General features: G+C 51.8%; 2 protein-coding genes across 2 annotated transcripts; both read left to right on the top strand.

The window, feature by feature from the left end:
• Window positions 1-27,061: 27,061 nt before the first annotated feature.
• LOC308607351 (forkhead box protein J1-like) lies at window positions 27,062-30,013 on the top strand (the record flags this gene model as incomplete). The annotated part of the gene is given in 3 exon segments (XM_081219195.1): window positions 27,062-27,559; window positions 29,247-29,913; window positions 29,916-30,013. Coding segments are annotated over 3 exon segments (1,263 nt in total).
• Window positions 30,014-50,786: 20,773 nt separating this feature from the next.
• Window positions 50,787-53,739, top strand: LOC308607534 (forkhead box protein J1-like; the record flags this gene model as incomplete). Its single annotated transcript, XM_081219547.1, has 2 exons — window positions 50,787-51,284; window positions 52,972-53,739. The coding sequence occupies 2 exons, from the start codon at window positions 50,787-50,789 to the stop codon at window positions 53,737-53,739; spliced, it is 1,266 nt and encodes a 421-aa protein (XP_081075673.1).
• Between the last annotated feature and the right edge of the window lie 17,632 nt (window positions 53,740-71,371).

Here is a 71,371-nt window from a genome sequence, read left to right as displayed (position 1 = left end):
TCTGCCCCAGCCCCCTTATGGAGTATAAGCTCCAGAAGGGCACAGGCCTTGTCTAGCTTGTTCACTCAGGGCCTGACACATACATAGGCATTCAGCAAAGATTTGTTGAATGAATGACCAAACCTTTATGAGAGCGAGGGGTGGTGGTGAAAGAGTGCAGAAGCATGGAATGAGCAGCTGACGGCCCTGCCCATCATCAGACCACTGGGATTGTACACAGCTAGAGGCAGGCAGGTAGGAGTGGAGTTGGGGGGAAACAGACCCCTTGGTCACCATTAATGGTGCTCCATTCTGATTCTGATCTGATGAACCACAGCCCCAAATAATTCCCCACTCACGCCCGCTTCCTTCCCTCACTTTTTTTCTCCCCATCCCCAGCAATGGCCACATCTTATTCTGTCCAGACCTAAGGCTCAGTCCTTGGGTCTCTCTTTTTCAACTACACTGCCTGCCCTTCTCTTTCGGTCTCAAGGCTTTGAATAGCGTCTTTACCCTGAGAAAGGACTCTAAACCTGTAGCTCAAGCCCAGGGCTTTCTCCTGAGCTTCAGACCCTAGTCCAGCAGCTTCTTAGCGTCTCCACATGAAACTCTCATGGACGTCGCAAGCTCAACATGTCTAGAGGTGAGTTCTTGAGTTCCCCCCACAAACGTGCTCCACCATGGTCTTCCCTAGCTCCATCTCTTAATTGCTCAGGCCACAGTCACTCCTGTCTTTCTCTCAAACTCCATCTTCAATCCATCTACAAATCCTGTTTTGCCTTCAAATTGTATCTAGCAATCTACATCTCTCATCACCTCCATTGTTGCCACTCTGGTCCCATGCACTTTTATCTCCTTCCCTTTGCCCCCATTCAGTGTATTCCCAACGTAGCCACCACACTGGTCTCGATAAAGTGCAGATCAAATCCTAGCTCTCCTCTGCTCACACCCATCTGATTCTTCTCGTCTCATTCAGAGGATAAATCTAGAGTCCCACACGATTTGCCTCTGATTTGTTTGAGCTCATCTCCTGCCTCTCTCCGCTGGCTCTGTTTCAGCCATAATGGGCTCCTTTTTGAGTGTTTCCTTTTCCAGTCACACCGTCTCCCCTATATTCACATGGCTCACGCCTCTGCTTCCTTCAAGCTTTGCTCAGCCCAGTGAGTCCGTCTCTCACCAGTCTATTTAAATTTTCAATACTCCCCCCCCTCCCAGACACTCTATTTCTTTCCTGCATCTTTCCCATAGCATTTATCACCTCTGAAAGTAATAAATAATTTGTTATTCAGTTCCTTCTCTGTATCTTTCCATGTGAAGAATCAGTTTGCTGATCACCAAAGACTTGTGTTTGTTACTGGGAACTACATTTCCCAGCCATGCCCTTGCCTTTGGGGCCATGTGACTAGTTCTTGCCAATAGACGTGAAGCAGAAGTGTGACTCTGAATGAGCAGGGCAGATCTGCATGACCAAAAATACATGCAAGGACTCTCAGCTGAGCAGACAACAGACCTTTATTATGTTAACCTGCTGAGAAGTTGTGATCTGTTTGTTACAGCATTTAGCACCTCAATCACTGTACCTTGGGTACAGTGGCCCACTAGAACAGAAGTTCAGTGAGGGCAAGGGCTTGTGTAGGTTTTGTTCATTTGTTTCTCCTCAGTGCCCAGAACAGAGCTTGGCATATAGTGGGTACCTAATAAATATTTGTTGAGTGAATGAATTAGTTTCCTTTTTCCACGACCAGTCATGAAAATAAGTGAATGGTTGGCAAGGAAAGGACAATGTGAAAGGAATTTTTTGTTTGTTTGCTTGTTAAACAGGTAGTAACTCTAGATTTCTACAGAAGCACTGGCTACAGGTCTTGGTCAAACTAAATGGAGCTTCCTTTAATTCTGTTCTCCCCGCTTCATCTTTCTCTTTTCTTTTTCCCGCTTTTCTGCCTTCTCCATCTCTATCCCTCTAGGTCCTCCTTCTCTCTCCCTTTCTTCTTCCACTCCTTTTTCTCCCATGGATTTTCTTCTCTTTTTATTCCCACTTAATCTAAAAAAAAAAATTCACTGCCTGTTAATGTGAGCTACTGCGAGTACTCAGCCAGGATATCTACTCCAGGTTACTTAAAATATAGACGTGGGAAATAATAACGTGGGTTAAAAAATAAAGAAATATTAAATCCATGGACTCCTACTCTCCTTCTACCTTTAAGGCCCACTTCATTTCTTCTTGAAATACAGAAAAGAAGTGATGGTGGTCCAGATAATTCAGACTAACCCCCCCCCCCAACTAAGGACTACTAAAACAAAATAGACAATGTATTCCTCAAAACATCTGCTTGGAAACATCTGGTAGGTTAATAAGAGTGAAAACTATCAGGGGTAGACAGAACAGGGAGGTGATTCTAAGATTTGGGGTCCTTGTGCCCTAAGGTCCTTTGCTTTTGACAGCAACTTAAGTCCAGAGTAAGTATCACCTCGCACACATTTAGACAACTGTTATCAAAACCAAAACAAAAAACAGAAAATAACAAGCGTTGGCAAAGATGTAGTGAAATTAAAATACTTGTGCATTGCGGGTAGGAATGTAAAATGGTGCGACCACTATGGAAAACATTATGGCAGTTTCTCAAAAAATTAAACAATGACCATATGACCCAGCACTTCCACTTCTGGGTATATAACCAAAAGAATTGAAAGCAAGGACTCAAACAGATATTAAACACTCATGTTCATAGCAGCATTATTCACAATCACAAAAAGGTGGGAGGAACCCAAGCGTCCATCAACAGATGAATAGGTTTTTTTTATTGTGGTATATACACACCATGGAATATTACTCAGCCTTCAAAAGGGAGGAAATGCTACACATGCTACAACATGGATGAACCTTGACAACATTGTGCTATGTGGAATAAACCAGCAGCAAGAAACAAATAACTGTCTGATTGTATTTGTATGAGGGCATCTAGAGTAGACAAATTCTTCGAGAGTAGGAAGGGTGATTGCCAAGCAGGGGGTGGGAAGGAAGGATGGGGAATTGTTAACTGGATACACATATAGCGTCTTCAGTGTGGTAAGATGAAAAGACCTCTGGAGATTAATTGCAGAACAATGTAAATGTACTTTACTGTACACTTTAAAATGACTAAAATGGAAAACTTCATGTTAACAGAGTTTTTACCACAATTTTTAAAAATTTTAATGGTTAAGACAGTAAATTGTGCATTGTACCACAATTTTTGAAAGAAGAACAAAAATTTAACAAGACAAACCATGCAAAAACTACCAAAAGAAGGTAGGCATTATGGCAAAAAAGCATGACTGGAAGTAAAGAGGGATGCTTCATAACGATGGAATGCTTCATTCACCAAGAAGACATAACAGTTCTGAATTTGTGTGTGCCTAATACACATAGCCTCAAAATATAGAAAGCAAAACCATGGACAGAATTGCAAGAAGGTAGAGACAAATCTACAAATATAGTGGAAGATGCATATATCAGTAACTGTTAAAACGAGCAGATGGAGAGCTAGTAAGAAAGAGATCTGAACAACTGGATAAGCAGACCTTACCTAATAGATATATAGAGAATACTGCACCCACAACTGCAGATCACAAATTCTTCTCCAGTCTACATGGAATGTTTATGAAAATGCTGGGCCATATAACAAGTCTCAACAAATTCAAATGCTCTAAATCATACAGAGTACATTCTCAGACAGTGATGCAATTAAGATAGAAAACAAGAAAAAAACTAAGAAAATATCTACATATTTGAAAATTCTTTCTTTCTTTCTTTCACAGGCTCCGGACGCGCAGGCTCAGCGGCCATGACTCACGGGCCCAGCCGCTCCGCGGCATGTGGGATCTTCCAGGACCGGGGCACGAACCCGTGTCCCCTGCATCGGCAGGCGGACGTTCAACCACTGCGCCATCAGGGAAGCCCAAGAGGTGGTTATTATGTAGTCATTAAGAACAATGAGTTTGGGAATTCCCTGGCGGTCCAGTGGTTAGAACTGTGGCGCTTTCACTGCTGAGGCCCGGGTTCAGCCCCTGTTTGGGGAACTAAGATCCCGCAAGCTGCTCGCAGCGGGCCAAAAAAAAAACAACGAGGCAATGAGGTCAATCCGTAAGTACAGACATGGAAAGATGAGTACAGTACATTAGGAAAAAAAACAACATGCAGATCAATATGAGTAATATCCCAATTAGGTTAAATATCAGAATAAAGCAAAACAGAAAAACTGAATGTGTTTATATATGTATAGGAAAATCTGGAAGGCTGCAAACTGATTGTTAATAATGGAGTTACCTTTCATAGTGTTGGATTATCACTTTTTTTTTTTCTCATGGTACGCGGGCCTCTCACTGTTGTGGCCTCTCCCGTTGCGGAGCACAGGCTCCAGACGCGCAGGCTCAGCAGCCATGGCTCACGGGCGCAGCCGCTCCGTAGCATGTGGGATCTTCCCAGACCTGGGCACGAACCCGTGTCCCCTACATTGGCAGGCAGACTCTCAACCACTGCGCCACCAGGGAAGCCCAGATTATCACTTTTTAAAATACGTACTTCTTTGTATTTTTTTTTGTCAAAGAAATGTATTACTTATATAATTTTTAAATTTTGTTTATTTATTTAATTTATTTTTTGCTGTGTTGTGTCTTCACTGCTGGGCGCGGGCTTTCTCTAGTTGCAGCAAGCGGGAGCTACTCTTCGTTGCGGTGCGTGAACTTCTCATTGAGGGGGCTTCTCTTGTTGCGGAGCACGGACTCTAGGCACATAGGCTTCAGTCGTTGTGGCACGTGGGCTCAGTAGTTGTGGCGCACGGGCTTAGTTGCTCCGCGGCAAGCGGGATCTTCCCGGTCAAGAGCTCGAACACATGTCCCCTGCATTGGCAGGTGGATTCTTAACCATTGCGCCACCAGGGAAGTCCATATAATTTTTTTAAATAGGTAAAAAACATGAATAACAAAAGCAGCACTGTAGCATTAGAATTGACTTGAACAGTTAGAGGTGCTTAAATACAATTTTGTTACTTTCCTTTCATTTTTGTGACCTTAAGCTTAAAGTATGTTATTGAAATGCCATGTAGATGAAGATTTTTCAAATATATGAAAACGTAATAGGATTTCCATAACCAGTTTTTCCATATTTTAATTTTTCTTTTTATTTCCTTTTCTTTTTATTTCTTTTTAATTTTTTTCCCATATTTTAATTTTGTATGAAGTTATTTTTAAGTACAATTCCATTTTCTACAATAATCAAGGATATAACTCCATTGGTCCAAAAGTAAATAGGTGAAGATTAGTATTTTCCACTTATAGGCAGGATATCTAATTTATTTTACTGTGACCTCAAGTTTTAAAAAATACCAAAAGACGCGAAGATTGATTAGAGATCTGGCAATAACAACTCCCAATTAGGGCTTCCCTGGTGGCGCAGTGGTTGAGAGTCTGCCTGCCGATGCAGGGGACGCGGGTTCATGCCCCGGGCCAGGAAGATCCCACATGCCGCAGATCGGTAGGCCCGTGAGCCATGGCCGCTGAGCCTGCGCGTCCAGAGCCTGTGCTCCACAACGGGAGAGGCCACAACAGTGAGAGGCCCTCGTACCGGAAAAAAAACAAAAAACCATCTTGGGAATTTCCCGGTGCTCCAGTGGTTAGGACTCAATGCTCCCACTGCTGCAGGCCTGGGTTCAATCCCTGGTCAGGGAACTAAGATCCCACAAGCCACACGGTGCAGCCAAAAAATTAAATATTAAAAAAAAGTTAAAAAAATATCCATCTTGCTGGAATATTTTCAGAATTCAAATTATGACAACTATTGTGATTTGATTTCCATTTTAGAAAGTTAGCTCTTTAAATCAACTCACAGTGTAGAGTGAATCAGAAAGGGAGGAGATTAAGGAGACCAGTTAAGAGGTCGTAGTTTTAGTTAAGAATGAAAACTACCTGAACTAGGATAGCAGCATTAAAAAATAAGGATGGTGCAGATTCAAAAGTTGTGGGCAGTGTGAGTTGAGGGAAGGGGAGAAGTTAAGGCAGAGGACACGGAGGAGCAGCCCCTGGGGGCAGCTACCACTTAAATGGGATCCTCTGAATGGGTTTTGTCTGCAGGTTGGTTTGTGCCCAGGCCCCAGTGTAACCAGACCGGTTGGTCACAAGTACCCCAGTATCTACTGCCTTGGAGCCTGTATTCATCTGCCCAGGCTGCCGTAACAAAATACCACAGGCTGGGTGGCTTAAACAACACATACTCACTTCTCACAGTTCTGGAGGCTGAGAACTCCAAGATCAAGGTGCCGGCAGACTGGGTTGCTGGTGAAGGCCCTCTTCCTGGCTTGCAATGACTGCCTTCTTACTGTGTCCTCACATGACAGAAAGAGACTGGGAGTTCCCTGGTGGCCTAGTGGTTAAGATTCCCGGATTTCACTTCCGTGGCCCGGGTTCAGTCCCTGGTTGGGGAACTGAGATCCTGCAAGCCTCACGGTGTGGCCAAAAAGAAAAAAAAGAGAGAGAGACTGATATCTCTCTCTGTTCTTATAAAGCCACTAATTCCATATGGAGGGGCCCACCCTTATGACCTTATCTAACCCTAATTATCTCTCAAAAGCCCCATCTCCAAATATAGTCATATTGGAAGTTGGGCTTCAAGGTATGAATGGGGGAGGGGGACATGAGTCCATAGCACAATGTAAAGTCCATGGAAGGAATGGGCCTCTTTACTGAGTGTGTGTGTGTGTGTGTGTGTGTGTATTAGATTGGATTTTTTGCCTTTTGTCTGCTATCTTCTTTCCTTCTTCCTTCCTTTATAACTGTAGTACAACTGTTTTTGTTTTGGGCATTCAGTTTGGCAATATTTAGTAAATTTTCAGCTGTGGCCCAGCTATTTCACTTCTCTGAGTGTCCATGTAAAGGAAAAACATACTCTGTGTGTTTCCTCTTCTCTCAGTATTCTACTACAATGCTGATTCACATGTTTAAAATTAATTAATTAATTAATTAATTTTTATTGATTTTATTTTTGGCTGCGTTGGGTCTTCGTTAGCTATGCGCCGGCTTTCTCTAGTTGTGGTGAGCAGGGGTTACTCTTCATTGTGGTGCACAGACTTCTCCTTGCAGTGGCTTCTCTTGTTGTGGAGCATGGGCTCTAGGTGCGCAGGCCTCAGTAGTTGAGGCATGCGAGCACAGTAGTTGTGGCGCACTGGCTTAGTTGCTCCATGGTATGTGGGATCTTCCCAGACCCGGACTCAAACCTGTGTCCCCTACATTGGCAGGCAGTTTTTTATTTATTTTATTTTTATTTATTTATTTATTTATTTATTTATTTATTTATTTATTTATTTATTTTTTGCGGTACGCAGGCCTCTCACTGTTGTGGCCTCTCCCGTCGTGGAGCACAGGCTCTGGACGTGCAGGCTCAGCGGCCATGGCTCACGGGCCCAGCCACTCTGCGGTATGTGGGATCTTCCCGGACCGGGGCAGGAACCCATGTCCCCTGCATTGGCAGGTGGACTCCCAACCACTGCGCCACCAGGGAAGCCCTGGCAGGCGGTTTTTAACCACTGTGCCACCAGGGAAGTCCCTGATTCACTTTTTTTCCCCAATGCACTTCTAATTTATTTATTTATTTATTTATTTATTTATTTTTGGCTGCATTGGATCTTTGTTGCTGCATGTGGCTCTCTCTAGTTGTGGTGAGCAGGGGCTACTCTTCATTGCAGTGCGCAGGCTTCTCACTGCAGTCGCTTCTCTTCTTGCAGAGCACGGGCTCCAGGAATGCGGGCTTCAGTAGTTGTGGCACACGGGCTCTGTAGTTGCGGCTTACGGGCTCTAGAGCACAGGCTCAGTAGTTGTGGCACACTGGCTTAGTTGCTCCACGGCATGTGGGATCTTCCCAGACCAGGTTTCAAACTCATGTCCCCTGCATTGGCAGGCAGATTCTTAACCACTGGGCCACCAGGGAAGTCCCTCCTGATTCACTTTTGACACTAGATGTGTGTGGGTTTTCCACACATCAGGCAGGAATTGTTAAATAAATTATAGTGTATCTATACTATGAACCGGTATTCAGGCAAAACTAAAGTAGAGCTGTATCCACTGAGGTGCAAATATATCTAGGACCACATCGTTTACCAAAAAAAAAAGCAAGTTCCTATATATAATGTAGAGTCTGGATTCATTTCTTTATTTTATTTGTTTAATATTTCTTTATTTATTTGGTTGCACTGGGTCTTAGTTTCTGCCAGCAGGCTCCTTAGTTATGGCTCACTGGCTCCTTAGTTGTGGCATGTGAACTTTTCGTTGTGGCTGTAGAAAGAGAATCAGTAGGCTTTTGCATCTGCCCTGGGGTGCACCGAGGTTGCGAGCCCAGGTGACTGATGGGGGTGCCGGGCGTGGGCTGAGGGACAGGCGGTGTTTGTATAAGATCCATCAAGCTGGAACTAACCCTCCATCCAAGAGGAGAAGCCCAGCAGGTACCGGGGCCTCCGCTGGTTCTGTGTTCTCTCCCTTCAGAAGAAGAGCTATTTGTCCGCGTACCACACAAAAAAAGGAGAGCTATTAGTAATCTGGGGAAACCTGGGGTGTTCCCGTGTCACAGCTACTGGGTGACCAGTGTCACCTGAGCTGCGGTCTTTGTGTGGCTCCAGCAGCTGCTGGGCCTCGGGCAGGATGTGCTGGCACCTCCCCCCGGGAGACAGCCAGTCCGGGTCCGGGGTGCACAGGAGTGATGAGAGGAGAGACCAGCCCTCCCTCTGCATGTCGCCTCCTGCCGCCCTTCCCAGATCCCCTTTCCTCCTCCTCGCACGGGTGCCCTGCCCTGACTCCTCCCCTCTAACATGTTTGACTGGCGCTTACTTCTTTCCCACCCAGGAATGTGGCATCACCCCAGAAAGTGAGAACCTGACCTTGTCACCGAAAGGAGCTATTGACCAGTCGTCCTGCACGGGGACGCCTCTCTCCTCCACAATTTCCTCCCCAGGAGGTACATGATGGTGGGTGGGAACAACTGCAGGTCCTTCCCCGTCAGCCGAGTCCATAGTGCTTCTAATATTTCCTCCCGGATGGACTAGGGAGCAGCACTTTAATACCTAAGCGGCAGACAAAATAGGCCCCAGCTTGAGAGGAAGTGAGACTCGCTCCCTTGCAATGAGAGGGCGGTCTAGCGGCTGAGCTGGGGGAGAAGCAGGTATCTCACTCCCAGTCCTGCTGTCATAAGTGTTTCTTTAACATTATGACAGGGAAAAGCAAATCCCTCATCCCTGAGGTTGAGTTTGGAGTTCTAAAACATAAAGGAGCCAAACCTTGGAAAACTTTCCATCTAAACCCTATTTGGTGAGGGCAAGGCTAGGCTGCTGGTGTCCTCACTGCCCGGGCGCAGCGAGAGAGCTCTGCTCCCAGTGCACTCACAGCAGCCGGGCCTGACCTGCGTGTCCTTCCTCCAACTCCTGTCTCCAAAGACCCTGCCAGCAGCAGTCTGGCCCAGTCGGTCATGTCCATGGTGTCCTCCCAGATCAGCACCGACACCGCCTAATCCATGTCCGGCTCCTACATCGCCCCTGGCACAGAAGAGGACGGGGAGGCTCACAGCTGCCCCCGGGCCGCCAGCAGGACCCCCTCAGAAGAAGGAGACGTAAGAGAGGAGCATGGGATCGCCCTCGCCGCTCTGCTCTGCTCTGTACTCGAGTCCCAAGGACCTCAGTCCAGGGCCTGCCAGGGAGATCGGCAAAGCACCCCAGTGCTCGGGAGGGGAGCCCTGGAACACAGGGCACCGTGTCGTTGAATCACAGACTCCCTCAGATGTGATCTTCCATGTGGCACCACTTCTGTCCTGAGGACTTGGTTTGGTTTGCTGCCAGGCGAGCTGGGTAGGAGAGCCGGTGGCATCTGCACCTTGACTTTTGTTGCTCCTTTGCAGGTGACGCCAGCGGCGTCTCCAGAAGGCACCTTTGCGGGCCTCGCTGCCACCGCCGAAGAGCAGGATGCAGAGGTAAGAGCAAGGTGGACGCTGGTGCACCTCCCCGGTCAGAGGGACTGCCGACACTGGCAGAGGAGGCAAATAGGATGGGGGCTGTTCTGGAAGAAGCCTTCCACGGTTGTGCACTTGGATCTGTTAGAGGCAGGGTGCAGGCACAGGGACTGTCCAGATAGCAGAGGGCGCTGGTCTCAGCGTAATAGGCGTGGGGTGAGTTCCAGATGGAAGTCTTCCAGGCCAGACACTTGAGAGGGTGTTTGTCCTCCAATTCACTTAGTATTTACCTGGCACAGGCATCTCACATCTTCCTGGCACTGGGGGACACAAAGACCGAGTGACATGGCTTTTGCCTGCCCACGCCCCCAATCCACCCATCCCACCCATCCCGGAGCTCCGTCTGATGGAGGAATCAGAGTTATAACTCAGCGTGAGAAGTGCTCTGATGGAGGTGTGGCCGAAGTATATGGAATGCCCAGCTCCCAGTGGGGACTCTACAACTTTCTCTTGAGCCAGATGTTCTCTAAGGAGTATCTGGATGGGATTGGGGATCCTAAAGGGTTTCTGAAAGTTTTATGATCTCACGGTTTGCTTTTTCATTTGACAACTTTTATTTCCAACTGGGAGAAACAGTGTGAGCTAAACTATTACCAAGGCTATTCCTGACAGTCCCAGGGTCCCTCTGTAAGGCGCCTCAGACCTGGTCCCTCTGGAACGTGCCTCAGACCTGGTCCCTATGGGCCGATCCTGCCTCGCCAAGCAAAATCTGCCTCTGCTGGGCCTCCCAGCCATCTCACACGGACAGGAAATGTCTGGATACCATGAGGGTGATTAGTTCTGTCTTCTGACAATCAGTAGACTCATTTCACTGCTTTATGGACTCACAGTGCCTTCCTTCTGTCCTAGGGAAATGATGTTCTAGAAGAAGAGGCCGGATCACCCACACAAGAAGATGGTAAAAGACCTGGTCTTTTGCTCCCTTTTATTATATTTCTTTCCCGGGTATTCTCTGAAGGGTAGAGAAAGGGGCACTGGTGTGACTTGGTGGCACTGCTCAAGGGTGTGGCTTTGGGGAAAGGTCGTCTTCTTGATGGAATATCAAACCAAGCAGGGTATCTAAGGACCTCAGCAGCCTTCCTGGCTCTTTCTGGGCCTCTGAGCCAAGGCTGCAGAAGATACATGGAGTTCTCCATCTACGTTGAGTAGATCCTGAAGCTTCTTGGGCAACTGCCATCACCTTCCTTCCTGCTTCAGCTTCTCAGCTGAGTCTCACAGAACTGCTCTAGCAGCCCCAAAGTTCATCTGCAGCAGGAGAACAGCTTCCTCCCCTTGGGGGAACCGACTGTTAGGCAGTAGGTTTTCCTGCTTTAGTGAAGAAAACGGCTGGTGTTACAGTAGCAGAAGGATCACAGCCCTGGCGGCACAGCAAAGGTGAGGTGAAGAGACGTTAGCAGCTCAGCGTGCACTAGTGTTTGTAGGCTATTGGAACGAGTCTCTTTACCATCGTTCAGGCCTCAAGTAGATATTTTTTTTTAATTCCAAGAGTTGGTTTACAATGTTGTGTTAGTTTCTGCTGTACAGCCACGTGAATCAATTATACATATACATATATCCACTCTTTTTTTAGATTCTTTTCCCATATAGGCCATTACAGGGTACTGAGTAGAGTCCCCTGTGCTCTACAGCAGGTCCTTATTAGTTATCTATTTTATATATAGTAGTGTGTATATGTCAATCCCAATCTCCCAATTTATCCCTCCCCTCCCTTGCCCCCCGCCATAACCATAAGTTTGTTTTCTACACCTGTGACTCTATTTCTGTTTTGTAAATAAGCTCAATCATATCTTCAGTCGGAAGAATTTTGTTTCTAGTTAGCCGAGAAGCGAAGGAAGGACCTACATATAGAGCAAGGAAGTGGCGGGTTGGGGGGGGGTTAGGCGAGCTGGGAATCCCACCTGGAATTGTAGGACCAGGCGTCCCAGGAATCGGTGTCTCTTCCGTCTGCTCCTCTGAGGTGCCTCCACAGAAGGGCAACCTCTAGAGCAAACCTGGATCCCAGCCTGGATGCAGATGTCATGCTAGTCGCTTCTGCTTTGGCCATGGCAGTTGCTTGGTGGGTGGTGTGGTGTGCAGGGGGTGCACATGTGCACATGACCACTCTCTCCTGGCCAAGTAGTGCCGGAGGAGGGGTGGTCGCCCAGGCTGTGCCTCTGTCGCCCGCGCACGCCAACCAAGCCGGGGTTGGGCGCTACCTGCCCTCGGTTGATGTCTTCAGGGTGCAAGGCTCCGAGTTCTCCATTGTGATTGTCGTCCCCAGTAGAATATTTGCTTCTAAAAGGCAGAGGGCAGTACGTGCTTTCCGCCTGACATTCCATATGTGGTTTCCACCTGACATGCTGTACACAGTAGATGTATGTTTCTTCCTCTGCCTTTCACCAAGGAAAAAAAAAAAAAACGGGTGGGGGGCTTGAAAAAATAACACCTAAAACTGTCCCCATCCCATCTTACACGACTGTAGGTTTCTGGTCAGCCCCTTAAAACATCCTCAGAATAGCAAATTAAGTCTCAAAGAAAATAAATCATAATTTTGCAAGCGATGCGATTCTTTGATTTGAGGTGCAAAATTACGGGACCAAAGAGCTTTAATTGCCATTTTATGTATTAGTCATTTCGCAGAGCCTTGTGGTCATAAACACACCCCACGTGCACCGACAGACACAGGCCGGAGCCTGGGGTCACTTCCCCCGTGGCTCTCCTAGCTCTTCCAGCCTGGCTTAGCTCTGCTGTGGGCCCGGGTCTGTGTGTCCGAATCCCACAGACCTCCCCAGCGCCTGATTTCCCAGGAACAAAGGCTGGAAAGGGGCCAGTTAAGGAAACAGAGCAGAACAGAGCGAGAACACAAATGTACCCACACAGTTTCCTTTATTGTCCACTCTCCCCACTTAATTATTGTCTTTTTTTTAACATATGATTTGATGTTTTTTGTCTCCATCCTTAAGATTTTTATTTTAAGGACAGCAAAGCAGAGAAAAACACAGCCAGGTCCTCTCTAACTGCCTTAAGTCCATTACAGGCCAGAGGACATTTGCATTTCTAGGTATGGAGTGTGACAATAACAATGACTTTGACATTGCCAGCATGAAAGCACTGGACAATAAGCTGTGCTCTGCGGTCTGCTTACCCGGTGAGTGGCAGTCTGCTGAACATGAACTTGGTGGGAGATGCTCCCCTGCTCGCACCCTAGGACACCCATCTCCTGCCCTGCAGTTCCTGCAAGAAGGCATGGGCTTTGCTAAGGTGCTGGGAGCCAGTTGCTGAAAGGAAGTGAGGCGGCCTCGGGAGAGTCCTTGGGCAAAGAGCGACTCTGCTCTAAACGAATCTATTTGGGCATGGAGAAAGGCGCAAAAATACCCCCAAAGCCTTCCGATTTGGCCTGACTGTGCCCCCTCCATCATGATCTTGCAGATCCCATGGCAGGTGGCCTGGTCTTGTTTCCATCAACAGGCAGTTTAAGGCAGACACAGCCTCTGTGATAAGGTCTTGGAAAGAGAGCCTGAGCCCTTGAAAAGGGAACCTGTAGCCCCTCAGAGGAGAGTGGTTAGTTAGGATCAGAGAGGAATTTCAAAGCCTGCATTTTATAGACTAGCTCTGTGACCCCGTGAGCCCTGGGCGACCACCATTTGCCTTGTGCTCCCTAGATTTGGATCCCAAAGGAACGATCAGGGGTCGAGGGTGACTCTTCTCCCTGGAGGCCTAACTCTATAAATTCAATCAGGGCCATCAACGTGCCCCTTATTCCTTCTCATGACACTAAACTGAATCCGGGATGAGTTCTCAGGAGGAGCCCACCTGTCAGTCACACTCTGCGCACTGATGTCTCTCTGCTCCGTGCTCACCAAGGGCTTCACCAACCATGGCTCTAAAGCCACATCTTGCCCGGTGGACTAGGTCGAAATTGCCCCTCCTGGGTTCACAGCAGAGACTGCCTTCATGTTGCGTGGTTTGTAATCTCTTAAACATGCCCTGGACATACTTAAGCTTCAGGACAGCCACGTCCCGTCATGGGTCCAGTGCTTTACTCTCTTGGCGACGTGGTTACAGGTGCTGGAGGGACACAAACTCCTGTGGTTGCCACTCTCCATCAGATTGCAAAAGACCCAGGTCCTCACCCCTCTGGCCCCATGAAGGCTTGTGGTGGAGGAAGCCATAATCCCCAGAGACACCTCCCACGGCCTTCCCAGGGGCTCTCCGGTCCCTTCCCACTTAGCGTTGACCCAGCCAGGCCTGGGCCAGAGTGGCTGAGGTCCAGGGTACACTTCACTTCCTGCCTTCCTACTCTTTACCTGGCTTCTGCCTGTCCATTTGTTTCTCATGTCTTTTTGCCAAATGTACGTCTGTCTGTCCAGTTTGTTTATTTTGAAACTCATTTAGGTTATCCAGACTTCATGTGAGAGTTCATGTTCACCCACACCCAACCCCAAGCTTGCTGGGCGCACGCACATCCGAGGGGCCCTCGCTGAGGCTTCCGGTCCTAACTGGCAAGAGCCTGTATTTAATATGCTGAAATTTTCCAGGAAAAAACATATTTGTGAGACTAGATTAATCCCTGTTCCACAAAAGCGGGGATGCTTCTGTGGCAAAGGTTACAGGCAGGATTTGTTTTGGTCACTAGTTGGGGAAGATGCCATCTCTGCCCTCACTCTGCCCTGAGTCTGTGGCAGCTGTGCCGGCCAGCCGCTCACTGGGTTTCAAGAGAGGAATCTAGGCTCCTGCCTCCCTGCAGTGGCTCCCCACCAACCCCCGTGTTGGGCAGAGAGAGCTCCTGGGAATTGTTTCAGCCACCCATGCTGGTGGAAACTGACCCCAGGCCTTGTGCTTCCTCCTCTCCCTAACTCCTTCGGGCCAACCTGCTGGTGGATGTTTATTCCACTCTGGGATTGTGGCAGGGGAGCGAGACCTGGAAGGAAAACAATGCCTGGGCTTCTTTATGGTGATCTCGAGAGCCAGCCATTCTCAGATTAAACTGGCTTCACCGTTCAGGCCAGACATGAAACCGAATGACAGTGGCGGCTGCCGGGAGAGGGAGTTGAAGGTCGCATCGTAGCCTCACCCCGAGGTCTCAAGGGCTCTTACGGGAGAAGGAAAGTGCATCTGCTCTCTTGGTAAAATGTTTCTCGGGTTCTGCTGTTAGCGTCACACAGGTAGTAAAGAGCTGGGGAACTCTCTGGAAGCATCTGTCGGGTTAATGTCAGGTTAATGACAGGAGCATCCACTGTGGTAGGTCCCGTGGAATCAACAGACCTCACCACGCTCAGCTGTAAGTTCAAAGTTCCATCCTATGACTGAGGTGCCTCAGGCTGGCTTGGCCGTCAGGACAGCTTCTCAGGCACTTGGTCTCCCTCTCCACGCTGTTTCCCTCCCCACATGGATGCCACTCCCCTCACGGAGCGCCCACAAGGAGGGAGCCCGGGGAGCATCCCATGGTCCACCCTCCCCAGGCCCACAGGTGCTCTGCCAGGAGCCCTAGCTCGCGGCAAGGATGGCTCAGGTCCCCATCCTCGCTGCTCTCATCAGCCTTGTGGGAGTGATGTTGAGAAAGCACCTGTGTCATTCCAGCACCTCTTCCGCTAAGAAGCCTCTGGGTCTTCTTTGGCCCTGAGACCAAGGTGGGGGGGGCGATGGTATGTTCTGAGATTGTTCTGCAAGGTTCTCAAAGGGAGGAAATCTGAGTTGACGATTGTAGGTGGTGAGCCGATTAGAAGCGTGAGGCCATGCTAGGTAGACGGGGCCCCAAGGAACCTGACGGAGTATCACACAGGCGTCAGGATAGTGGCCAGGGGACCAGTGACAATTCTGTGAAAAGGCTCTGGGGAGTGTGATGGGAAAAAGCAAAGATAATTTGAGTTTATTAGTGGAAATACAAATGCTTTTGTTTTGTTTTGTTTTGTTTTGTGTGGTACGCGTGCCTCTCACTGTTGTGGCCTCTCCCATTGCGGAGCACAGGCTCCGGACGTGCAGGCTCAGCGGCCATGGCTCATGGGCCCAGACGCTCCGTGGCATCTGGGATTTTCCCGGACCGGGGCATGAACCCGTGTCCTCTGCATCGGCAGGCAGACTCTCAACCACTGCGCCACCAGGGAAGCCCGATACAGATGTTTTTAAATGATGGCATTGGACAGGAGTGGGCATACCGATGAAATCTAAAAGTACTTATGGAGGGAATTCCCTGGCCGTCCAGAGGTTAGGACTCAGCACTTTAATTTCAGTGGCCTGGTTCAATCCCTGGTCGGAGAACTAAGATCCTCCAAGCCACTGCACAGCCAAAAACAAAACAAAGAAAGGTACTTATGGAGACCTGAAATAACCCAAGACTAAGACGCCACTAGGAAGGGTTATGCTTCGCAGATACTAAGGAAAAATCGGAATTAACTTTCTCTTTTCTTGGAGAGAAACTCTACAAGATGGTGGAACTGTTACAGACCTTAAATTTAATTAGTGGCTGGGTAGAGGTAGGAAACAGGTGTGTGGAACCCCCTAGATGTGCTCCCCAAATCTGCCTCTAGAGGTCTCCTCACTCCCCCGTTTCTGAGCCTGAGGATGGAATTAAGTGGGAACCACCTTTCTCTACCTCCCGTGAAGGATTTTCAATCTCCAGGCTCCCTTTTCTGGCTGAGGGCTGGACAGAATGGCAGCACTCGCTCAGGAAGTCCTCCTGCGCCTTCCAGGCTTACCTTCTGCATCCAGGATGCACGGAGCAGCAGGGTTTCGCCGAGGGTCTGGCAGAAGCCTTTTTAGAGGAAAGAGCACCACCGACTGTACTAAGAAGCTGGGGAGATCAGAGACTTCAGGTCTGAGTCTTGAGGCTGTTTCAGAAGGAGCCAGTTTTCAGCCCTGGCTCAGAATCTGGACCGGTGGTGTTTGTAGCAAGGACTCAAGAATTCAGAGCCAGGCCTCCCTGGTGGCGCAGTGGTTGAGAGTCCGCCTGCCGATGCAGGGGATACGGGTTCGTGCCCCGGTCTGGGAGGATCCCACATGCCGCGGAGCGGCTGGGCCCGTGAGCCATGGCCGCTGGGCCTGCGCGTCTGGAGCCTGTGCTCCGCAACGGGAGAGGCCACAGCAGTGAGAGGCCCACATACCGCAAAAAGAAAAAAGAAAAAAAAAAAAAAAAAAAAAAAAAAAAAAAAAAAAAAAAAGAATTCAGAGCCAGGCAGCCTGGCAGCCAGTGGTGGTGGCGGTGAGGCTGCGGCAGTGTTTTGATTTGACTTTCTGTGTGTGTGTGTGTGTGCGTGTGTGTGTGTGTGTGTGTGTGTGTGTGTGTCTTCTCTCCTTTTTACCATTTGCTTTTGGTCTTTCATACCAAACAGCCACAGTTCCGGAGTCCTGCCCATTAAACACAGAGGAATAAGTATGAGATCTACCAAATTATATAAAATGAAGGAACAACTTATTTCATCTGGGGGTTCCTAACTTAAAAGGGCAATCTTGCCTGCTCTTCATCCTGTCACCCTTAGAGCGGTAAAGCACTGTGGACCCATGTGCCGGACTCCGGTACCACCAGGGAGTACAGATCCCCGCATTCCGTCTGGCTGTGAGAGATACCTAAACATTTCCTGTCCCACTCACTCCCCTTCCCCTGGGGTCCACCTCCACAAGACTATTATTAGAGCCTTAGGGCGGATTAGCACACCAGGACATTTATGGGTATACACAATTTATACCCGCTGAATCCCAGTGCTTCTGCCATTAAAGGGTTTTGTGTCTTGGGCTGGCCTAACCTGAAGCTGACCCCAGACATTGGTGAGTGGCCTCCCTCAAATGTGACACAGTGAGCCTCACGCCCACCCTCCAGGGTCAGCTGGCTCCGTCCACGACCTGAGCCCTCTGAAGGGCATGGCTCTCGGCTCTGCCCTGGAGGAGATCACCATGTGCTGGAGGACCCAGCAATTTCCACACAGCATGAGAAATTGGGTGGTCGTAGGGGCCAGTGGGGGAACACTTCGGAGCATGCTGGACCCCATCTGGCTTCAGGGGGGGCCTTCTGGGGGCAGGTGCTGGAAGAGGCAGCTCAGCAGTCCTCGGCCAGAGAATGGAAGGCTTTCCCCAAACTCAGGGGGTTAGGGCTTCATCCTCTCCCTTCAGAAGGGGCATCTCGCTGCACTGGGGGGACTGAATCAGATGGAGTCAGTCTGTGGGATGGGAGGACGACTTGGGGGAGATGAGTGTAGCCTGAACAAGGCCTGGGGGGCGGATGGTTTTCGCGCACATTCTGTGAGTCAGGCACCCTGCTCACCACTCTTCCATGTCACCTCGCTTAGTCTCACAGCATCCCTGGGGAGTAAGTACTTGTCTCCCATCTGATGGATGGGAAAACCTGGGCTCCAAGTACAGTGACCTGCCCAAGGTCACACAGTCAGTACGTTACAAGCTGGGGCTGTATGCCGGTTTTCTGACTACCGATTTAGACCTTACTAGAGCTTGAACAAGCAGGAGGTCATGGTGGATTGGATACAGAGCATGAAGGAGAGAGAAGCATCAAGAGTGGGTTTCCAGCATGGGCAGCGGATGCTTCTCGTGCAGGAACTGCAGTACAAGGGGGGAAGATGATGAGTTTCGTGGATGGTACCCGGGGGACCCCAAAGCTCTGGAGCTAATGTCTCCTGGGGTTGGTGGCACCAGCTGATAGCAACTCTCGGTGGGCTGTTCAGGTGCAGAAGGAGAGGAACAGCTGTCACTCTGTTCTCTGCCATGCCATTTGGTCCCTGCCACCCTGCTGGGCAGCCAGTCCCTTCCTGCCCCACCCTGGCCCCCACAGCAAACACTAACTCTGAGCCCAAATTAACACACTCTTCTCCCTCCCCTTCACCTCCTCCTGCTCTCGTGAAAGTCTCAGCCAGACTCAGTTTCTTTTCCTGGTCCGCTGTAACACTTAGGCAAACTTCAAGACCAAATAATGATACAAAGGTGGAGCCTACGGCAAGCTCACAAAACAAGGACCATCCTGCATGTCCCTCCATCAGAGGGCCACCGTGGCCATGACTGTCCCTAGCCCAGTGGACGCCACTGCTCCCAAGTTTCACGTGCTGTGGTTTGCACCCTGTGGGAGTTCCAGGTAATGCGCATCTTGCCAGTTTTCGTGCCAAACTCCGGACTGTCCTGCCAGAGACACCATCTACACCAAACCAAAGGTCCGGTAACCTTCCTTTCCTCTTCTCAGGTGCCTGGCAGGCTGACGACAACGTGGTCAGTCGTCGGAACACGCAGTGCAGACGCTCATCTTCTGGCAGCCTGGAGGACCCCGAGAACAGGCTCTGCGTGTGGGATCCTTTGGCCATCTGAGAGCCTTAGCCCCTGTACCAGGGCTCTCCTCCCGTTCTCACATCCCATCCTGGCCTCATGGCACCACTGACCTCCTGGGCATCCTCAGCAAGACACACGGAGACGTTTTAGACCCACGTGAAAGCTGGATGCTGAGGGCACCTGACCCTTCTCCCAGACTCATCTTCTTCCGCAACCGTGATCCTTCCCCTCTCAGAAGGGACTGGAAACCTCTTTTCTCCTTGTGGGCTAAAGCCACTCGAACTGCAGCTCATGAGACCCTTTGCAGAGAGTCTCTGGAATGTTTCCACTGTATCTTGATCTTCAGGTGGAGCTGTGGCCTACAGACTGGTTATTTCTTGTGCATCTTTTCTTTTTTTTCTCCTTAGGAGGTAGACCAAGAAGACTCAAGAGTTTGGGTGACTTCATTACAAACACCCATCTGGCATTTTCTAGTCTCTGGGACATCATGACCAATCTGAGACCTGCAGTTTGGGGTGGCGTTGGGGGATGACTCCTGTGAGAAGGGAAAGCCATATTGCACTGTAAGTGGGGTTTCCCTCAAAATGCATTAGGAGCTCCTCTCTCAAGGACAAGAAGCAGTGGCAACCACCAGAAGGTTGGTTGGGAAAACAGTTCTTGCTTCTGGTAGCAGAGGCTATGCCTCGTGTGTCTGCTTAGGAAGGAGGCCTTGAATCTGAGAACCCCTCAGTTAAATGATGACCTACCGGGGACTTCTTTATGATCAGGTGCACTCAGGAAGGCCTGGGGCTCCATCCTAAGGTGACACTGCAAAGGCATTTTTGACCCCCTCTATGTACCAGGCACTTGCTAGGGACTGTCGTATATTATCACGTTTCATCACTACCGCCCTCTCAGGTGGCATTCTTATCCCTGCTGCCCCCGTCTCCACCCCGCTTTTCTGAAAGAGTTGAAGAAAGAAGCTGAGAGAGGGGTGGACCGGTGGTTCTCATTTGGTGCCCAGGAACCCCAAAGGAGGTTGGGGGAAGGGCTGAGCTGGGGTCAGTGGTGGTCTGGGAGGCTCCCCACCCCACCGGTTTTCCTCCCCTGTCCTCCAGATCAGCTGAGCCTGATGGGGGGAGCCGGAGGTACTGCCTTCCATAGGCTCATCAGAGATTTAGAGATATTGTTCAAATCACATGTGCACCCCACCTCACTCTGGTGTAGGGCATAGAAATAACAGCCTGAAACAGCAAGACCGTAAGCTGTTGGCTCTTCGTCCCTCAACACTAGTGTTATCAATGGATTCCTCATAGCTCTCTGATAGATGCATTGTCTGCTGGCTTTTGGAAGAGGTGGTTATTTAGTGGAGCATGAGATTGAGAAGCAAAGTGGGATCCAACATTTTGTGAGGCTGAGATATGACAGAGCCCTAGGCTATGCCCACCATGATGGTCTGAATTAGTAGTTGGAATTGTTGCCCTACAAGAGCTTTTCAGGGTCCTTCCCAAGGCCTCAAAGAGAGCCCAGTGCCAGGGCATGTTTTGCACCTCCTGTGTGGCTGCTTTGCGCCACCAGGTGCCTGGTGACCCTCCCTGCCTGGTGGTTGTGGTTCACATCCTGCCCTGGGGGTGGGCAGGGGGAGGCCTGTGGTCTTGACAGACACTACATGAGCCAAGCCTGAATCTCAGCTTCTGCCTTGAGTTCCCGTGTCCACCCGCTCTGAAATCCTGCAGTGGGCTCTGCTGTTTCAGGCTCCATTTAATGTCCTTCCTTTCCCCGAAACATTCTTACAGCCCCTTTCATATTGATGATTCCAGCAATAACCACACTTCCTGATCTCCTTGAAGTCTGAGTCCCAGAAGCACTAGGGAAGGGGGCGCTCCCTTAGCCTGGGGTGGTGGTATACAGATCCACCTCCTCTCCCGGCAGGTCGTATTCAGAGTGTGGTGATACCTGAGATGAAGGAGATGCAGGAAAACAGTTGCCACAGTGGCCAGGAACCCTAAGAGGAAGTCATTGTCTTCACCCTTTCTGGAGCGTCTGTCTTCTCCCAGGAAGAGGCTCAGAGAGATTCCTCAAGGCCTTGGTTCCATAACCAGGACATACCCGGGTGAGAAGTGGCCCTTCACTCCTGTTTCTCAGACAGTTCCTGCTCTCTCCCCCATCACCTCAACTCTTTGCCCTCATTTAGCTCTTTGGCGAGCAGAAATATCCCATCCAAAAGGGCTGGGATCAGGGAACAGGGCACAGAGCCTGGTCGGGGAACAGGACAGCCGCCCCAGTCATCATCTGGAGATGGTCATGTTGTTAGCAGTTGACCCACAGAGCATATGACGGGACCTGGTTTCTCACACAAGGACACAGACTAACCAGAGGCCTGGGGCTCCTTCCTGCCACACTCAGGTCGGACCTCACCTATGAGCTCACTTCCGGGTGGTGTGGTGATCCCAGCCTTCTCACAGAGCCCTTTTTCCTTCTCCTCCCCAGTCCCATCCCACCAGAGGTCATGCCCACGCTGGGGCATCTCCTGGGCACGGATCCACACACATTAAGCCATCTCACCTGGGGAGAGTTTGTGTCCTGTTCACCTGACCTTGGCATGCTGCTTGCTCACTTTGCTTTAGGATCTGCACACCTACTGTGTGTAAGTATGTGTGTACTGTTGTGCCAGCTGTGTACCCCTCACTCCCTGGAGTACACTCATGGGCACACTACAGTGGGGACGTCAAGGATGCAATATTTATGGACTGCTGCATGATTCTTAAAAATGAATAGAACTGTTCACAAGGGAAGGAGAGCTATTAATTGCGCAGTTGGCTTATTTGTGAAAGTTTCTGTCCAACTTTCTCCAGCACGCTTTTAATACTTTGACTCAATAACAACTCACACTGCAGAAATATAGAAGATCATGAGAGATTACTACAAGAAACTCTATGCCAATAAAATGGACAACCTGGAAGAAATGGACAAATTCTTAGAAATGCACAACCTGTCAAGACTGAATCAGGAAGGAATAGAAAATATGAATAGACCAATCACAAGCACTGAAATGGAAACTGTGATTAAAAATCTTCCAACAAACAGAAGCCCAGGACCAGATGGCTTCACAGGCGAATTCTATCAGACATTTAGAGAAGAGCTAACACCTATCCTTCTCAAACTCTTCCAAAATATAGCAGAGGGAGGAGCACTCCCAAACTCATTCTACGAGGCCACCATCACCTTGATAACAAAACCAGGCAAGGATGTCACAAAGAAAGAAAACTACAGGCCAATGTCACTGATGAACATAGATGCAAAAATCCTCAACAAAATACTAGAAAACAGAATCCAACAGCACATTAAAAGGATCAAACACCATGATCAAGTGGGGTTTATTCCAGGAATGCAAGGATTCTTCAATATACGCAAATCAATCAATGTGATACACAATATTAACAAATTGAAGGAGAAAAACCATATGATCATCTCAACAGATGCAGAGAAAGCTTCCGACAAAATTCAACACACATTTATGATAAAAACTCTGCGGAAAGTAGGCATACAGGGAACTTTCCACAAGATAATAAAGGCCATATATGACAAAACCACAGGCAACATTGTCCTCAATGGTGAAAAGCTGAGACCATTTCCACTAAGGTCAGGAACAAGACAAGGTGGCCCACTCTCACCACACTTATTCAACTTAGTTTTGGAAGTTTTAGCAACAGCAATCAGAGAAGAAAAGGAAATAAAAGGAATCCAAATTGGAAAAGAAGAAGTAAAGCTGTCACTGTTTGCAGATGACATGATACTATACATAGAGAATCCTAAAGATGCTACCAGAAAACTACTAGAGCTAATCATTGAATTTGGTAAAGTAGCAGGATACAAAATTAATGCACAGAAATCTCTGGCATTCCTGTACACTAATGATGAAGAATCTGAAAGTGAAATCAAGAAAACACTCCCATTTACCATTGCACCAAAAAGAATAAAATACCTAGGAATAAACCTACCTAAGGAGACAAAAGACCTGTATGCAGAAAATTATAAGACACTGATGAAAGAAATGAAAGATGATACAAATAGATGGAGAGATATACCATGCTCCTGGATTGGAAGAAACGATATTGTGAAAATGACTCTACTACCCAAAGCAATCTACAGGTTCAATGCAATCCCTATCAAACTACCACTGGCATTTTTCACAGAACTGGAACAAAACATTTCAAACTTTGTTTGGAAAAACAAAAGACTCCGAATAGCCAAAGCAATCTTGAGAATGAAAAACGGAGCTGGAGGAATCAGGCTCCCTGACTTCAGACTACACTACAAAGCTACAGTAATCAAGACAGTGTTTTACGGGCACAAACACAGAAAGATAGATCAATGGAACAGGATAGAAAGCCCAGAGATAAACCCACCCACATATGGTCAACTTATCTTTGATCAAGGAGGCAGGAATGTACCGTGGAGAAAGGACAGCCTCTTCAATAAGTGGTGCTGGGAAAACTGGACAGGGACTTGTAAAAGTATGAGATTAGATCATTCCCTAACACCATACACAAAAATAAGCTCAAAATGGATTAAAGACCTAAATGTAAGGCCAGAAACTATCAAAGTCTTAGAGGAAAACATAGGCAGAACACTCTAGGACATAAATCCCAGCAAGATCCTTTTGGACCCACCTCCTAGAGAAATGGAAATAAAAACAAAGATAAACAAATGGGACCTAATGAAACTTCAAAGCTTTTGCACAGCAAAGGACACCATAAACAAGACCAAAAGACAACCCTCAGAATGGGAGAAAATATTTGCAAATGAAGCAACTGACAAAGGATTAATCTCCAAAATTTAAAAACAGCTCATGCAGCTCAAGAGCCAAAAAAACAAACAACCCAATCCAAAAATGGGCAGAAGACTTAAATAGGCATTTCTCCAAAGAAGATATACAGACTGCCAACAAACACATGAAAGAATGCTCAACATCATTAATCATTAGAGAAATGCAAATCAAAACTACAATGAGATATCATCTCACACCAGTCAGAATGGCCATCATCAAGAAATCTAGAAACAATAAATGCTGGAGAGGGTGTGGAGAAAAGGGAACACTCTTGCACTGCTGGTGGGAATGTGAATTGGTACAGCCACTATGGAGAACAGTATGGAGGTTCCTTAAAAGACTAAACATAGAACTACCATATGACCCAGCAATCCCACTACTAGGCATATACCCTGAGAAAACCATACTTCAAAAAGAGGCATGTACCAAAATGTTCATTGCAGCTCTATTCACAATAGCCCGGAGATGGAAACAACCTAAGTGTCCATCATCGGATGAATGGATAAAGAAGATGTGGCACATATATACAATGGAATATTACTCAACCATAAAAAGAAACGAAACTGAGCTATTTGTAATGAGGTGGATAGACCTAGAGTCTGTCATACAGAGTGAAGTAAGTCAGAAAGAGAACGACAAATACCGTATGCTAACACATATATATGGAATTAAAAAAAAATGTCATGAAGAACCTAGGGGTAAAACAGGAATAAAGTCACAGACCTACTTGAGAATGGACTTGAGGATATGGGGAGGGGGAAGGGTAAGCTGTGACAAAGCGAAAGAGAGGCATGGACATATATACACTACGGAACGTAAGGTAGATAGATAGTGGGAAGCAGCCGCAGAGCACAGGGAGATCAGCTCGGTGCTTTGTGACCGCCTGGAGGGGTGGGATGGGGAGGGTGGGAGGGAGGGAGATGCATGAGGGAAGGGATGTGGGAACAGATGTATATGTATGACTGATTCACTTTGTTATAAAGCAGAAACTAATAAAAAAATAAAAATAAAATAAAAATTAAAACAATAAATACTTGGGAAGGAAAAAAAACTTTGACTCAAGACAAGCTGGACATGGAGGAGTGAGAGAGGGCAAGGGGTATAGGGAAAGACATGTTTCTGGGTGTGAGCTGGTGTACCATCCCCTGGGCACAGCTTCTGCGCAGAGGCCTGATAAGGAGCCCTCACCTCCACCCACCCCCTTCAACCAGAGAACTTCCAACTGCTGCTCCTCAATCATTGAAGAGCAGGAAAGCTGGTGACTAGAGGGAGGCTGGGGGAGGGGAGGAGGAAGGACCACAGTCCACCGTTAGTGCGTCACTTAAAGGCTGGTGAAATTAATGGGGCAAATGACCCCAGTCACAGAATTTGGCAAGTCCACGGCTTTCCTGGGTTTCACCCACCGGCTCTGTTTCCTCGGCTATCTGGAAAGGAGGGAGAGCACTTGCGAAGAAGCCTCTGGAATGTCAGCTTCTGGGAATCTTGCTGAGGACGGGGCGGGGAGGGAGCGCTTACCGGGAAACACTGGATTACCCTAGCCGCCTTGGGGTGTCTGCGACCGGGGCTGCGGTTTCTGCGGACCTGAGCGGCAGGTGGCATCGGAGAGTCAGACCTGCTTGCGGGCACCAAGACGACACTCGGTCGGGAGACAGAGACAGGCCGCAGAAACGTGAGGAAGTGCCACTCGCAGCCCAGAGGAGAGGAAAGGAAAGCCCCAAGGATGCACCCAGCCCTGGCCCCCGCGCCACGGGCTGCGTCCCTGGAGCAGTCGCCACCTCTGAGCAGCCCAGATGGGAAGGGGGTGGGGCGGAGTACGGTTCCCGAGGCGAACTGCGCGCCGAGGGCCCGGGGCCTCTGCGGGAAGCGCCGAGCCGCGCGCCTCTCCGAGCCCGGCGCGGGGCCCTCGGGCGGGAATGCGCGGAGCTTGGACGCGATGGCGGGTTGGGGACTCGGTCGCGCGCGGGAGAGGGCGGCAGGAGGGAGCTGGAAGAGAGTTACCGCGTGAGAGAGCGGTTAAGAGCCCGCGGTCTCTTTGGAGATGCCCTGGCCAATGGCACAAGCGGAAGCTGTTTATATGGGCGGGGCGTCGCCACGGCAGCAGGAGACGCCTTGTGAGCGGCTACTGAGTGCCGGTCCCTGGCCGCTGGCTTTCAGAGAGGCGCCGGCGGGCGTGAGTGGCGACGAGGATTGCTGGCTGGGCCCTCGAGCTGGGAGCAGAGAGCCGCGGTGAGGGTGGGCGGTGGGAGGAATTTCTTTGAGAACCTTCCTTTGGCCCGGGCTGCGCTCTGAGCCAGGTAAGGGACGGGGAGGGCTGCAGGCCGTGGGAAGGGAGGGCGTCAGTACCAGCCCGCTCTCCCATCCGTCCCCGACGGAAGTGGTGGGCCCGGGGACTGACATCAGAGGCGTTTGGGGGACACTCACTTCCCGCCCCCTTATAACTCTCTGTATTGTTTCCTTCCTTCCCTTCTCAAAGATCAGACGACCTCCCCCGCCCCCCGACCCGTCGTACTGCCCTCCTGGACTCTCTCGCCCCATTTCCATTGGTTGTGGACGGAGAGAGGGGGGTTAATTCCCCGCTTTGAGGGAGAAAGGGGTGGCCTCGCATGCCCCTACACTATTCCCTCGTTTGGCTAATTAAGTCTCCTCTAAGAGATCCAAGAGGAAAAGAGCGAGGCGAACCCCCTGTGGGTCGGACCCCCGGGCACACCTTCTGTTTCCCAGACCTCGGCAGTAAAAGATCCTCCCCAGCTGCAGGAAGGATTTTAGTAAGAGCCTCCCCCCTCGCCCACACTCTCCCCTCGGGGGTGGGGAAAGAGGGCTCAGTTCCCGCTCTGGTCCCCTCAGGCACCACATTCCCTTTGGAGGAGGCTACCCCCGGATCGCGGGATGGAAGCCCGCTTCCGGGAGGCTGCGTAACTGAAGCCGCGGGAGTCAGCGGGCCGGAGAGCTCGGCGGCCACCCTCGGCTCGGCTCGTGGATGTTGACAGCCCCCTCGGAGAGTGCCCGCAGATATGGCGGAGAGCTGGCTACGCGTCTCGGGAGCAGGGGCAGCGGAGGAGGCCGGACCGGAAGGCGGCCTGGAGGAGTCCAACGCCCTGAATGACAGCCTGACCAGCCTGCAGTGGCTGCAGGAATTCTCCATTCTCAACGCCAAGGTCCCCGCCCTGCCTTCAGGGGACACCGACCCTCACGGCTACCACGAGCTGTCAGGCTCGGCCGAGCCGGGGTCTCCCCTGGCGGCGGACCCCGCCTGCCTGGGGCAGCCGCACACACCCGGCAAGCCCACGTCCTTGTGCACGCCGCGGAGCGCCCCCTCGGGGCTGCAGGCCTCGCCTCCCGACGACGTGGACTACGCCACCAACCCGCACGTGAAGCCGCCCTACTCGTATGCCACGCTCATCTGCATGGCCATGCAGGCCAGCAAGGCCACCAAGATCACCCTGTCGGCCATCTACAAGTGGATCACGGACAACTTCTCTTACTTCCGCCACGCTGATCCCACCTGGCAGGTAGGGAGGCACTCCCTCCCTCCCTGCCCATGCCCGCGCGGACTGGACTCACATCCCAGATCCGCAGGCCAAGTAGGCGCGGTACGGCCAGGGCCCCGAGAGAGGAAGGCCGTCCAGGAAGGACCTCAAGGGAGCCCAGTGCTTGGACTGCTGCCCCTTTGACTTCAGAGACGGAGGAGGGAGGATGTTCAGAGGGCTGCAGGGGTGCCGACATAGAGGTTCAAGTGGAAAGAACTTGTCCCTCATCCGGCAGGCTCAGCCCAAAGACCAGGGCTGAACTATGCGTGGACACAGCCCCCCAGGGTAGGTTGATGGACTGAGGGACACATTTGTGTCCCAAGTCCTGGAATTCCTACACACTACCCTCCTCAAGGTCAGTTTGTCAGGGCCTGACTGGAGGCAGAGCATGGTTGCTGCCCGGCTCTGCATCCCGCCTGCTTTCAGTTGGCTGGAGGGGCTCTGGGAGGGGAGAGGGGTGTGCTGCAGGGTGTGGTGGCCATCTGTGTCCCAGTGGAAGGGCTACGGGGCCTTCCGAAAGCTGCTGTGCCAGCCCCCACCCCAAGGCCTCCCTAGTTTCCTGCCTACACTCCTCCCCCTCTTCTCATCAACCTCCCTGCAGGGACAATTATCTCAGCCACGTGCTTTCCACAGGGGCTCTTTCCTCCCACACTGGCTTCATGTTCCAAGTCTCCGGAACCTGGCACAGAGCAGCCAAGGGGCCCAGACCACCATGTAAACCTCCCAGTCTTGCCAGGGCGCACTACTCACCTGCCGGCCCCACCCACCAGGCCCCAGACCCCTGTGCCCCAGCGTGGTTTGGACTGTGCACCAAGGCGTGAACAAGGCAGGATGGTGATTCAGGCTGGGCACACACTGCCCTCAGCCTCTTCGACCATCAGGATCAGGGGCTCCTTGGGGACAGAGACCCTGAGGATGCACAGATCCTTCCCTGTGGCACAGGTCACAGGATCAGAGTTCCTGTGATCACAGCTATTCCACGTTTGCGTGGGCCCTGACCCTGGGGCAGGTACCACTTGTAACCCTGGTGAGAAAGCAGAGACCCTCCACCACCCCCCACCCTACCCCAAGCCTGAGAGCCCCCAGGAATGAGCGCTATGCTTTTGGCTGGGTAATAATCAACTGAGGCCTCAGAGCCTGGGGTGGGAGGAGGGGGACATGGTGGGTGAGGGCCCAGGCCAGCAGGCGGCTCTACAAACAAGGAAAGTCATCAGATCCTCCCACACTTCATCCCCCACCACACACACACACCCTCACACCCACTCACTCATTTCACAAACAGAGAAGGCCAGCCAGGCCCAGGCAGAGGGAGATGGCCGTCCAGGACCTGGGGGAGCCAAGGCCTTTGACCAGAGGCCGCAAGCAGCGGGGTAAGGGAGGGAGGGCAGGACAGGCCGGCACTGAGAGCCACCCTGCGGCTCAGGGCTCGGATGACTGAGCAGGCAGATGTCCTGGCAAATGGGAACAAAAGCCCCCGACAGCACTTCCAGCTCCTGGTGCCCCGTGGCGGGTGTCCCAGAGCCTCCCGCTCAGAGCAGCGCTTCTGTCTCACCTGCCCCCATCGGAGAGAAGGTGGTGGTGGGACTGGCAGTGGCGCTAGGAGCCCCCCATCACTGACCCCACCCACTCTCCCAGCTGTCTTCCTTCTCTCCTATCTCCCTGTGTCCAGAACTCCATCCGCCACAACCTGTCCCTGAAGAAGGGCTTCATCAAGGTGCCTCGGGAGAAGGACGAGCCAGGCAAGGGGGGCTTCTGGCGCATCGACCCCCAGTACGCCGAGCGGCTGCTGAGTGGGGCCTTGAAGAAGCGGCGGCTGCCCCCAGTCCACATCCACCCGGCCTTTGCCCGCCAGGCCGCGCCAGAGCCCAGCGCCGCCCCATGGGCCGGGCCACTGACCGTGAGCACCGAGGCCCAGCAGCTGCTGCGGGAGTTCGAGGAGGCCACTGGGGAGGCGGGCTGGGGTGCAGGCGAGGGCAGGCTGGGGCGTAAGCGTCAACAGCCACTGCCCAAGCAGGAGGCCAAGGTCCCGCGGCCCTCCAGCCCCCTGCTGCTGACCCAGGAGGAGCAGGCTGAGCTGGAACCCCTCAAGGGCAACTTTGACTGGGAGGCCATCTTGGACGCTGGCATGCTGGACGGGGAGCTGGGCACGCTGGAGACCTCGGAGCTGATCCCGACGCTGAGCCCTGCCTCACACGGGGACGTGGACCTCACCATCCATGGCCACCACATCGACTGCCCTGTTACCTTGGGGCCTCCAGTGGAGCAGGCTACCGAAAGCCTGGACTTTGATGAGACCTTCCTGGCCCCATCCTTCCTGGAGCACGCCTGGGACGAGAGCACCGTAGCTCCCTGCCCCCCGAGCCCCTCTTTGAGGCCGGGGATGCCACACTGGCCTCTGACCTGCATGACTGGGACAGCCTGGACGCCTTCTTGTAAGAAGCCAGGCCCTGCCTCACCTCCAGACAGCACCGAAGTCTGGGCCCAGACTGCCCCCCTCCCCGCCAGTGCAGGCCCATGGACACCCTACCACCCAGGCAGGGGCTGGGCCAGGTCAACCCACCAGGCCACACGGCCCCCAGCCCAGGCTATCCTCAGATTCTAGTCCAGCAGGCTGAGAATTGGGGCCCAGGACCAAAATTGCTGCCTCCGCTCCCCAGCCCCCCATACACACAGTGTTTCATTGACCCACTTCTTCCCTGCCCCAGAGACACGCTAAGGTCCCTGCACTATGAGAGCTGCAGCTTGGAGGGGCCCTGGCCAAGCTGGAAACATCAGTACAGGGCCCGCCCCAGAACACCTTAGCTTCGAAGCTTCCTTCTCTCCTGCTCTCCTCCCCAGGTCTCTATCCAGAGCAAGTTCCCAGGTACAACAAATGCTGATTAGGTGACTGCAAATTAACACCCAAGAGGCCTCTCCCGGCAGTCTGTGAGGAGGAGCAAGGCGGAGGGGGGAAGAGAGAGGAGACAGAAAGGAGGCCGGGGTGCTGGGTGGAGCCAGGAGATTTTCTAAGGCCTCTGGGATCTTCTGGCTTCATCCCTAGAGGTGGGGCAGAGGGCATGTGTCCCTAATCTTTGAGCCCAACTTGAGGCTGAGAGCAGCGGGGAGATGGGGATCTGGGGGTTAGGGGCTGGGGCAGCCAAGCTGCAGAGGGAAAGGGGACAGACAGACTAATGTAGTGAGTGTAGCTATAGCTGAGGCTTAACTGGGAGGGACGCAGTGCTTGCTAGAACTACTGGGATCAGGAATGGGGGGATGGCCCCGTGCCCTTGCTTGCACTCCTGCAGGGGAGTGTCTTGCTCCACCATAAACGCCCTGGGCTGCATCCCACATCCACTCTCCTAACCCATCGGGCATTTTAACCTTTTTCATAGAAAGTTATTTACAATAAAAACATTTTTAAAGATAAAGTTTTAAAAAGTCTCAAAATGGACCTGCTTGCAACTTTCTCTGGGGAAAAGCATGGGCCAGTTTTGGGGAGGCCACGGCCCAAGGGGGAATGGCTGGGGGAAGATGGGGGGCACCAAAGGCCTGCAGAGTGTCCCCTGATGCACTCCTCATGATCTCTGGGTCCCCAGAGAGAAAGGGGCTGAGAGGCGGCCCTCGGGGGTCCCCTGCAGACAGGGCCTCGGCACCTCTATATGTGCAATGGGGAGACTGTACCCACAGCCCCGAGGAGCAGGCGGCAAAGGAGGCACAGCCCCCTCCCTAGCCCTGGGGACTCACTCACAAAGGCCGTTCTGGCCCAGGGCTCGGCTCACGTTCCCCACCTCGCCCAAGTTGAGGGCCTGCCCAGACTCACCTGCGGTCCTCGCCTGGGCCTGTCTCCAGCTCCTCCCTCCCTTGGTCCCTTCCTGAAGGGACAGGGTGTGACGTCAGAGGGCCCCAGCCCCTGGGGCCCCACTTGCCACCCTGGGGTTCATTCACCCCGCCCAGGGCCTTCCCTCCAAAGCAGGTTGGGGCTGAGGGAGGCCATCAGGGCAGACGGAAGAGGGGGTGCCTAGACCCTACACCTCCAGCCTGTGAGGAATCAACGTACTAGAGTTCTGATGGGGAAACTGAGGCACAGCAAATATGTGACACTCAGCAGGCACCTTTCAACACCCTCACCCCAGCTTTGCCTGGAACCCCATCTCTCCCCCGAGCCCGCACCTGGCCCCGCCAGCACACCCTTGTGGTGCACAGCCCCTTCCCCCAGCACTCACGTGCACGTGCGCACAGACACACACACACACACACACACACACACAAATGGGCACTGTCCCACACAATCCTGCCCAGCCTCCACGGGCCCCTTTCTCCTGAAGCCCCTTTCTTTCCTTGCACTCGAGGCTGGCTCCAGGACAACCTGGCATTCCCCCGCCAACTTGCTGCTTTCCCTTGCTAATTATTCCAAATATTTCAGAAGGGTGCACACACTGCAGGGCCAGCCGGGTTGGGGCCTTACAGAGCTCAGGAGGCAGCCCATCCTTTTCCCACCACTTGCTGAGGAGGCTGCCCCAACCTCCCTCTGAGACTCCCTTCACCCCCTAAGCAACGACTCCCTCCCTCTCCCCACCACCCTCCGGCCTTCCTGCCCACGGTCCCCAGCACTGGGGGAACATGGGGGCTCCAGCCTCTTCACTGGTCCCCAGGCTCAGCCTCCAGCCCCCGCCAAAAGGGGTACATCCTGGATTGACAGCTGGGGCCGGTCACTGTCCCCACTCCTCACCCGTTGCCTGGGCCCATGCTGGGGGAAGAGGGGCAAGGTCTGGGGCTGGCAGAACTGCCTGCCAGGTAAGGAGAGGCTGAAGAAGCTTCTGGCTGCCAGGAAGAATCCCCAGGAGCTCCTGAAAATCCCTATGCTTGGGACTAGCGTCTCTGGGGCTGGGACCCAAACACTGTCACTTTTAAGGGTCCATGGATGCTGCCAACAAGCAGCCAAAGCTAAGAGGGGGCTCCGAAGCGGCCAGAACACAGGGCTTCACACACCCTTTCAGCAGGCAGCATTTCTGGGTTGGCGGTGGAGGGGGCGGGAAGCGTGAGTGGAACCTGTCCCTCCTATTCATCCCTGCCCCGGCCCTTTGGCTGGGTGGCTTTTTCAAAAAACGTTCAGTGACTCCGTATTTATTTAGAGATTCAATGTAATCCCAGTCAATATATACTTTGCGCCCTTAACAGTAAGTTGCAGACAGGCTGCCCCATTAGCACTAGATTCTTTAGTGTGTGTTTCGTTAGAACAAGGACACGCCTCCATAATCCCAGTACCACCATCACAATCAGGAAATGAACACTGACCTGGTAATCCCATGTAACCGCAGACCCCCTTCACGTCTTGCAGATCACCCCAGTAATGCTCCTCTCCATTCCAGCATCCCAATCCAGGACCCCATGTTGCACTGAGCTGTCCTTTCTCTTTTGCCCTGTGTGGCTTTGAGCCCATGACTCAAGCTCTCTGCGCAGGTTTCGCATTTCCTTTGATCTCCACTTTTGAGGTGAGAAGCCCTTCAGCCACTTCACCCTCAGGTGTGGTACAGTCCCTTCCCAAAGCACGAAGCCAGCTTTCTGTCTCCTCACTTTCCACCACTTCCCTATCCTCCCTCCCCCATGTATCGCCAGCCAGGAAAGGGATGAGGGGCAATGTTCAGGAACTCAGTCTTTGGGGACCCTCGCCATCTGCCCACGGGACAGGCCACCCCCAGCTCCAGTGACGGGAAGGCCCCCGGGATGGGATTCCATGCTGGCCTGAAGCAAATGCGCCAGGCCTCCTGAAGAGCTGAGCTGAGGGCAGGAAACACTCTTCTCCCCGCCTCTGCCCCCCTCAACATACTGGGGACCCAGACTTGAAGAAGGAAGGTCATGTCCATGGTGTCCTCCCAGATCAGCACCGACACCGTCTCCTCCATGTCCGGCTCCTACATCGCCCCTGGCACGGAAGAGGACGGGGAGGCTGTCCCCTGCCCCCGGGCCACCAGCAGGACCCCCTCAGAAGAAGGAGACGTAAGAGAGGAGCATGGGATCGCCCTCCCCGCTCTGCTCTGCTGTGTACTTGAGTCCCAAGGAGCTCAGTCCAGGGCCTGCCAGGGAGATCGGCAAAGCCCCCCAGTGCTCGGGAGGGGAGCCCTGGAAAACACGGTACCGGGTTGTTGAATCAGACTCCCTCAGATGTGATCTTCCATGTGGCACCACTTCTGTCCTGAGGACTTGGTTTGGGTTTGCTGCCAGGCGACCTGGGTAGGAGAACCGGTGGCATCTGCACCTTGACTTTTGTTGCTCCTTTGCAGGTGACGCCAGCGGCGTCTCCAGACTGCAACTTTGCGGGCCTCGTCGCCACCGCTGAAGAGCAGGATGCAGAGGTAAGAGCAAGGTGGACGCTGGTGCCCCTCCACAGTCAGAGGGACTGCCGGCGCTGGCACAGGATGCAAATAGGATGGGGGCTGTTCTGGAAGAAGCCTTCCAAGGTGGTGCTCTTGGATCTGTTAGAGGCAGGGTGCAGAGCAGAGGGACTGTCCGGTTAGCAGAGGGTGCTGGTCTCAGCGTAATAGGCGTGGGGTGAGTTCCAGAGGGAAGTCTTCCAGGCGAGACCCTTGAGAGGTGTTTGTCCTCCAATTCACTTAGTATTTACCTGGCACAGGCATCTCACATCTTCCTGGCACTGGGGGACACAAAGACCGAGTGACATGGCTTTTGCCTGCCCACACCCCCAATCCACCCATCCCACCCTTTCCGCAGCTCCATCTGATGGAGGAATCAGAGTTATAACTCAGCGTGAGAAGTGCTCTGACGGAGGTGTGCCTGAAGTATATGGAATGCCCAGCTCCCAGTGGGGACTCTACAACTTTCTCTTGAGCCAGATGTTCTCAAAGGAGTATCTGGATGGGACTGGGGATCCTAAAGGGTTCCTGAAAGTTTTATGATCTCACGGTTTGCTTTTTCATTTGACAACTTTTATTTCCACCTGAGAGAAACAGTGTGAGCTGAACTATTACCAAGGCTATTCCTGACAGTCCCACGGTCCCTCTGTTAGGTGCCTCAGACCTGGTCCCTCTGGAACGTGCCTCAGACCTGGTCCCTATGGGCCGATCCTACCTCGCCAAGCAAAATCTGCCTCTGCTGGGCCTCCCAGCCATCTCACACGGACAGGAAATGTCTGGATACCATGAGGGTGATTAGTTCTGTCTTCTGACAATCAGTAGACTCATTTCACTGCTTTATGGGCTCACAGTGCCTTCCTTCTGTCCTAGGGAAATGATGTTCTAGAAGAAGAGGACGGATCACCCACACAAGAAGATGGAAAAAGACCTGGTCTTTTGCTCCCTTTTATTATATTTCTTTCCCGGGTATTCTCTGAAGGGTAGGGAAAGGGGCACTGGTGTGACTTGGTGGCACTGCTCAAGGGTGTGGCTTTGGGGAAAGGTCATCTTCTTGATGGAATATCAAACCAAGCAGGGTATCTAAGGACCTCAGCAGCCTTCCTGGCTCTTTCTGGGCCTCTGAGCCTAGGCTGCAGAAGATACATGGAGTTCTCCATCTACGTTGAGTAGATCCTGAAGCTTCTTGGGCAACTGCCATCACCTTCCTTCCTGCTTCAGCTTCTCAGCTGAGTCTCACAGAACTGCTCTAGCAGCCCCAAAGTTCATCTGCAGCAGGAGAACAGCTTCCTCCCCTTGGGGGAACCGACTGTTAGGCAGTAGGTTTTCCTGCTTTAGTGAAGAAAACGGCTGGTGTTACAGTAGCAGAAGGATCACAGCCCTGGCGGCACAGCAAAGGTGAGGTGAAGAGACGTTAGCAGCTCAGCGTGCACTAGTGTTTGTAGGCTATTGGAACGAGTCTCTTTACCATCGTTCAGGCCTCAAGTAGATATTTTTTTTTAATTCCAAGAGTTGGTTTACAATGTTGTGTTAGTTTCTGCTGTACAGCCCCGTGAATCAATTATACATATACATATATCCACTCTTTTTTTAGATTCTTTTCCCATATAGGCCATTACAGGGTACTGAGTAGAGTCCCCTGTGCTCTACAGCAGGTCCTTATTAGTTATCTATTTTATATATAGTAGTGTGTATATGTCAATCCCAATCTCCCAATTTATCCCTCCCCTCCCTTGCCCCCCGCCATAACCATAAGTTTGTTTTCTACACCTGTGACTCTATTTCTGTTTTGTAAATAAGGTCAATCATATCTTCAGTCGGAAGAATTTTGTTTCTAGTAAGCCGAGAAGCGAAGGAAGGACCTACATATAGAGAAAGGAAGTGGCGGGTTGGGGGGGGGGGTTATGCGAGCTGGGAATCCCACCTGGAATTGTAGGACCAGGCGTCCCAGGAACCGGTGTCTCTTCCGTCTGCTCCTCTGAGGTGCCTCCACAGAAGGGCAACCTCTAGAGCAAACCTGGATCCCAGCCTGGATGCAGATGTCATGCTAGTCGCTTCTGCTTTGGCCATGGCAGTTGCTTGGTGGGTGGTGTGGTGTGCAGGGGGTGCACATGTGCACATGACCACTCTCTCCTGGCCAAGTAGTGCCGGAGGAGGGGTGGTCGCCCAGGCTGTGCCTCTGTCGCCCGCGCACGCCAACCAAGCCGGGGTTGGGCGCTACCTCGCCTCGGTTGATGTCTTCAGGGTGCAAGGCTCCGAGTTCTCCATTGTGATTGTCGTCCCCAGTAGAATATTTGCTTTTAAAAGGCAGAGGGCAGTACGTGGTTTCCGCCTGAAATTCCATATGTGGTTTCCACCTGACATGCTGTACACAGTAGATGTATGTTTCTTCCTCTGCCTTTCACCAAGGAAAAAAAAAAAAACGGGTGGGGGGCTTGAAAAAATAACACCTAAAACTGTCCCCTTCCCATCTTACACGACTGTAGGTTTCTGGTCAGCCCCTTAAAACATCCTCAGAATAGCAAATTAAGTCTCAAAGAAAATAAATCATAATTTTGCAAGCGATGCGATTCTTTGATTTGAGGTGCAAAATTACGGGACCAAAGAGCTTTAATTGCCATTTTATGTATTAGTCATTTCGCAGAGCCTTGTGGTCATAAACACACCCCACGTGCACCGACAGACACAGGCCGGAGCCTGGGGTCTCTTCCCCCGTGGCTCTCCTAGCTCTTCCAGCCTGGCTTAGCTCTGCTGTGGGCCCAGGTCTGTGTTTCCGAATCCCACAGACCTCGCCAGCGCCTGATTTCCCAGGAACAAAGGCTGGAAAGGGGCCAGTTAAGGAAACAGAGCAGAACAGAGCGAGAACACAAATGTTCCCACACAGTTTCCTTTATTGTCCACTCTCCCCACTTAATTATTGTCTTTTTTTTAACATATGATTTGATGTTTTTTGTCTCCATCCTTAAGATTTTTATTTTAAGGACAGCAAAGCAGAGAAAAACACAGCCAGGTCCTCTCTAACTGCCTTAAGTCCATTACAGGCCAGAGGACATTTGCATTTCTAGGTATGGAGTGTGACAATAACAATGACTTTGACATTGCCAGCATGAAAGCACTGGACAATAAGCTGTGCTCTGCGGTCTGCTTACCCGGTGAGTGGCAGTCTGCTGAACATGAACTTGGTGGGAGATGCTCCCCTGCTCGCACCCCTGCTCTCACCCTAGGACACCCATCTCCTGCCCTGCAGTTCCTGCAAGAAGACATGGGCTTTGCTAAGGTGCTGGGAGCCAGTTGCTGAAAGGAAGTGAGGCGGCCTCGGGAGAGTCCTTGGGCAAAGAGCGACTCTGCTCTAAACGAATCTATTTGGGCATGGAGAAAGGCGCAAAAATACCCCCAAAGCCTTCCGATTTGGCCTGACCGTGCCCCCTCCATCATGATCTTGCAGATCCCATGGCAGGGGGCCTGGTCTTGTTTCCATCAACAGGCAGTTTAAGGCAGACACGGCCTCTGTGATAAGGTCTTGGAAAGAGAGCCTGAGCCCTTGAAAAGGGAACCTGTAGCCCCTCAGAGGAGAGTGGTTAGTTAGGATCAGAGAGGAATTTCAAAGCCTGCATTTTATAGACTAGCTCTGTGACCCAGTGAGCTCTGGGCGACCACCAGTTGCCTTGTGCTCCCTAGATTTGGATCCCAAAGGAACGATCAGGGGTGGAGGGTGACTCTTCTCCCTGGAGGCCTAACTCTATAAATTCAATCAGGGCCATCAACGTGCCCCTTATTCCTTCTCATGACACTAAACTGAATCCGGGATGAGTTCTCAGGAGGAGCCCACCTGTCAGTCACACTCTGCGCACTGATGTCTCTCTGCTCCGTGCTCACCAAGGACTTCACCAACCATGGCTCTAAAGCCACATCTTGCCCGGTGGACTAGGTCGAAATTGCCCCTCCTGGGTTCACAGCAGAGACTGCCTTCATGTTGCGTGGTTTGTAATCTCTTAAACATGCCCTGGACATACTTAAGCTTCAGGACAGCCACGTCCCGTCATGGGTCCAGTGCTTTACTCTCTTGGCGACGTGGTTACAGGTGCTGGAGGGACACAAACTCCTGTGGTTGCCACTCTCCATCAGATTGCAAAAGACCCAGGTCCTCACCCCTCTGGCCCCATGAAGGCTTGTGGTGGAGGAAGCCATAATCCCCAGAGACACCTCCCACGGCCTTCCCAGGGGCTCTCCGGTCCCTTCCCACTTAGCATTGACCCAGCCAGGCCTGGGCCAGAGTGGCTGAGGTCCAGGGTACACTTCACTTCCTGCCTTCCTACTCTTTACCTGGCTTCTGCCTGTCCATTTGTTTCTCATGTCTTTTTGCCAAATGTACGTCTGTCTGTCCAGTTTGTTCATTTTGAAACTCATTTAGGTTATCCAGACTTCATGTGAAAGTTCATGTTCACCCACACCCAACCCCAAGCTTGCTGGGCGCACGCACATCCGAGGGGCCCTCGCTGAGGCTTCCGGTCGTAACTGGCAAGAGCCTGTATTTAATATGCTGAAATTTTCCAGGAAAAAACATATTTGTGAGACTAGATTAATCCCTGTTCCACAAAAGCGGGGATGCTTCTGTGGCAAAGGTTACAGGCAGGATTTGTTTTGGTCACTAGTTGGGGAAGATGCCATCTCTGCCCTCACTCCGCCCTGAGTGTGTGGCAGCTGTGCCGGCCAGCTGCTCACTGGGTTTCAAGAGAGGAATCTAGGCTCCTGCCTCCCTGCAGTGGCTCCCCACCAACCCCCGTGTTGGGCAGAGAGAGCTCCTGGGAATTGTTTCAGCCACCCATGCTGGTGGAAACTGACCCCAGGCCTTGTGCTTCCTCCTCTCCCTAACTCCTTCGGGCCAACCTGCTGGTGGATGTTTATTCCACTCTGGGATTGCGGCAGGGGAGCGAGACCTGGAAGGAAAACAATGCCTGGGCTTCTTTATGGTGATCTCGAGAGCCAGCCATTCTCAGATTAAACTGGCTTCACCGTTCAGGCCAGACATGAAACCGAATGACAGTGGCGGCTGCCGGGAGAGGGAGTTGAAGGTCGCATCGTAGCCTCACCCCGAGGTCTCAAGGGCTCTTACGGGAGAAGGAAAGTGCATCTGCTCTCTTGGTAAAATGTTTCTCGGGTTCTGCTGTTAGCGTCACACAGGTAGTAAAGAGCTGGGGAACTCTCTGGAAGCATCTGTCGGGTTAATGTCAGGTTAATGACAGGAGCATCCACTGTGGTAGGTCCCGTGGAATCAACAGACCTCACCACGCTCAGCTGTAAGTTCAAAGTTCCATCCTATGACTGAGGTGCCTCAGGCTGGCTTGGCCGTCAGGACAGCTTCTCAGGCACTTGGTCTCCCTCTCCACGCTGTTTCCCTCCCCACATGGATGCCACTCCCCTCACGGAGCGCCCACAAGGAGGGAGCCCGGGGAGCATCCCATGGTCCACCCTCCCCAGGCCCACAGGTGCTCTGCCAGGAGCCCCAGCTCGCGGCAAGGATGGCTCAGGTCCCCATCCTCGCTGCTCTCATCAGCCTTGTGGGAGTGATGTTGAGAAAGCACCTGTGTCATTCCAGCACCTCTTCCGCTAAGAAGCCTCTGGGTCTTCTTTGGCCCTGAGACCAAGGTGTGGGGGGGCAATGGTATGTTCTGAGATTGTTCTGCAAGGTTCTCAAAGGGAGGAAATCTGAGTTGACCATTGTAGGTGGTGAGCCGATTAGAAGCGTGAGGCCATGCTAGGTAGACGGGGCCCCAAGGAACCTGACGGAGTATCACACAGGCGTCAGGATAGTGGCCAGGGGACCAGTGACAATTCTGTGAAAAGGCTCTGGGGAGTGTGATGGGAAAAAGCAAAGATAATTTGAGTTTATTAGTGGAAATACAAATGCTTTTGTTTTGTTTTGTTTTGTTTTGTGTGGTACGCGTGCCTCTCACTGTTGTGGCCTCTCCCATTGCGGAGCACAGGCTCCGGACGTGCAGGCTCAGCGGCCATGGCTCACGGGCCCAGACGCTCCGTGGCATCTGGGATTTTCCCGGACCGGGGCATGAACCCGTGTCCTCTGCATCGGCAGGCAGACTCTCAACCACTGCGCCACCAGGGAAGCCCGATACAGATGTTTTTAAATGATGGCATTGGACAGGAGTGGGCATACCGATGAAATCTAAAAGTACTTATGGAGGGAATTCCCTGGCCGTCCAGAGGTTAGGACTCAGCACTTTCACTGCAGTGGCCTGGTTCAATCCCTGGTCGGAGAACTAAGATCCTCCAAGCCACTGCGCAGCCAAAATCAAAACAAAGAAAAGTACTTATGGAGACCTGACATAACCCAAGACTAAGACGCCACTAGGAAGGGTTATGCTTCGCAGATACTAAGGAAAAATCGGAATTAACTTTCTCTTTTCTTGGAGAGAAACTCTACAAGATGGTGGAACTGTTACAGACCTTAAATTTAATTAGTGGCTGGGTAGAGGCAGGAAAGAGGTGTGTGGAATCCCCCTAGATGTGCTCCCCAAATCTGCCTCTAGAGGTCTCCTCACTCCCCCGTTTCTGAGCCTGAGGATGGAATTAAGTGGGAACCACCTTTCTCTACCTCCCGTGAAGGGTTTTCAATCTCCAGGCTCCCTTTTCTGGCTGAGGGCTGGACAGAATGGCAGCACTCGCTCAGGAAGTCCTCCTGCACCTTCCAGGCTTACCTTCTGCATCCAGGATGCACGGAGCAGCAGGGTTTCGCCGAGGGTCTGGCAGAAGCCTTTTTAGAGGAAAGAGCACCAACGACTGTACTAAGAAGCTGGGGAGATCAGAGACTTCAGGTCTGAGTCTTGAGGCTGTTTCAGAAGGAGCCAGTTTTCAGCCCTGGCTCAGAATCTGGACCGGTGGTGTTTGTAGCAAGGACTCAAGAATTCAGAGCCAGGCAGCCTGGCAGCCAGTGGTGGTTGCGGCGAGGCTGCGGCAGTGTTTTGATTTGACGTTCTGTGTGTGTGTGTGTGCGTGTGCGTGTGTGTGTGTGTGTGTGTGTGTGTCTTCTCTCCTTTTTACCATTTGCTTTTGGTCTTTCATACCAAACAGCCACAGTTCCGGAGTCCTGCCCCTTAAACACAGAGGAATAAGTATGAGATCTACCAAATTATATAAAATGAAGGAACAACTTATTTCATCTGGGGGTTCCTAACTTAAAAGGGCAATCTTGCCTGCTCTTCATCCTGTCACCCTTAGAGCGGTAAAGCACTGTGGACCTATGTGCCGGACTCCGGAACCCCCAGGGAGTACAGATCCCCGCATTCCGTCTGGCTGTGAGAGATACCTAAACATTTCCTCTCCCACTCACTCCCCTTCCCTGGGGTCCACCTCCACAAGACTATTATTAGAGCCTTAGGGCGGATTAGCACACCAGGACATTTATGGGTATACACAATTTATACCTGCTGAATCCCAGTGCTTCTGCCATTAAAGGGTTTTGTGTCTTGGGCTGGCCTAACCTGAAGCTGACCCCAGACATTGGTGAGTAACCTCCCTCAAATGTGACACAGTGAGCCTCACGCCCACCCTCCAGGGTCAGCTGGCTCCGTCCACGAACTGAGCCCTCTGAAGGGCATGGCTCTCGGCTCTGCCCTGGAGGAGATCACCGTGTGCTGGAGGACCCAGCAATTTCCACACAGCATGAGAAATTGGGTGGTCGTAGGGGCCAGTGGGGGAACACTTCGGAGCATGCTGGACCCCATCTGGCTTCAGGGGGTCCTTCTGGGGGCAGGTGCTGGAAGAGGCAGCTCAGCAGTCCTCGGCCAGAGAATGGAAGGCTTTCCCCAAACTCAGGGGGTTAGGGCTTCATCCTCTCCCTTCAGAAGGGGCATCTCGCTGCACTGGGGGGACTGAATCAGATGGAGTCAGTCTGTGGGATGGGAGGACGACTTGGGGGAGATGAGTGTAGCCTGAACAAGGCCTGGGGGGCGGATGGTTTTCGCGCACATTCTGTGAGTCAGGCGCCCTGCTCACCACTCTTCCATGTCACCTCGCTTAGTCTCACAGCATCCCTGGGGAGTAAGTACTTGTCTCCCATCTGATGGATGGGAAAACCTGGGCTCCAAGTACAGTGACCTGCCCAAGGTCACACAGTCAGTACGTTACAAGCTGGGGCTGTATCCCGGTTTTCTGACTACAGATTTAGACCTTACTAGAGCTTGAACAAGCAGGAGGTCATGGTGATTGGATACAGAGCATGAAGGAGAGAGAAGCACCAAGAGTGGGTTTCCAGCATGGGCAGCGGGTGCTTCTCGTGCAGGAACTGCAGTACAAGGGGGGAAGATGATGAGTTTCGTGGATGGTACCCGGGGGACCCCAAAGCTCCGGAGCTAATGTCTCCTGGGGTTGGTGGCACCAGCTGATAGCAACTCTCGGTGGGCTGTTCAGGTGCAGAAGGAGAGGAACAGCTGTCACTCTGTTCTCTGCCATGCCATTTGGTCCCTGGCACCCTGCTGGGCAGCCAGTCCCTTCCTGCCCCACCCTGGCCCCCACAGCAAACACTAACTCTGAGCCCAAATTAACACACTCTTCTCCCTCCCCTTCACCTCCTCCTGCTCTCGTGAAAGTCTCAGCCAGACTCAGTTTCTTTTCCTGGTCCGCTGTAACACTTAGGCAAACTTCAAGACCAAATAAAGATACAAAGGTGGAGCCTACGGCAAGCTCACAAAACAAGGACCATCCTGCATGTCCCTCCATCAGAGGGCCACCGTGGCCATGACTGTCCCTAGCCCAGTGGACGCCACTGCTCCCAAGTTTCACGTGCTGTGGTTTGCACCCTGTGGGAGTTCCAGGTAATGCGCATCTTGCCAGTTTTCGTGCCAAACTCCGGACTGTCCTGCCAGAGACACCATCTACACCAAACCAAAGGTCCGGTAACCTTCCTTTCCTCTTCTCAGGTGCCTGGCAGGCTGACGACAACGTGGTCAGTCGTCGGAACACGCAGTGCAGACGCTCATCTTCTGGCAGCCTGGAGGACCCCGAGAACAGGCTCTGCGTGTGGGATCCTTTGGCCATCTGAGAGCCTTAGCCCCTGTACCAGGGCTCTCCTCCCGTTCTCACATCCCATCCTGGCCTCATGGCACCACTGACCTCCTGGGCATCCTCAGCAAGACACACGGAGACGTTTTAGACCCACGTGAAAGCTGGATGCTGAGGGCACCTGACCCTTCTCCCAGACTCATCTTCTTCCGCAACCGTGATCCTTCCCCTCTCAGAAGGGACTGGAAACCTCTTTTCTCCTTGTGGGCTAAAGCCACTCGAACTGCAGCTCATGAGACCCTTTGCAGAGAGTCTCTGGAATGTTTCCACTGTATCTTGATCTTCAGGTGGAGCTGTGGCCTACAGACTGGTTATTTCTTGTGCATCTTTTCTTTTTTTTCTCCTTAGGAGGTAGACCAAGAAGACTCAAGAGTTTGGGTGACTTCATTACAAACACCCATCTGGCATTTTCTAGTCTCTGGGACATCATGACCAATCTGAGACCTGCAGTTTGGGGTGGCGTTGGGGGATGACTCCTGTGAGAAGGGAAAGCCATATTGCACTGTAAGTGGGGTTTCCCTCAAAATGCATTAGGAGCTCCTCTCTCAAGGACAAGAAGCAGTGGCAACCACCAGAAGGTTGGTTGGGAAAACAGTTCTTGCTTCTGGTAGCAGAGGCTATGCCTCGTGTGTCTGCTTAGGAAGGAGGCCTTGAATCTGAGAACCCCTCAGTTAAATGATGACCTACCGGGGACTTCTTTATGATCAGGTGCACTCAGGAAGGCCTGGGGCTCCATCCTAAGGTGACACTGCAAAGGCATTTTTGACCCCCTCTATGTACCAGGCACTTGCTAGGGACTGTCGTATATTATCACGTTTCATCACTACCGCCCTGTCAGGTGGCATTCTTATCCCTGCTGCCCCCGTCTCCACCCCGCTTTTCTGAAAGAGTTGAAGAAAGAAGCTGAGAGAGGGGTGGACCGGTGGTTCTCATTTGGTGCCCAGGAACCCCAAAGGAGGTTGGGGGAAGGGCTGAGCTGGGGTCAGTGGTGGTCTGGGAGGCTCCCCACCCCACCGGTTTTCCTCCCCTGTCCTCCAGATCAGCTGAGCCTGATGGGGGGAGCCGGAGGTACTGCCTTCCATAGGCTCATCAGAGATTTAGAGATATTGTTCAAATCACATGTGCACCCCACCTCACTCTGGTGTAGGGCATAGAAATAACAGCCTGAAACAGCAAGACCGTAAGCTGTTGGCTCTTCGTCCCTCAACACTAGTGTTATCAATGGATTCCTCATAGCTCTCTGATAGATGCATTGTCTGCTGGCTTTTGGAAGAGGTGGTTATTTAGTGGAGCATGAGATTGAGAAGCAAAGTGGGATGCAACATTTTGTGAGGCTGAGATATGACAGAGCCCTAGGCTATGCCCACCATGATGGCCTGAATTAGTAGTTGGAATTGTTGCCCTAGAAGAGCTTTTCAGGGTCCTTCCCAAGGCCTCAAAGAGAGCCCAGTGCCGGGGCATGTTTTGCACCTCCTGGGTGGCTGCTTTGCGCCACCAGGTGCGTGGTGACCCTCACTGCCTGGTGGTTGCGGTTCACATCCTGCCCTGGGGGTGGGCAGGGGGAGGCCTGTGGTCCTGACAGACACTACATGAGCCAAGCCTGAATCTCAGCTTCTGCCTTGAGTTCCCGTGTCCACCCGCTCTGAAATCCTGCAGTGGGCTCTGCTGTTTCAGGCCCCATTTAATGTCCTTCCTTTCCCCGAAACATTCTTACAGCCCCTTTCATATTGATGATTCCAGCAATAACCACACTTCCTGATCTCCTTGAAGTCTGAGTCCCAGAAGCACTAGGGAAGGGGGCGCTCCCTTAGCCTGGGGTGGTGGTATACAGATCCACCTCCTCTCCCGGCAGGTAGTATTCAGAGTGTGGTGTTACCTGAGATGAAGGAGATGCAGGTAAACAGTTGCCACAGTGGCCAGGAACCCTAAGAGGAAGCCATTGTCTTCACCCTTTCTGGAGGGTCTGTCTTCTCCCAGGAAGAGGCTCAGAGAGATTCCTCAAGGCCTTGGTTCCATAACCAAGACATACCCGGGTGAGAAGTGGCCCTTCACTCCTGTTTCTCAGACAGTTCCTGCTCTCTCCCCCATCCCCTCACCTCTTTGCCCTCATTTAGCTCTTTGGCGAGCAGAAATATCCCATCCAAAAGGGCTGGGATCAGGGAACAGGGCACAGAGCCTGGTCGGGGAACAGGACAGCCGCCCCAGTCATCATCTGGAGATGGTCATGTTGTTAGCAGTTGACCCACAGAGAATATGACGGGGCCTGGTTTCTCACACAAGGACACAGACTAACCAGAGGCCTGGGGCTCCTTCCTGCCACACTCAGGTCGGACCTCACCTATGAGCTCACTTCCAGGTGGTGTGGTGATCCCAGCCTTCTCACAGAGTCCTTTTTCCTTCTCCTCCCCAGTCCCATCCCACCAGAGGTCATGCCCACGCTGGGGCATCTCCTGGGCACGGATCCACACACGTTAAGCCATCTCACCTGGGGAGAGTTTGTGTCCTGTTCACCTGACCTTGGCAAGCTGCTTGCTCACTTTGCTTTAGGATCTGCACACCTAGTGTGTGTAAGTATGTGTGTACTGTTGTGCCAGCTGTGTACCCCTCACTCCCTGGAGTACACTCATGGGCACACGACAGTGGGGACGTCAAGGATGCAATATTTATGGACTGCTGCATGATTCTTAAAAATGAATAAAACTGTTCACAAGGGAAGGAGAGCTATTAATTGCGCAGTTGGCTTATTTGTGAAAGTTTCTGTCCGACTTTCTCCAGCACGCTTTTAATACTTTGACTCAATAACAACTCACACTGCAGAAATATAGAAGATCATGAGAGATTACTACAAGAAACTCTATGCCAATAAAATGGACAACCTGGAAGAAATGGACAAATTCTTAGAAATGCACAACCTGCCAAGACTGAATCAGGAAGGAATAGAAAATATGAATAGACCAATCACAAGCACTGAAATGGAAACTGTGATTAAAAATCTTCCAACAAACAGAAGAAGCCCAGGACCAGATGGCTTCACAGGCGAATTCTATCAGACATTTAGAGAAGAGCTAACACCTATCCTTCTCAAACTCTTCCAAAATATAGCAGAGGGAGGAGCACTCCCAAACTCATTCTACGAGGCACCATCACCTTGATACCAAAACCAGGCAAGGATGTCACAAAGAAAGAAAACTACAGGCCAATGTCACTGATGAACATAGATGTAAAAATCCTCAACAAAATACTAGCAAACAGAATCCAACAGCACATTAAAAGGATCAAACACCATGATCAAGTGGGGTTTATTCCAGGAATGCAAGGATTCTTCAATATACACAAATCAATCAATGTGATACACCATATTAACAAATTGAAGGAGAAAAACCATATGATCATCTCAATAGATGCAGAGAAAGCTTTCGACAAAATTCAACAGCCATTTATGATAAAAACCCTGCAGAAAGTAGGCATACAGGGAACTTTCCACAAGATAATAAAGGCCATATATAACAAACCCACAGCCAACATTGTCCTCAATGGTGAAAAGCTGAGACCATTTCCACTAAGATCAGGAATAAGACAAGGTGGCCCACACTCACCACACTTATTCAACTTAGTTTTGGAAGTTTTAGCAACAGCAATCAGAGAAGAAAAGGAAATAAAAGGAATCCAAACTGGAAAAGAAGAAGTAAAGCTGTCACTGTTTGCAGATGACATGATACTATACATAGAGAATCCTAAAGATGCTACCAGAAAACTACTAGAGCTAATCATTGAATTTGGTAAAGTAGCAGGATACAAAATTAATGCACAGAAATCTCTGGCATTCCTGTACACTAATGATGAAGAATCTGAAAGTGAAATCAAGAAAACACTCCCATTTACCATTGCACCAAAAAGAATAAAATACCTAGGAATAAACCTACCTAAGGAGACAAAAGACCTGTATGCAGAAAATTATAAGACACTGATGAAAGAAATGAAAGATGATACAAATAGATGGAGAGATATACCATGCTCCTGGATTGGAAGAAACGATATTGTGAAAATGACTCTACTACCCAAAGCAATCTACAGGTTCAATGCAATCCCTATCAAACTACCACTGGCATTTTTCACAGAACTGGAACAAAACATTTCAAACTTTGTTTGGAAAAACAAAAGACTCCGAATAGCCAAAGCAATCTTGAGAATGAAAAACGGAGCTGGAGGAATCAGGCTCCCTGACTTCAGACTACACTACAAAGCTACAGTAATCAAGACAGTGTTTTACGGGCACAAACACAGAAAGATAGATCAATGGAACAGGATAGAAAGCCCAGAGATAAACCCACCCACATATGGTCAACTTATCTTTGATCAAGGAGGCAGGAATGTACCGTGGAGAAAGGACAGCCTCTTCAATAAGTGGTGCTGGGAAAACTGGACAGGGACTTGTAAAAGTATGAGATTAGATCATTCCCTAACACCATACACAAAAATAAGCTCAAAATGGATTAAAGACCTAAATGTAAGGCCAGAAACTATCAAAGTCTTAGAGGAAAACATAGGCAGAACACTCTAGGACATAAATCCCAGCAAGATCCTTTTGGACCCACCTCCTAGAGAAATGGAAATAAAAACAAAGATAAACAAATGGGACCTAATGAAACTTCAAAGCTTTTGCACAGCAAAGGACACCATAAACAAGACCAAAAGACAACCCTCAGAATGGGAGAAAATATTTGCAAATGAAGCAACTGACAAAGGATTAATCTCCAAAATTTAAAAACAGCTCATGCAGCTCAAGAGCCAAAAAAACAAACAACCCAATCCAAAAATGGGCAGAAGACTTAAATAGGCATTTCTCCAAAGAAGATATACAGACTGCCAACAAACACATGAAAGAATGCTCAACATCATTAATCATTAGAGAAATGCAAATCAAAACTACAATGAGATATCATCTCACACCAGTCAGAATGGCCATCATCAAGAAATCTAGAAACAATAAATGCTGGAGAGGGTGTGGAGAAAAGGGAACACTCTTGCACTGCTGGTGGGAATGTGAATTGGTACAGCCACTATGGAGAACAGTATGGAGGTTCCTTAAAAGACTAAACATAGAACTACCATATGACCCAGCAATCCCACTACTAGGCATATACCCTGAGAAAACCATACTTCAAAAAGAGGCATGTACCAAAATGTTCATTGCAGCTCTATTCACAATAGCCCGGAGATGGAAACAACCTAAGTGTCCATCATCGGATGAATGGATAAAGAAGATGTGGCACATATATACAATGGAATATTACTCAACCATAAAAAGAAACGAAACTGAGCTATTTGTAATGAGGTGGATAGACCTAGAGTCTGTCATACAGAGTGAAGTAAGTCAGAAAGAGAACGACAAATACCGTATGCTAACACATATATATGGAATTAAAAAAAAATGTCATGAAGAACCTAGGGGTAAAACAGGAATAAAGTCACAGACCTACTTGAGAATGGACTTGAGGATATGGGGAGGGGGAAGGGTAAGCTGTGACAAAGCGAAAGAGAGGCATGGACATATATACACTACGGAACGTAAGGTAGATAGATAGTGGGAAGCAGCCGCAGAGCACAGGGAGATCAGCTCGGTGCTTTGTGACCGCCTGGAGGGGTGGGATGGGGAGGGTGGGAGGGAGGGAGATGCATGAGGGAAGGGATGTGGGAACAGATGTATATGTATGACTGATTCACTTTGTTATAAAGCAGAAACTAATAAAAAAATAAAAATAAAATAAAAATTAAAACAATAAATACTTGGGAAGGAAAAAAAACTTTGACTCAAGACAAGCTGGACATGGAGGAGTGAGAGAGGGCAAGGGGTATAGGGAAAGACATGTTTCTGGGTGTGAGCTGGTGTACCATCCCCTGGGCACAGCTTCTGCGCAGAGGCCTGATAAGGAGCCCTCACCTCCACCCACCCCCTTCAACCAGAGAACTTCCAACTGCTGCTCCTCAATCATTGAAGAGCAGGAAAGCTGGTGACTAGAGGGAGGCTGGGGGAGGGGAGGAGGAAGGACCACAGTCCACCGTTAGTGCGTCACTTAAAGGCTGGTGAAATTAATGGGGCAAATGACCCCAGTCACAGAATTTGGCAAGTCCACGGCTTTCCTGGGTTTCACCCACCGGCTCTGTTTCCTCGGCTATCTGGAAAGGAGGGAGAGCACTTGCGAAGAAGCCTCTGGAATGTCAGCTTCTGGGAATCTTGCTGAGGACGGGGCGGGGAGGGAGCGCTTACCGGGAAACACTGGATTACCCTAGCCGCCTTGGGGTGTCTGCGACCGGGGCTGCGGTTTCTGCGGACCTGAGCGGCAGGTGGCATCGGAGAGTCAGACCTGCTTGCGGGCACCAAGACGACACTCGGTCGGGAGACAGGGACAGGCCGCAGAAACGTGAGGAAGTGCCACTCGCAGCCCAGAGGAGAGGAAAGGAAAGCCCCAAGCATGCACCCAGCCCTGGCCCCCGCGCCACGGGCTGCGTCCCAGGAGCCGTCGCCACCTCTGAGCAGCCCAGATGGGAAGGGGGTGGGGCGGAGTACGGTTCCCGCGGCGAACTGCTCGCCGAGGGCCCCGGGGCCTCTGCGGGAGCGCCGAGCCGCGCGCCTCTCCGAGCCCGGCGCGGGGCCCTCGGGCGGGAATGCGCGGAGCCGGGACGCGATGGCGGGTAGGGGACTGGGTCGCGCGCGGGAGAGGGCGGCAGGAGGGAGCTGGAAGAGAGTTACCGCGTGAGAGAGCGGTTAAGAGCCCGCGGTCTCTTTGGAGATGCCCTGGCCAATGGCAGAAGCGGAAGCTGTTTATATGGGCGGGGCGTCGCCACGGCAGCAGGAGACGCCTTGTGAGCGGCTACTGAGTGCCGGTCCCTGGCCGCTGGCTTTCAGAGAGGCGCCGGCGGGCGTGAGTGGCGACGAGGATTGCTGGCTGGGCCCTCGAGCTGGGAGCAGAGAGCCGCGGTGAGGGTGGGCGGTGGGAGGAATTTCTTTGAGAACCTTCCTTTGGCCCGGGCTGCGCTCTGAGCCAGGAAAGGGACGGGGAGGGCTGCAGGCCGTGGGAAGGGAGGGCGTCAGTACCAGCCCGCTCTCCCATCCGTCCCCGACGGAAGTGGTGGGCCCGGGGACTGACATCAGAGGCGTCTGGGGGACACTCACTTCCCGCCCCCTTATAACTCTCTGTATTGTTTCCTTCCTTCCCCTTGATCCCCATCCTAATATCCCTTTTCAAAGATCAGACGACCTCCCCCGCCCCCCGACCCGTCGTACTGCCCTCCTGGACTCTCTCGCCCCATTTCCATTGGTTGTGGACGGAGAGAGGGGGGTTAATTCCCCGCTTTGAGGGAGAAAGGGGTGGCCTCGCATGCCCCTACACTATTCCCTCGTTTGGCTAATTAAGTCTCCTCTAAAAGATCCAAGAGGAAAAGAGCGAGGCGAACCCCCTGTGGGTCGGACCCCCGGGCACACCTTCTGTTTCCCAGACCTCGGCAGTAAAAGATCCTCCCCAGCTGCAGGAAGGATTTTAGTAAGAGCCTCCCCCCTCGCCCACACTCTCCCCTCGGGGGTGGGGAAAGAGGGCTCAGTTCCCGCTCTGGTTCCCGCAGGCACCACATTCCCTTTGGAGGAGGCTATCCCCGGATCGCGGGATGGAAGCCCGCTTCCGGGAGGCTGCGTAACTGAAGCCGCGGGAGTCAGCGGGCCGGAGAGCTCGGCGGCCACCCTCGGCTCGGCTCGTGGATGTTGACAGCCCCCTCGGAGAGTGCCCGCAGATATGGCGGAGAGCTGGCTACGCGTCTCGGGAGCAGGGGCAGCGGAGGAGGCCGGACCGGAAGGCGGCCTGGAGGAGTCCAACGCCCTGAATGACAGCCTGACCAGCCTGCAGTGGCTGCAGGAATTCTCCATTCTCAACGCCAAGGTCCCCGCCCTGCCTTCAGGGGACACCGACCCTCACGGCTACCACGAGCTGTCAGGCTCGGCCGAGCCGGGGTCTCCCCTGGCGGCGGACCCCGCCTGCCTGGGGCAGCCGCACACACCCGGCAAGCCCACGTCCTTGTGCACGCCGCGGAGCGCCCCCTCGGGGCTGCAGGCCTCGCCTCCCGACGACGTGGACTACGCCACCAACCCGCACGTGAAGCCGCCCTACTCGTATGCCACGCTCATCTGCATGGCCATGCAGGCCAGCAAGGCCACCAAGATCACCCTGTCGGCCATCTACAAGTGGATCACGGACAACTTCTCTTACTTCCGCCACGCTGATCCCACCTGGCAGGTAGGGAGGCACTCCCTCCCTCCCTGCCCATGCCCGCGCGGACTGGACTCACATCCCAGATCCGCAGGCCAAGTAGGCGCGGTACGGCCAGGGCCCCGAGAGAGGAAGGCCGTCCAGGAAGGACCTCAAGGGAGCCCAGTGCTTGGACTGCTGCCCCTTTGACTTCAGAGACGGAGGAGGGAGGATGTTCAGAGGGCTGCAGGGGTGCCGACATAGAGGTTCAAGTGGAAAGAACTTGTCCCTCATCCGGCAGGCTCAGCCCAAAGACCAGGGCTGAACTATGCGTGGACACAGCCCCCCAGGGTAGGTTGATGGACTGAGGGACACATTTGTGTCCCAAGTCCTGGAATTCCTACACACTACCCTCCTCAAGGTCAGTTTGTCAGGGCCTGACTGGAGGCAGAGCATGGTTGCTGCCCGGCTCTGCATCCCGCCTGCTTTCAGTTGGCTGGAGGGGCTCTGGGAGGGGAGAGGGGTGTGCTGCAGGGTGTGGTGGCCATCTGTGTCCCAGTGGAAGGGCTACGGGGCCTTCCGAAAGCTGCTGTGCCAGCCCCCACCCCAAGGCCTCCCTAGTTTCCTGCCTACACTCCTCCCCCTCTTCTCATCAACCTCCCTGCAGGGACAATTATCTCAGCCACGTGCTTTCCACAGGGGCTCTTTCCTCCCACACTGGCTTCATGTTCCAAGTCTCCGGAACCTGGCACAGAGCAGCCAAGGGGCCCAGACCACCATGTAAACCTCCCAGTCTTGCCAGGGCGCACTACTCACCTGCCGGCCCCACCCACCAGGCCCCAGACCCCTGTGCCCCAGCGTGGTTTGGACTGTGCACCCAGGCGTGAACAAGGCAGGATGGTGATTCAGGCTGGGCACACACTGCCCTCAGCCTCTTCGACCATCAGGATCAGGGGCTCCTTGGGGACAGAGACCCTGAGGATGCACAGATCCTTCCCTGTGGCACAGGTCACAGGATCAGAGTTCCTGTGATCACAGCTATTCCACGTTTGCTTGGGCCCTGACCCTGGGGCAGGTACCATTTGTAACCTTGGTGAGAAAGCAGAGACCCTCCACCACCCCCCACCCTACCCCAAGCCTGAGAGCCCCCAGGAATGAGCGCTATGCTCTTGGCTGGGTAATAATCAACTGAGGCCTCAGAGCCTGGGGTGGGAGGAGGGGGACATGGTGGGTGAGGGCCCAGGCCAGCAGCCGGCTCTAGAAACAAGGAAAGTCATCAGATCCTCCCACACTTCATCCCCCACCACACACACACACCCTCACACCCACTCACTCATTTCACAAACAGAGAAGGCCAGCCAGGCCCAGGCAGAGGGAGATGGCCGTCCAGGACCTGGGGGAGCCAAGGCCTTTGACCAGAGGCCGCAAGCAGCGGGGTAAGGGAGGGAGGGCAGGACAGGCCGGCACTGAGAGCCACCCTGCGGCTCAGGGCTCGGATGACTGAGCAGGCAGATGTCCTGGCAAATGGGAACAAAAGCCCCCGACAGCACTCCCAGCTCCTGGTGCCCCGTGGCGGGTGTCCCAGAGCCTCCCGCTCGGAGCAGCGCTTCTGTCTCCCCTGCCCCCATCGGAGAGAAGGTGGTGGTGGGACTGGCAGTGGCGCTAGGAGCCCCCCATCACTGACCCCACCCACTCTCCCAGCTGTCTTCCTTCTCTCCTATCTCCCTGTGTCCAGAACTCCATCCGCCACAACCTGTCCCTGAAGAAGGGCTTCATCAAGGTGCCTCGGGAGAAGGACGAGCCAGGCAAGGGGGGCTTCTGGCGCATCGACCCCCAGTACGCCGAGCGGCTGCTGAGTGGGGCCTTGAAGAAGCGGCGGCTGCCCCCAGTCCACATCCACCCGGCCTTTGCCCGCCAGGCCGCGCCAGAGCCCAGCGCCGCCCCATGGGCCGGGCCACTGACCGTGAGCGCCGAGGCCCAGCAGCTGCTGCGGGAGTTCGAGGAGGCCACTGGGGAGGCGGGCTGGGGTGCAGGTGAGGGCAGGCTGGGGCGTAAGCGTCAACAGCCGCTGCCCAAGCAGGAGGCCAAGGTCCCGCGGCCCTCCAGCCCCCTGCTGCTGACCCAGGAGGAGCAGGCTGAGCTGGAACCCCTCAAGGGCAACTTTGACTGGGAGGCCCTCTTGGACTCTGGCACGCTGGACGGGGAGCTGGGCACGCTGGAGACCTCGGAGCTGATTCCGCCGCTGAGCCCTGCCTCACACGGGGACGTGGACCTCACCATCCATGGCCACCACATCGACTGCCCTGTTACCTTGGGGCCTCCAGTGGAGCAGGCTACCGAAAGCCTGGACTTTGATGAGACCTTCCTGGCCCCATCCTTCCTGGAGCACCCCTGGGACGAGAGCACCCGTAGCTCCCTGCCCCCCGAGCCCCTCTTTGAGGCCGGGGATGCCACACTGGCCTCTGACCTGCATGACTGGGCCAGCCTGGCCGCCTTCTTGTAAGAAGCCAGGCCCTGCCCCACCTCCAGACAGCACCGAAGTCTGGGCCCAGACTGCCCCCCTCCCCGCCAGTGCAGGCCCATGGACACCCTACCACCCAGGCAGGGGCTGGGCCCGGTCAACCCACCAGGCCACACGGCCCCCAGCCCAGGCCATCCTCAGATTCTAGTCCAGCAGGCTGAGAATTGGGGCCCAGGACCAAAATTGCTGCCTCCGCTCCCCAGCCCCCCATACACACAGTGTTTCATGGATCCACTTCTTCCCTGCCCCAGAGACACGCTAAGGGCCCTGCACTATGAGAGCTGCAGCTTGGAGGGGCCCTGGCCAAGCTGGAAACATCAGTACAGGGCCCGCCCCAGAACACCTTAGCTTCGAAGCTTCTCTCTCTCCTGCTCTCCTCCCCAGGTCTCTATCCAGAGCAAGTTCCCAGGTACAACAAATGCTGATTAGGTGACTGCAAATTAACACCCAAGAGGCCTCTCCCGGCAGTCTGTGAGGAGGAGCAAGGCGGAGGGGGGAAGAGAGAGGAGACAGAAAGGAGGCCGGGGTGCTGGGTGGAGCCAGGAGATTTTCTAAGGCCTCTGGGATCTTCTGGCTTCATCCCTAGAGGTGGGGCAGAGGGTATGTGTCCCTAATCTTTGAGCCCAACTTGAGGCTGAGAGCAGCGGGGAGATGGGGATCTGGGGGTTAGGGGCTGGGGCAGCCAAGCTGCAGAGGGAAAGGGGGCAGACAGAATAATGTAGTGAGTGTAGCTATAGCTGAGGCTTAACTGGGAGGGACGCAGTGCTTGCTAGAACCACTGGGACCAGGAATGGGGGGATGGCCCCGTGCCCTTGCTTGCACTCCTGCAGGGGAGTGTCTTGCTCCACCATAAATGCCCTGGGCTGCATCCCACATCCACTCTCCTAACCCATCGGGCATTTTAACCTTTTTCATAGAAAGTTATTTACAATAAAAACATTTTTAAAAATAAAGTTTTAAAAAGTCTCAAAATGGACCTGCTTGCAACTTTCTCTGGGGAAAAGCATGGGCCAGTTTTGGGGAGGCCACGGCCCAAGGGGGAATGGCTGGGAGCAAGATGGCGGGCACGAAAGGCCTGCAGAGTGTCCCCTGATGCACTCCTCATGATCTCTGGGTGCCCAGAGAGAAAGGGGCTGAGAGGCGGTCCTCGGGGGTCCCCTGCAGCCAGGGCCTCGGCACCTCTATATGTGCAATGGGGAGACTGTACCCACAGCCCCGAGGAGCAGGCGGCAAAGGAGGCACAGCCCCCTCCCTAGCCCTGGGGACTCACTCACAAAGGCCGTTCTGGCCCAGGGCTCGGCTCACGTTCCCCACCTCGCCCAAGTTGAGGGCCTGCCCAGACTCACCTGCGGTCCTCGCCTGGGCCTGTCTCCAGCTCCTCCCTCCCTTGGTCCCTTCCTGAAGGGACAGGGTGTGACGTCAGAGGGCCCCAGCCCCTGGGGCCCCACTTGGCACCCTGGGGTTCATTCACCCCGCCCAGGGCCTTCCCTCCAATGCAGGTTGGGGCTGAGGGAGGCCATCAGGGCAGACGGAAGATGGGGTGCCTAGACCCTACAGCTCCAGCCTGTGAGGAATCAACGTACTAGAGTTCTGATGGGGAAACTGAGGCACAGCAAATATGTGACACTCAGCAGGCACCTTTCAACCCCCTCACCCCAGCTTTGCCTGGAACCCATCTCTCCCCCGAGCCCGCACCTGGCCCCGCCAGCACACCCTTGTGGTGCACAGCCCCTTCCCCCAGCACTCACGTGCACGTGCGCACAGACACACACACACACACACACATGGGCACTGTCCTACACAATCCTGCCCAGCCTCCACGGGCCCCTTTCTCCTGAAGCCCCTTTCTTTCCTTGCACTCGAGGCTGGCTCCAGGACAACCTGGCATTCCCCCACCAACTTGCTGCTTTCCCTTGCTAATTATTCCAAATATTTCAGAAGGGTGCGCACACTGCAGGGCCAGCCGGGTTGGGGCCTTACAGAGCTCAGGAGGCAGCCCATCCCCTTCCCACCGCTTGCTGAGGAGGCTGCCCCAACCTCCCTCTGAGACTCCCTTCACCCCCTAAGCAACGACTCCCTCCCTCTCCCCACCACCCTCCGGCCTTCCTGCCCACGCTCCCCAGCACTGGGGGAACATGGCGGCTCCAGCCTCTCCACTGGTCCCCAGGCTCAGCCTCCAGCCCCCGCCAAAAGGGGTACACCCTGGATTGACAGCTGGGGCCGGTCACTGTCCCCCCTCCTCACCCTCTGCCTGGGCCCATGCTGGGGGAAGAGGGGCAAGGTCAGGGGCTGGCAGAACTGCCTGCCAGGTAAGGAAAGGCTGAAGAAGCTTCTGGCTGCCAGGAAGAATCCCCAGGAGCTCCTGAAATTCCCTATGCTTGGGACTAGCGTCTCTGGGGCTGGGACCCAAACACTGGCACTTTTAAGGGTTCATGGATGCTGCCAACGAGCAGCCAAAGCTAAGAGGGGGCTCCGAAGCGGCCAGAACACAGGGCTTCACACACCCTTTCAGCAGGCAGCGTTTGGGGGTTGGCGGTGGAGGGGGCGGGAAGCGTGAGTGGATCCTGTCCCTCCTATTCATCCCTGCGCTGGACCTTGGCTGGGTGGCTTTTTCAAAAAACGTTCAGTGACTCCGTATTTATTTAGAGATTCAATGTAATCCCAGTCAATATATAGTTTGCGCCCTTAACAGTAAGTTGCAGACAGGCTGCCCCATTAGCACTAGATACTTTAGTGTGTGTTTCCTTAGAACAAGGACACGCCTCCATAATCCCAGTACCACCATCACAATCAGGAAATGAACACTGACCTGGTAATCCCATGTAACCGCAGACCCCCTTCACGTCTTGCAGATCACCCCAGTAATGCTCCTCTCCATTCCAGCATCCCAATCCAGGACCCCATGTTGCACTGAGCTGTCCTTTCTCTTTTGCCCTGTGTGGCTTTGAGCCCATGACTCAAGCTCTCTGCGCAGGTTTCGCATTTCCTTTGATCTCCACTTTTGAGGTGAGAAGCCCTTCAGCCACTTCACCCTCAGGTGTGGTACAGTCCCTTCCCAAAGCACGAAGCCAGCTTTCTGTCTCCTCCCTTTCCACCTCTTCCCTATCCTCCCTCCCCCATGTATCGCCAGCCAGGAAAGGGATGAGGGGCAATGTTCAGGAACTCAGTCTTTGGGGACCCTCGCCGTCTGCCCACAGGACAGGCCACCCCCAGCTCCAGTGACGGGAAGGCCCCCGGGATGGGATTCCATGCTGGCCTGAAGCAAATGCGCCAGGCCTCCTGAAGAGCTGAGCTGAGGGCAGGAAACACTCTTCTCCCCGCCTCTGCCCCCCTCAACATACTGGGGACCCAGACTTGAAGAAGGAAGGTCATGTCCATGGTGTCCTCCCAGATCAGCACCGACACCGTCTCCTCCATGTCCGGCTCCTACATCGCCCCTGGCACGGAAGAGGACGGGGAGGCTGTCCCCTGCTCCCGGGCCGCCAGCAGGACCCCCTCAGAAGAAGGAGACATAAGAGAGGAGCATGGGATCGCCCTCGCCGCTCTGCTCTGCTCTGTACTCGAGTCCCAAGGAGCTCAGTCCAGGGCCTGCCAGGGAGATCGGCAAAGCCCCCCAGTGCTCGGGAGGGGAGCCCTGGAAAACACGGTACCGGGTTGTTGAATCAAAGACTCCCTCAGATGTGATCTTCCATGTGGCACCACTTCTGTCCTGAGGACTTGGTTTGGGTTTGCTGCCAGGCGAGCTGGGTAGGAGAACCGGTGGCATCTGCACCTTGACTTTTGTTGCTCCTTGGCAGGTGACGCCAGCGGCGTCTCCAGACTGCAACTTTGTGGGCCTCGTCGCCACCGCTGAAGAGCAGGATGCAGAGGTAAGAGCAAGGTGGATGCTGGTGCCCCTCCCCGGTCAGAGGGACTGCCGGCGCTGGCAGAGGATGCAAATAGGATGGGGGCTGTTCTGGAAGAAGTCTTCCAAGGTGGTGCGCTTGGATCTGTTAGAGGCAGGGTGCAGAGCAGAGGGACTGTCCGGTTAGCAGAGGGTGCTGGTCTCAGCGTAATAGGCGTGGGGTGAGTTCCAGAGGGAAGTCTTCAAGGCCAGACCCTTGAGAGGGTGTTTGTCCTCCAATTCACTTAGTATTTACCTGGCACAGGCATCTCACATCTTCCTGGCACTGGGGGACACAAAGACCGAGTGACATGGCTTTTGCCTGCCCACGCCCCCAATCCACCCATCCCACCCATCCCGGAGCTCCATCTGATGGAGGAATCAGAGTTATAACTCAGCGTGAGAAGTGCTCTGACGGAGGTGTGCCTGAAGTATATGGAATGCACAGCTCCCAGTGGGGACTCTACAACTTTCTCTTGAGCCAGATGTTCTCAAAGGAGTATCTGGATGGGACTGGGGATCCTAAAGGGTTCCTGAAAGTTTTATGATCTCACAGTTTGCTTTTTCATTTGACAACTTTTATTTCCACCTGAGAGAAACAGTGTGAGCTAAACTATTACCAAGGCTATTCCTGACAGTCCCAGGGTCCCTCTGTAAGGCGCCTCAGACCTGGTCCCTCTGGAACGTGCCTCAGACCTGGTCCCTACGGGCCGATCCTGCCTCGCCAAGCAAAATCTGCCTCTGCTGGGCCTCCCAGCCATCTCACACGGACAGGAAATGTCTGGATACCATGAGGGTGATTAGTTCTGTCTTCTGACAATCAGTAGACTCATTTCACTGCTTTATGGACTCACAGTGCCTTCCTTCTGTCCTAGGGAAATGATGTTCTAGAAGAAGAGGACGGATCACCCACACAAGAAGATGGAAAAAGACCTGGTCTTTTGCTCCCTTTTATTATATTTCTTTCCCGGGTATTCTCTAAAGGGTGGAGAAAGGGGCACTGGTGTGACTTGGTGGCACTGCTCAAGGGTGTGGCTTTGGGGAAAGGTTGTCTCCTTGATGGAATATCAAAGCAAGCAGGGTATCTGAGGACCTCAGCAGCCTTCCTGGCTCGTTCTGGGCCTCTGAGCCAAGGCTGCAGAAGATACATGGAGATCTCCATCTACGTTGAGTAGATCCTGAAGCTTCTTGGGCAACTGCCATCACCTTCCTTCCTGCTTCAGCTTCTCAGCTGAGTCTCACAGAACTGCTCTAGCAGCCCCAAAGTTCATCTGCAGCAGAACAGCTTCCTCCCCTTGGGGGAACCGACTGTTAGGCAGTAGGTTTTCCTGCTTTAGTGAAGAAAACGGCTGATGTTACAGTAGCAGAAGGATCACAGCCCTGGCGGCACAGCAAAGGTGAGGTGAAGAGACGTTAGCAGCTCAGCGTGCACTAGTGTTTGTAGGCTATTGGAACGAGCCTCTTTACCATCGTTCAGGCCTCAAGTAGATATTTTTTTTTAATTGCAAGAGTTGGTTTACAATGTTGTGTTAGTTTCTGCTGTACAGCCACGTGAATCAATTATACATATACATATATCCACTCTTTTTTTAGATTCTTTTCCCATATAGGCCATTACAGGGTACTGAGTAGAGTCCCCTGTGCTCTACAGCAGGTCCTTATTAGTTATCTATTTTAGATATAGTAGTGTGTATATGTCAATCCCAATCTCCCAATTTATCCCTCCCCTCCCTTGCCCCACGCCATAACCATAAGTTTGTTTTCTACACCTGTGACTCTATTTCTGTTTTGTAAATAAGGTCAATCATATCTTCAGTCGGAAGAATTTTGTTTCTAGTAAGCCGAGAAGCGAAGGAACGACCTACATATAGAGTAAGGAAGTGGCGGGGGTGGCGGGGGGTTAGGCGAGCTGGGAATCCCACCTGGGATTGTAGGACCAGGCGTCCCAGGAACCGGTGTCTCTTCCGTCTGCTCCTCTGAGGTGCCTCCACAGAAGGGCAACCTCTAGAGCAAACCTGGATCCCAGCCTGGATGCAGATGTCATGCTAGTCGCTTCTGCTTTGGCCATGGCAGTTGCTTGGGGGGTGCTGTGGTGTGCAGGGTGTGCGCATGTGCATATGACCACTCTCTCCTGGTTATTGTTTCAGCCACGCATGCTGGTGGAAACTAACCCCAGGCCTTGTGCTTCCTCCTCTCCCTCACTCCTTCGGGCCAACCTGCTGGTGGATGTTTATTCCACTCTGGGATTGCGGCAGGGGAGCGAGACCTGGAAGGAAAACCATGCCTGGGCTTCTTTATGGTGATCTCGAGAGCCAGCCATTCTCAGATTAAACTGGCTTCACCGTTCAGGCCAGACATGAAACCGAATGACAGTGGCAGCTCCCGGGAGAGGGAGTTGAGGGTCGCATCGTAGCCTCACCCCGAGGTCTCAAGGGCTCTTACGGAAGAAGGAAAGTGCATCTGCTCTCTTGGTAAAATGTTTCTCGGGTTCTGCTGTTAGCGTCACCCTGGTAGTAAAGAGCTGGGGAACTCTCTGGAAGCATCTGTCGGGTTAATGTCAGGTTAATGACAGGAGCATCCACTGTGGTAGTTCCCGTGGAATCATCAGACCTCACCACGCTCAGCTGTAAGTTCAAAGTTCCATCCTATGACTGAGGTGCCTCAGGCTGGCTTGGCCGTCAGGACAGCTTCTCAGGCACTTGGTCTCCCTCTCCACGCTGTTTCCCTCCCCACATGGATGCCACTCCCCTCACGGTGCGCCCACAAGGAGGGAGCCCGGGGAGCATCCCGTGGTCCACCCTCCCCAGGCCCACAGGTGCTCTGCCAGGAGCCCCAGCTCGCGGCAAGGATGGCTCAGGTCCCCATCCTCGCTGCTCTCATCAGCCTTGTGGGAGTGATGTTGAGAAAGCACCTGTGTCATTCCAGCACCTCTTCCGCTAAGAAGCCTCTGGGTCTTCTTTGGCCCTGAGACCAAGGTGGGTGGGGGGCGATGGTATGTTCTGAGATTGTTCTGCAAGGTTCTCAAAGGGAGGAAATCTGAGTTGACCATTGTAGGTGGTGAGCCGATTAGAAGCGCGAGGCCATGCTAGGTAGACGGGGCCCCAAGGAACCTGATGGAGTATCACACAGGCGTCAGGATAGTGGCCAGGGGACCAGTGACAATTCTGTGAAAAGCCTCTGGGGAGTGTGATGGGACAAAGCAAAGATAATTTGAGTTTATTAGTGGAAATACAAATGTTTTTGTTTTGTTTTGTTTTGTTTTTTGTGGTACACGTGCCTCTCACTGTTGTGGCCTCTCCCATTGCGGAGCACAGGCTCCGGACGCGCAGGCTGAGTGGCCATGCCTCACGGGCCCAGCCACTCCGTGGCATCTGGTATTTTCCCGGACCGGGGCACAAACCCGTGTCCCCTGCATCGGCAGGCAGACTCTCAACCACTGCGCCACCAGCGATGCCCGATACACATGTTTTTAAATGATGGCATTGGACAGGAGTGGGCATACCGATGAAATCTAAAAGTACTTATGGAGGGAATTCCCTGGCCGTCCAGTGGTTAGGACTCAGCACTTTCACTGCAGTGGCCTGGTTCAATCCCTGGTCGGAGACCTAAGATCCTCCAAGCCACTGCACAGCCAAAAACAAAACAAAGAAAAGTACTTATGGAGACCTGAAATAACCCAAGACTAAGACGCCACTAGGAAGGGTTATGCTTCGCAGATACTAAGGAAAAATCGGAATTAACTTTCTCTTTTCCTGGAGAGAAACTCTACAAGATGGTGGAACTGTTACAAATCTTAAATTTAATTAGTGGCTGGGTAGAGGCAGGAAAGAGGTGTGTGGAATCCCCCTAGATGTGCTCCCCAAATCTGCCTCTAGAGGTCTCCTCACTACCCCGTTTCTGAGCCTGAGGATGGAATTAAGTGGGAACCACCTTTCTCTACCTCCCGTGAAGGATTTTCAATCTCCAGGCTCCCTTTTCTGGCTGAGGGCTGGACAGAATGGTAGCACTCGCTCAGGAAGTCCTCCTGCGCCTTCCAGGCTTACCTTCTGCATCCAGGATGCACGGAGCAGCAGGGTGTCGCCAAGGGTCTGTCAGAAGCCTTTTTAGAGGAAAGAGCACCACCGACTGTACCAAGAAGCTGGGGAGATCAGAGACTTCAGGTCTGAGTCTTGAGGCTGTTTCAGAAGGAGCCAGTTTTCAGCCCTGGCTCAGAATCTGGACCAGTGGTGTTTGTAGCAAGGACTCAAGAATTCAGATCCAGGCAGCCTGGCAGCCAGTGGTGGTGGCGGCGAGGCTGCAGCAGTGTTTTGATTTGACTTTGTGTGTGTGTGTGTGTGTGCGTGCGTGTGCGTGTGTGTGTGTGTGTGTGTCTCTTCTCTCCTTTTTACCATTTGCTTTTGGTCTTTCGTACCAAACAGCCGCAGTTCCGGAGTCCTGCCCATTAAACACAGAGGAATAAGTATGAGATCTACCAAATTATATAAAATGAAAGAACAACTTATTTCATCTGGGGGTTCCTAACTTAAAAGGGCAATCTTGCCTGCTCTTCATCCTGTCACCCTTAGAGCGGTAAAGCACTGTGGACCCATGTGCCGGACTCCGGTACCCCCAGGGAGTGCAGATCCCCGCAATCCATCTGGCTGTGAGAGATACCTAAACATTTCCTGTCCCACTCACTCCCCTTCCCCTGGGGTCCACCTCCACAAGACTATTATTAGAGCCTTAGGGCGGATTAGCACACCAGGACATTTATGGGTATACACAATTTATACCCGCTGAATCCTAGTGCTTCTGCCATTAAAGGGTTTCGTGTCTTGGGCTGGCCTAACCTGAAGCTGACCCCAGACATTGGTGAGTGGACTCCCTCAAATGTGACACAGTGAGCCTCACGCCCACCCTCCAGGGTCAGCCGGCTCCGTCCACGACCTGAGCCCTCTGAAGGGCATGGCTCTCGGCTCTGCCCTGGAGGAGATCACCGTGTGCTGGAGGATCCAGCAATTTCCACACAGCATGAGAAATTGGGTGGTCGTACGGGCCAGTGGGGGAACACTTCGGAGCACGCTGGACCCCATCTGGCTTCAGGGGGGGCCTTCTGGGGGCAGGTGCTGGAAGAGGCAGCTCAGCAGTCCTCGGCCAGAGAACGGAAGGCTTTCCCCAAACTCAGGGGGTTAGGGCTTCATCCTCTCCCTTCAGAAGGGGCATCTCGCTGCACTGGGGGGACTGAATCAGATGGAGTCAGTCTGTGGGATGGGAGGACGACTTGAGGGAGATGAGTGTAGCCTGAACAAGGCCTGGGGGGCGGATGGTTTTCGCGCACATTCTGTGAGTCAGGCGCCCTACTCACCACTCTTCCATGTCACCTCGCTTAGTCTCACAGCATCCCTGGGGAGTAAGTACTTGTCTCCCATCTGATGGATGGGAAAACCTGGGCTCCAAGTACAGTGACCTGCCCAAGGTCACACAGTCAGTACGTTACAAGCTGGGGCTGTATCCCGGTTTTCTGACTACAGATTTAGACCTTACTAGAGCTTGAACAAGCAGGAGGTCATGGTGATTGGATACAGAGCATGAAGGAGAGAGAAGCACCAAGAGTGGGTTTCCAGCATGGGCAGCGGGTGCTTCTCGTGCAGGAACTGCAGTACAAGGGGGGAAGATGATGAGTTTCGTGGATGGTACCCGGGGGACCCCAAAGCTCCGGAGCTAATGTCTCCTGGGTTTGGTGGCACCAGCTGATAGCAACTCTCGGTGGGCTGTTCAGGTGCAGAAGGAGAGGAACAGCTGTCACTCTGTTCTCTGCCATGCCATTTGGTCCCTGGCACCCTGCTGGGCAGCCAGTCCCTTCCTGCCCCACCCTGGCCCCCACAGCAAACACTAACTCTGAGCCCAAATTAACACACTCTTCTCCCTCCCCTTCACCTCCTCCTGCTCTCGTGAAAGTCTCAGCCAGACTCAGTTTCTTTTCCTGGTCCGCTGTAACACTTAGGCAAACTTCAAGACCAAATAAAGATACAAAGGTGGAGCCTACGGCAAGCTCACAAAACAAGGACCATCCTGCATGTCCCTCCATCAGTGGGCCACAGTGGCCATGACTGTCCCTCGCCCACTGGACGCCACTGCTCCCAAGTTTCACGTGCTGTGGTTTGCACCCTGTGGGAGTTCCAGGTAATGCGCATCTTGCCAGTTTTCGTGCCAAACTCCTGGACTGTCCTGCCAGAGACACCATCTGGACCAAACCAAAGGTCCGGTAACCTTCCTTTCCTCTTCTCAGGTGCCTGGCAGGCTGACGACAACGTGGTCAGTCGTCGGAACACGCAGTGCAGACGCTCATCTTCTGGCAGCCTGGAGGACCCCGAGAACAGGCTCTGCGTGTGGGATCCTTTGGCCATCTGAGAGCCTTAGCCCCTGCACCAGGGCTCTCCTCCCGTTCTCACATCCCATCCTGGCCTCATGGCACCACTGACCTCCTGGGCATCCTCAGCAAGACACACGGAGGCTTTTGAGACCCACGTGAAAGCTGGATGCTGAGGGCACCTGACCCTTCTCCCAGACTCATCTTCTTCCGCAACCGTGATCCTTCCCCTCTCAGAAGGGACTGGAAACCTCTTTTCTCCTTGTGGGCTAAAGCCACTCGAACTGCAGCTCATGAGACCCTTTGCAGAGAGTCTCTGGAATGTTTCCACTGTATCTTGATCTTCAGGTGGAGCTGTGGTCTACAGACTGGTTATTTCTTGTGCATCTTTTTTTTTTTTCTCCTTAGGAGGTAGACCAAGAAGACTCAAGAGTTTGGGTGACTTCATTACAAACACCCATCTGGCATTTTCTAGTCTCTGGGACATCATAACCAATCTGAGACCTGCAGTTTGGGGTGGCGTTGGGGGATGACTCCTGTGAGAAGGGAAAGCCATATTGCACTGTAAGTGGGGTTTCCCTCAAAATGCATTAGGAGCTCCTCTCTCAAGGACAAGAAGCAGTGGCAACCACCAGAAGGTTGGTTGGGAAAACAGTTCTTGCTTCTGGTAGCAGAGGCTATGCCTCGTGTGTCTGCTTAGGAAGGAGGCCTTGAATCTGAGAACCCCTCAGTTAAATGATGACCTACCGGGGAGTTCTTTATGATCAGGTGCACTCAGGAAGGCCTGGGGCTCCATCCTAAGGTGACACTGCAAAGGCATTTTTGACCCCCTCTATGTACCAGGCACTTGCTAGGGACTGTCGTATATTATCACGTTTCATCACTACCGCCCTGTCAGGTGGCATTCTTATCCCTGCTGCCCCCGTCTCCACCCCGCTTTTCTGAAAGAGTTGAAGAAAGAAGCTGAGAGAGGGGTGGACCGGTGGTTCTCATTTGGTGCCCAGGAACCCCAAAGGAGGTTGGGGGAAGGGCTGAGCTGGGGTCAGTGGTGGTCTGGGAGGCTCCCCACCCCACCGGTTTTCCTCCCCTGTCCTCCAGATCAGCTGAGCCTGATGGGGGGAGCCGGAGGTACTGCCTTCCATAGGCTCATCAGAGATTTAGAGATATTGTTCAAATCACATGTGCACCCCACCTCACTCTGGTGTAGGGCATAGAAATAACAGCCTGAAACAGCAAGACCGTAAGCTGTTGGCTCTTCGTCCCTCAACACTAGTGTTATCAATGGATTCCTCATAGCTCTCTGATAGATGCATTGTCTGCTGGCTTTTGGAAGAGGTGGTTATTTAGTGGAGCATGAGATTGAGAAGCAAAGTGGGATCCAACATTTTGTGAGGCTGAGATATGACAGAGCCCTAGGCTATGCCCACCATGATGGCCTGAATTAGTAGTTGGAATTGTTGCCCTAGAAGAGCTTTTCAGGGTCCTTCCCAAGGCCTCAAAGAGAGCCCAGTGCCGGGGCATGTTTTGCACCTCCTGTGTGGCTGCTTTGCGCCACCAGGTGCGTGGTGACCCTCACTGCCTGGTGGTTGTGGTTCACATCCTGCCCTGGGGGTGGGCAGGGGGAGGCCTGTGGTCTTGACAGACACTACATGAGCCAAGCCTGAATCTCAGCTTCTGCCTTGAGTTCCCGTGTCCACCCGCTCTGAAATCCTGCAGTGGGCTCTGCTGTTTCAGGCCCCATTTAATGTCCTTCCTTTCCCCGAAACATTCTTACAGCCCCTTTCATATTGATGATTCCAGCAATAACCACACTTCCTGATCTCCTTGAAGTCTGAGTCCCAGAAGCACTAGGGAAGGGGGCGCTCCCTTAGCCTGGGGTGGTGGTATACAGATCCACCTCCTCTCCCGGCAGGTAGTATTCAGAGTGTGGTGTTACCTGAGATGAAGGAGATGCAGGTAAACAGTTGCCACAGTGGCCAGGAACCCTAAGAGGAAGCCATTGTCTTCACCCTTTCTGGAGGGTCTGTCTTCTCCCAGGAAGAGGCTCAGAGAGATTCCTCAAGGCGTTGGTTCCATAACCAAGACATACCCGGGTGAGAAGTGGCCCTTCACTCCTGTTTCTCAGACAGTTCCTGCTCTCTCCCCCATCCCCTCACCTCTTTGCCCTCATTTAGCTCTTTGGCGAGCAGAAATATCCCATCCAAAAGGGCTGGGATCAGGGAACAGGGCACAGAGCCTGGTCGGGGGACAGGACAGCCGCCCCAGTCATCATCTGGAGATGGTCATGTTGTTAGCAGTTGACCCACAGAGAATATGACGGGGCCTGGTTTCTCACACAAGGACACAGACTAACCAGAGGCCTGGGGCTCCTTCCTGCCACACTCAGGTCGGAGCTCACCTATGAGCTCACTTCCGGGTGGTGTGGTGATCCCAGCCTTCTCACAGAGCCCTTTTTCCTTCTCCTCCCCAGTCCCATCCCACCAGAGGTCATGCCCACGCTGGGGCATCTCCTGGGCACGGATCCACACACGTTAAGCCATCTCACCTGGGGAGAGTTTGTGTACTGTTCGCCTGATCTTGGCATGCTGGTTGCTCACTTTGCTTTAGGATCTGCACACCTAGTGTGTGTAAGTATGTGTGTACTGTTGTGCCAGCTGTGTACCCCTCACTCCCTGGAGTACACTCATGGGCACACTACAGTGGGGACGTCAAGGATGCAATATTTATGGACTGCTGCATGATTCTTAAAAATGAATAAAACTGTTCACAAGGGAAGGAGAGCTATTAATTGCACAGTTGGCTTATTTGTGAAAGTTTCTGTCCGACTTTCTCCAGCACGCTTTTAATACTTTGACTCAATAACAACTCACACTGCAGAAATATAGAAGATCATGAGAGATTACTACAAGAAACTCTATGCCAATAAAATGGACAACCTGGAAGAAATGGACAAATTCTTAGAAATGCACAACCTGTCAAGACTGAATCAGGAAGGAATAGAAAATATGAATAGACCAATCACAAGCACTGAAATGGAAACTGTGATTAAAAATCTTCCAACAAACAGAAGCCCAGGACCAGATGGCTTCACAGGCGAATTCTATCAGACATTTAGAGAAGAGCTAACACCTATCCTTCTCAAACTCTTCCAAAATATAGCAGAGGGAGGAGCACTCCCAAACTCATTCTACGAGGCCACCATCACCTTGATACCAAAACCAGGCAAGGATGTCACAAAGAAAGAAAACTACAGGCCAATGTCACTGATGAACATAGATGCAAAAATCCTCAACAAAATACTAGCAAACAGAATCCAACAGCACATTAAAAGGATCAAACACCATGATCAAGTGGGGTTTATTCCAGGAATGCAAGGATTCTTCAATATACGCAAATCAATCAATGTGATACACCATATTAACAAATTGAAGGAGAAAAACCATATGATCATCTCAACAGATGCAGAGAAAGCTTCCGACAAAATTCAACACACATTTATGATAAAAACCCTGCGGAAAGTAGGCATACAGGGAGCTTTCCGCAAGATAATAAAGGCCATATATGACAAAACCACAGGCAACATTGTCCTCAATGGTGAAAAGCTGAGACCATTTCCACTAAGGTCAGGAACAAGACAAGGTGGCCCACTCTCACCACACTGATTCAACTTAGTTTTGGAAGTTTTACCAACAGCAATCAGAGAAGAAAAGGAAATAAAAGGAATCCAAATTGGGAAAGAAGAAGTAAAGCTGTCACTGTTTGCAGATGACATGATACTATACATAGAGAATCCTAAAGATGCTACCAGAAAACTACTAGAGCTAATCATTGAATTTGGTAAAGTAGCAGGATACAAAATTAATGAACAGAAATCTCTGGCATTCCTGTACACTAATGATGAAGAATCTGAAAGTGAAATCAAGAAAACACTCCCATTTACCATTGCACCAAAAAGAATAAAATACCTAGGAATAAACCTACCTAAGGAGACAAAAGACCTGTATGCAGAAAATTATAAGACACTGATGAAAGAAATGAAAGATGATACAAATAGATGGAGAGATATACCATGCTCCTGGATTGGAAGAATCGATATTGTGAAAATGACTCTACTACCCAAAGCAATCTACAGGTTCAATGCAATCCCTATCAAACTACCACTGGCATTTTTCACAGAACTGGAAGAAAACATTTCCAACTTTGTTTGGAAAAACAAAAGACTCCGAATAGCCAAAGCAATCTTGAGAATGAAAAACGGAGCTGGAGGAATCAGGCTCCCTGACTTCAGACTACACTACAAAGCTACAGTAATCAAGACAGTGTTTTACGGGCACAAAAACAGAAAGATAGATCAATGGAACAGGATAGAAAGCCCAGAGATAAACCCACGCACATATGGTCAACTTATCTTTGATCAAGGAGGCAGGAATGTACAGTGGAGAAAGGACAGCCTCTACAATAAGTGGTGCTAGGAAAACTGGACAGGGACCTGTAAAAGTATGAGATTAGATCATTCCCTAACACCATACACAAAAATAAGCTCAAAATGGATTAAAGACCTAAATGTAAGGCCAGAAACTATCAAAGTCTTAGAGGAAAACATAGGCAGAACACTCTAGGATATAAATCCCAGCAAGATCCTTTTGGACCCACCTCCTAGAGAAATGGAAATAAAAACAAAGATAAACAAATGGGACCTAATGAAACTTCAAAGCTTTTGCACAGCAAAGGACACCATAAACAAGACCAAAAGACAACCCTCAGAATGGGAGAAAATATTTGCAAATGAAGCAACTGACAAAGGATTAATCTCCAAAATTTAAAAACAGCTCATGCAGCTCAATAGCCAAAAAACAAACAACCCAATCCAAAAATGGGCAGAAGACTTAAATAGGCATTTCTCCAAAGAAGATATACAGACTGCCAACAAACACATGAAAGAATGCTCAACATCATTAATCATTAGAGAAATGCAAATCAAAACTACAATGAGATATCATCTCACACCAGTCAGAATGGCCATCATCAAGAAATCTAGAAACAATAAATGCTGGAGAGGGTGTGGAGAAAAGGGAACACTCTTGCACTGCTGGTGGGAATGTGAATTGGTACAGCCACTATGGAGAACAGTATGGAGGTTCCTTAAAAGACTAAACATAGAACTACCATATGACCCAGCAATCCCACTACTAGCCATATACCCTGAGAAAACCATACTTCAAAAAGAGGCATGTACCAAAATGGTCATTGCAGCTCTATTCACAATAGCCCGGAGATGGAAACAACCTAAGTGTCCATCATCGGATGAATGGATAAAGAAGATGTGGCACATATATACAATGGAATATTACTCAGCCATAAAAAGAAACGAAACTGAGCTATTTGTAATGAGGTGGATAGACCTAGAGTCTGTCATACAGAGTGAAGTAAGTCAGAAAGAGAACGACAAATACCGTATGCTAACACATATATATGGAATTAAAAAAAAATGTCATGAAGAACCTAGGGGTAAAACAGGAATAAAGTCACAGACCTACTTGAGAATGGACTTGAGGATATGGGGAGGGGGAAGGGTAAGCTGTGACAAAGCGAAAGAGAGGCATGGACATATATACACTACGGAACGTAAGGTAGATAGATAGTGGGAAGCAGCCGCAGAGCACAGGGAGATCAGCTCGGTGCTTTGTGACCGCCTGGAGGGGTGGGATGGGGAGGGTGGCAGGGAGGGAGATGCATGAGGGAAGGGATGTGGGAACAAATGTATATGTATGACTGATGCACTTTGTTATAAAGCAGAAACTAATTAAAAAAATAAAAATAAAATAAAAATAAAAATAAAAACAATAAATACTTGGGAAGTAAAAAAAACTTTGACTCAAGACAAGCTGGACATGGAGGAGTGAAAGAAGGCAAGGGGTAGAGGGAAAGACATGTTTCTGGGTGGGAGCTGGTGTACCATCCCACGGGCACAGCTCCTGCGCAGAGGCTTGATATGGAGCCCTCACCTCCACCCACCCACAGCAATCAGAGAAGAAAAGGAAATAAAAGGAATCCAAATTGGGAAAGAAGATGTAAAGCTCTCACTGTTTGCAGATGACATGATACTATACATAGAGAATCCTAAAGATGCTACCAGAAAACTACTAGAGCTAATCAATGAATTTGGTAAAGTAGCAGGATACAAAATTAATGCACAGAAATCTCTGGCATTCCTGTACACTAATGATGAAGAATCTGAAAGTGAAATCAAGAAAACACTCCCATTTACCATTGCAACAAAAAGAATAAAATACCTAGGAATAAACCTACCTAAGGAGACAAAAGACCTGTATGCAGAAAATTATAAGACACTGATGAAAGAAATGAAAGATGATACAAATAGATGGAGAGATATAGCATGCTCCTGGATTGGAAGAATCGATATTGTGAAAATGACTCTACTACCCAAAGCAATCTACAGGTTCAATGCAATCCCTATCAAACTACCACTGGCATTTTTCACAGAACTGGAAGAAAACATTTCAAACTTTGTTTGGAAAAACAAAAGACTCCGAATAGCCAAAGCAATCTTGAGAATGAAAAACGGAGCTGGAGGAATCAGGCTCCCTGACTTCAGACTACACTACAAAGCTACAGTAATCAAGACAGTGTTTTATGGGCACAAAAACAGAAAGATAGATCAATGGAACAGGATAGAAAGCCCAGAGATAAACCCACGCACATATGGTCAACTTATCTTTGATCAAGGAGGCAGGAATGTACCGTGGAGAAAGGACAGCCTCTTCAATAAGTGGTGCTGGGAAAACTGGACAGGGACATGTAAAAGTATGAGATTAGATCATTCCCTAACACCATACACAAAAATAAGCTCAAAATGGATTAAAGACCTAAATGTAAGGCCAGAAACTATCAAAGTCTTAGAGGAAAACATAGGCAGAACACTCTAGGACATAAATCCCAGCAAGATCCTTTTGGACCCACCTCCTAGAGAAATGGAAATAAAAACAAAGATAAACAAATGGGACCTAATGAAACTTCAAAGCTTTTGCACAGCAAAGGACACCATAAACAAGACCAAAAGACAACCCTCAGAATGGGAGAAAATATTTGCAAATGAAGCAACTGACAAAGGATTAATCTCCAAAATTTAAAAACAGCTCATGCAGCTCAATAGCCAAAAAACAAACAACCCAATCCAAAAATGGGCAGAAGACTTAAATAGGCATTTCTCCAAAGAAGATATACAGACTGCCAACAAACACATGAAAGAATGCTCAACATCATTAATCATTAGAGAAATGCAAATCAAAACTACAATGAGATATCATCTCACACCAGTCAGAATGGCCATCATCAAGAAATCTAGAAACAATAAATGCTGG

The sequence above is a fragment of the Mesoplodon bidens genome (genome assembly GCF_964165515.1).
Source record: "Mesoplodon bidens genome assembly, chromosome: 19".
Lineage (NCBI taxonomy): Eukaryota > Metazoa > Chordata > Mammalia > Artiodactyla > Ziphiidae > Mesoplodon > Mesoplodon bidens.
The sequence above is the reverse complement of the archived record's forward strand: the minus strand, read 5'-3'. Positions and strand labels throughout refer to the sequence as shown.